This window comes from Carassius gibelio, chromosome A11, assembly GCF_023724105.1.
Source record: "Carassius gibelio isolate Cgi1373 ecotype wild population from Czech Republic chromosome A11, carGib1.2-hapl.c, whole genome shotgun sequence".
Classification (NCBI taxonomy): Eukaryota; Metazoa; Chordata; class Actinopteri; order Cypriniformes; family Cyprinidae; genus Carassius; species Carassius gibelio.
The window spans coordinates 16,918,445-16,979,971 of NC_068381.1; the positions used below are offsets into that span (position 1 = coordinate 16,918,445).

Sequence of the window (61,527 nt, forward strand, 5' to 3'; positions counted from 1 at the left end):
CACATGAAGCTTCCCTCTGCAGGCAAGACAGGTGCAAAATATCCAATACATTAAAATGAACTCATACAATTACAATATCATCAAAAAGTTTATTTATTTCACTAATTCCAATCAAAAAGTGAAACTTGTATATTATATTTATTCATTACACACAGACTGATAAATTTCAAATGTTTATTTCTTTTAATTTTGATGTTTATAACTGACAACTAAGGAAAATCCAAAATTCAGTATCTGAGAAAATTAGAATATTGTGAAAAGGTTCAATATTGGAGACACCTGGTGCCAGACTCTAATCAGCTGATTAACTCAAAACCTGCAAAGCCTTTAAATGGTCTCTCAGTCTAGTTCTGTAGGCTACACGATCATGAGGAAGACAGAATTGACAGATGTCCAAAAGACGACCATTGACACCTTGCACAAAGAGGGCTAAACACAAAAGTTCATTGCAAAAGAGGCTGGCTGTTCACAGAGCTCTGTGTCCAAGCACATTAATAGAGAGGCGAAGGGAAGGAAAAGATGTGGTAGAAAAAAAGTGTACAAGCGATAGGAATAACTGCACCCTGGAGAGGATGTGAAACAAAACCCATTCAAAAATTTGGGGGAGATTCACAAAGAGTGGACTGCAGCTGGAGTCAGTGCTTCAAGAACCACTACACACAGACATACAGTATGCAAGACATGGGTTTCAGCTGTCGCATTCCTTGTGTCAAGCCACTCTTGAACAACAGACAGCGACAGAAGCGTCTCGCTTCAAAAAGCTACCAGTACCTGGTTTAAGGACCATGGTATCCATGTTCTTAATTGGCCAGCAAACTAAACCCCATAGAAAATCTACTATTGGGAAGAGGAAGGTGAGATATGCTAGACCCAAGAATGCAAAGAGCTGAAGGACAATATCAGAGCAACCTGGGCTCTCATAACACCTGAGCAGTGCCACAGACTGATCGACTCCATGCCACGCCGCACTGCTGCAGTAATTCAGGCAAAAGGAGCCCCAACTAAGTATTGAGTGCTGTACATGCTCAAAATTTTCATTTTTATACTTTTTAGTTGGCCAAGATTTCTAAAAATCCTTTCTTTGTATTGGTCTTAATTTATATTCTAATTTTCTGAGATACTGAAATTGGGATTTTCTCTAGTTGTCAGTTATAATCATAAAAAAAAAAAAATAAACATTTAAAACATTTGAAATATATCTGTGTATCTGTGTGTAATGAATGTATATAATATACAAGTTCCACTTTTTGAATAGAATTAATGAAATAAATCATCTTTTTGATGATATTCTAATTATGTGACCAGCACTTGTATATCATTATGTATGCCAACAATTCAGAATCAAACATGACAATAAACAAACAAGAGAAATACAATTATATGCAAACATCACAGCTGCTTCATGCAAATGTCATTTTAACCATCTAATGTATTCTAGGCCATATCATTAACTCCAGCATTTTAGCAGAAAATCTCATTTGACACTGATGTCTGTGAAACTGTCTCAGCGTTTGACATACCTGACTGAGTGCAATGCAATGTGGCATAGATTTCTGCTCGAGAGAGCACACCTGTCAAAGAAACATTTTCTCTTATAGAGCAGGTGCATCATAAAAGTCCAAACACACAAACTGAAGAGATCTGTTGTGACCTGAGGGGAACATCAGGCTGCATCAAAGAGTGAAGCCAAAATCTCCACAAAAATTAATCTACATTGACATCATAGAGAGCAAAGAAATATAATATATTGGGTATATTATACCATTTTGGGTAGCATATAAATTGAGGGCATGGTGGTTAATTGGATGATCGTACATAAAAAAATTTACAAGCACCTTGATTTGCTGATTATGATAGGCCTGTCATCTTTGGAAATTTATCTTGTGCTGTGTATTTAATTAATCATCTAGATTTTTACAATTAATATTTTGAACTATTATTTTGTTAAGTGTATTCCTGTCCAGTCTGGAAGATCCAAATTACATAGGTAATACATTTTCATTATCAAGGACAGGCAAAAATATAAAATCATCTAAAAATTTAATGCACTTAGGGATTTAGCATAACAGGGATAATACGGATGATAGTAACAGGGTTATGAATTATGCTGTTAACTCAGTCATTATTAATAAATCAAGCAAAATATACAATAGAGTAAAATTAAAATAGGTCAATCTTGTCCTTATATTTATAATATTTTGTTGTCACAATTATAAGGGTTCACAACTATTTAAAACACACACACACACACACACACACACACACACACACACAAAAGTGATATTTATGTTGTGTGCATAAAGGAAAGTGCTCGAACTGTTGCTGTGGTTCCTCAAATCAGGCAAACGCGATTTCTGCTTTGGAGCGTACAATTAGCGCATTCGAGAAAAGTTTTTGGGACTGAAACGTTGTTTGAAAACAGGTGTTGAAATGCATATGTTAGCCTTTATATATATATATATATATATATATATATATATATATAAACAGCACCACAAAGTGTTTTGGCCACCTTAAAGGTGTGAGATTTTGGGGAGGTGTGGGTGTACCTACTTCAAGCATTAATTAGAGGGATTCATTTATTCATTCTGTAATTATCCTTTGCCTCCAATCTCCCCTAAACTGACAGTTGATGAAAAGATGCACGAAAGCCGTATCTGCGCATTTAACGCGTCGCAGATGTAAATAGCAAGGGTTAAAAATTCACCAAATCAACACACTGTTAAAAACAGGAGCAGGTATCTTGCTTAAATGAAACGCGTTACCTGAGTTTTGAGGGGTTCTCCGTGCTCAATGATGCTTATAAAAGGAATTTCCAAAAAAGAGGACATAAATTCCATTTGTACTATTTCCTCCTGCGTCTGAGGGAAGGCGAGCACAGCCGAGACCCCCTGGACCACTATATCCTGACACACACACCTGAAGAGCGACTCGGGGTCTCCGCTCGGGGCTTCCCGAGCCACCACGTCCAGGCTCAAGTTGTACGGAAGGAAGTTGTTGCCGCTCTCGGCGAGACCGCTGAGGGCGCGGTGGAGAGCCGCGCGCACCCGGACCGACTGGCGGGGAGGCAGGAGGGCACCCAGGCGCACGGTGTGTCCTATCCGCGCTAGGATGTGGCAGGGCTGCGGGTGAGAATGAGCGGGCTGGACGAGAAGGGTATGGAGAAGGAATATTTGCGATCCCAAATAAAAGTATGCCAAGAATGTGTAGAAGACGAAATTCATCCTGCTTCACTCTCAAAGGTGATGATGAGGCATTGTCAGAAGATAGCATCGCTCGCCTTGTTGTCTGCTCTTTTCTTTAACGTCCTTTATTGTTGTTGTTGTTTTTAGTGCAGGATGGTGTATGAGGAGTGATCTATGGAGTTAGGCTACTGTGTGAATGTGATACTCTGCTCAGGAGAGGAGGGGGTTTCGAGAAAGGCGTAGATGTCATTGCGTTCACACCCAAAGAAGCGCTGGAGAGGCGCATCATTAGGAAAGAGAATGACTAGTGCGTAAATACATCAACACTATTATTAAAACCAGTTTTGTACCCAAAGGCGCGCTTTTTACACTTCAATCCTCAGGTTGTTCGGGGTTTCAGAGGCAGCCTCATATGGGGCTGATTATAATCAAGATTATAAAGTTAGAGTAGTTAATTCTGACATTAATTGGTTACAGCAGGCACACAGACAATACGAAATTTCAACGCAATTCCTTAAAGGAATAGTTCAGTCAAAAATGAACTTTTTTTTAAAGAGTGTAATGGACACTATTCTACGTACTGTTGTTGTATGGCAATGCTCTGTGTGAAGATTACATACATACATATATAGAGGGATGGATGGAAATGACCCTGAACAAAAAGAGGGTGAGTGAATTTTCACAACATAGGGTGAACAGTAGGAATCCACTTTTTTTTTGTCCGGACAGCCAGCTCTAGGAAGGGTTCTGTTCCCCCCATCAAACAATCAAGCCTGCAATTAAAGAATAAACAAGCTGAGAATGGGGTAAATTAACATGAAGAAAAATAATAGAGAAGCAAGAGATAACAGAAGGCAGGTGATGTCAGTGGGTCACTGCCCGAGTATCAGGGATTTGATACGCTCCTGTCATGCAGTAAAATGGAATCTGATGAAGGTGGACTGAAGCCTTGGCCAATCACACACCCTGTTATATGCTATAAAGAACCAGAGCAGCATGGAATGTGAAACTAATGTCGAATTTCCCTTAATTACTAAGATAGAACAAAGTCACTGTTTATATTTGTCTGCTGATTATTCCTTAAGTGGTGCAATGAAATGTCAGTATAAAATAAAATCTTTGGATTTAAAGTAAAAAAAGAAAAAGAAAAAAAGACAGTTAGCATATTTGCACAATTGGTTTGAAGCTGGACCCTTTTCATACTTTTGAGTTTTGAAGTACAGAAGTAAACAAGCGCAGGGAAAATGGTTCAGCTGGTTTACAAAGGTTTATTTTGCTGCAACAGAAAAAAGGGAAAAATCCGCTATTAGGTGAAATGGTGTTAATGTCAACCCCAATCAGATGTATTTGAAAGTGTATGTAAAGGGCATAAGTAATCATTATGCAATGTTGATCATTCTTGTCAACGCTATGGAATGCCACAATTAGCATATTGCATTTCTCACAGAACATTTAAATAAGAGTGCTGATTCATTCAGTCAGGAAAGAAAATATAACAAAACAAGAAAATATATTACACTCAGCCTAATAATTGGCAATATATATATACACACACACACACACACATTTAAAATTGTCATATATATATTATTAATTATACACATTATATATATTTACAAGGTTTAACCTTCTCATCATTGTAGCTACTTTTTTAAATCAATTAGCAAACATAATTACTTCGACAAAACCTGACAGAGCTACAAGTACAATATGAACTCCTGGAGAGTGATCGTTGATAATGCACTCATATTCTTATGAACTCGTAGAATCTATCTCATCAGTTTTTTCTCATTAGGCCTCCTCGAAGTACTTTGTGCAACATCACCCAGCTTGCATGAACACTCAGCCTCATTAGGAGCCCGTCAGTCACGGCTGTCAGCTGAACCTTTTTCTGCAGCGCAGCTACCCCAGCCAATTTCCTCGAGACCGTATATTGATCAGAGTGCCTGATCAACTGATCTGAGCTCTCCTCTGGAGCTCTGCTCATGGCTAATACACACCAGAGAGCTATCCTAACCTTGTCTTTAAAGGTCTTCTGATAATAGGTGAGTTTTTTAGAGCAGAGGTAAGGTGAGATTAACGGAGTCTGCGCTGTGATACAAAAGCCAACACAGGACAACACCAATTAAATAAAACACTTTATCTCTCCAAGATGAAAAAAGGGGTTTGTGATAAAAAAGGAAAAATCTTTACTTTTAAACATCAAAAATTTACTTTTTGTACCTTGCATTTAATCCTCTCTTCCTTTTATATCCCTCATTTTCGATTTAATGTAGAATGTTTTAACATATATTCTTGCCTTTTGAAAAAACTCTTACACTATTTTCACGAAAGATTAAACCGAATGACCATCGAGTAAAAAGGAATATCATATTTTCAAACATATGTTTTTTTACATATATTTATTTAATAATATTTTGTAGGGTCATTTTTTAAAATTTAATTTTATGAATTATTCATGAATATTCCATAAATATCAACAAATTCCTGGAGATATGTACCATAAACTGACATTTTATGACTCATACTAACCTTGCCTTATCATAAAAATCTAAAATTATAAAGATATTTTAAGAGACTTGCCATGAAAACAAAAATATTGGCCCCCTTGGTAAATGATCAAAAGAAGGCTGTAAAAATTAATTCATCTGAATTGTTAATCCTTTTGATCTTATATTTAAAAAATTCACAAAATTATCCTTTCATTGGATAGTAAGAATTTAAAATGGGGAGAGATATCATTATGAAATAAAGGTTTTTCTCAAATACCCATTGGACGCAATTATTGGCCCCCTAGAAACTCTTATGAGTAAAATATCTCTGAAGGGTATTACCATTCATATTCACAATTTTGAGCACTCCAGAGTGATTATAAACATGAAATTATCCAGCCATTGCTTCCTGTTTCACAGAAATATAAAGAGGAGGGAAAACAAATCACAAAATCCCTTAATCAGCCATCAAAATGAGAAAAACAAGGAATATATTTCTGATGTGCAGCAAAAGATAATTGAGCTTCACAAATTAGTGAAGTGATTATAAGAGAGATTTCCCATTTCCACCTTCAGGGCAATAATTAAAAATTTCCAATCAACATAAAATGTTAGGAAACTGCCTAGAAGTGGACGTGTGTCTATACCGTCTTAATGTGCGGTGAGAAGGAGAGTTTGAGTGGCTAAAGACTCTCCAAGGATCACAGCTGGAGAATTGCAGATAATAGTTGAGTCTCGGGGTCAGAAAACCTTTTTAAAAAAATTGTCAAACAGCACCTACATCAACACATGTTGTTTGGGAAGGCTTCAAGAAAGATTCTCCTGGCTCATCCAAAAACAAACTATTCAGTTATCAGACACGACTGGAACTTCAAATGGGACTGGCTTCTATGGTGAGATGAAACTAAAAAATGAGCTTTTTAGCAGCAAACACTCAAGATGGGTTTGGTGAACGTAGAGATAAAAGTACCCCATGTGAACAATGAAATATACTGCTGTATTTTTGATGTTGTGTGCCTATATTTCTGCTGGACATCTTGTTTAGACTTATGGCATCATGGATTCTATTAAATACCGACAGATCAAAAATCAGTAAGTGACTGACTCTATTAGAAATCTTATAATGGGCCATGTTTGGATCATTCAACCGTACAATAATCCGAACACAATCCTCAAAAACAACACAGAAATGGGTCTCTGAGCTCAAAACCAAGCTTCTGCTATAGCCATTCCAGTCCTCTGACCTGAACCCTACAGAAAATGAGAGGAGTGAGCAGAAGAGGAGAAGCTGGGAATCTGAAGGGTCTGGAGTGATTCTGGATGAAGGAATGGTCTCTGATCTCTTGTCAGGTGTTCTCTAACCTCATCAGGCATTATAGGAGACAGTTTTGAGCTGTTAAACTGGCAAATGGAGGTTTCAAAAAGTATTGAATTAAAGGGTGCCGTTAATTGTGGCCAATGTGTATTAGAGAAAAACTTTTATTTCATAATGATATTTCCCCCCATTTTAAATTCTTATTATCCAATGAATGGATACATTTTTGTGAGTTTTTTAAATGAAAGATCAAAATTATTAACAATGCAGATGGATTTTCACAGCCTTCTTTGATCATATTTACTAAGGGTGCCGATATTTTTGGTCATGACTGTGTGTGTGTGTGTTTGTGTGTGTGTGTGTGTGTGTGTGTGTGTATATATATATATATATATATATATATATATATATACTATAAAGTCGAGTCCTCCAAAACAATTTAGGCAATTGTGAAAAAAGTATTAAATATATTTACAGTATGTTGCTTGCAAAAACAGATGGAGAAAGATTGCAGTCAGGTGGTGTACAGTAGTTCGCTTGGGTGTTATGAACAACATGTTACAAAATGTTGCTGGTTCAATAAATGTCTACTTAAAAATAAAAAAGTTGCTAGTTCCAAGAAGAACATTTAACATCTATGGGACCTTTCCATTGCACGCACGGATCTTTGAGAATGTGTTCTTCAGTTTATTAAAATGCTCTTCACACTAAGAAACACATGGCTGATTACTGAAAGGTTTTTGAGGAACCCAGAAAGATTCTTCGGCGAAAACGTTTCTATTTGAATTTCAGTATAACTGTAAAATCATCAACTGCAGGTGACGGAGATAAATTACCTCCCATTAGCCAATCCACCAGAATCTAAGGGTTGGATGACCAGGGAACCAAATTTGTAAAAAGACCCCATTTCTCATGTTTCTTGAGTTTTGAGGTGAAGCAGAACCCCATCTTACCTTTCTGTTTTCTGTTAGAGAATTGTGACAATGCAATGAGGCGGTCAGCTTTTAAATGTCACGCTGCCGCTTCAGCATTCCTGAGATGTCTGCGGTTCCACATGAGCGTGAAATGTAACAGGGTTTGAAGGCGAGTGCTTTGTACACTCGTCAAGCCAGGTGACTGAAGCAAGGAGAATCATAAATCGTCAAAGATTAAAAAAAGAAAGGGGATTTCCCACAAATGCCACAGTGTTTAAATGACACAAGCTGTTCTTTGTGGACAACGTTTTTTTTTTATCGGTTAAAATGCGCTAAGTTACTACAACTGTGAAATGTCAAGGTCAATTTATCATTCATAGTGCATGAATAATTAAAAAATACAGTAATGTAATATACCTCTGCAAGAAGTGAACACATTGCTTTTGCTGCCTATTCATTATCCTCTCAGATACAGTGAATGTTTCTTTTCTCTTTCTCGCTCTGTTTGAAAACTCTCATTCACTGTGCATCTGTCAGATCCTTCCATCCTTAATAAACGACCTGTCAGATGGTTGAACCACCTCAGGTGTTTACGAGCCTTGAGAATCTGGAATGGGTTATTCAGCATATGGTTTGTTTAGAAAATGTGTTGAAATGTATTCAGACAACAAAACAATACTTTCATAGCATTTTATTGGACAAATCTCAAAACAAGCGTAATTTACTGGAAACACCGACAGCAAATGCACCCTTTATATTCAAAATATTTCACAAATATGGACAAATACAGTACTAAAATGTATGCGGACAACATAGTTTAACTGAAAATCACCTTTATTCCTTGATTTATTGCACACACACCAAAAAAGGCTTAGAAAATAGTTACTTTGCAGGTGGTATCTTGATATAATACAATGACGCTCTTACATCAAAGTGTGTAGTGCCTAAAAAGGTACTGAAAAAGCAAGTACTGACATTCTATCAGATTTTGACACACCTTATCTTTCTTCAACTTCAAAGTTTTGGCGTAACCATTGTCACCAAGCAACAGCTTGACCTCTCAAGCTAAAGCAAAACAAACTGGGCTTCTGTCGACATGCACTTTGAAGCTCTCAGCTCCCTCCAGCGACAAAAGCTTTAACAACGTTTACTCTCATCTTGCTTCTTTTTTTTTTTTTGGTCTCTTTATTTTCCTCTGTGTTCCTGTACTCTTTAGGATGGATGGCTGTGTAAGCACTTGACATATTTTGTACCCTGCAAATTTCAAAAAAATGCTGAGTTGAACTATCACGCTCGAAGCTTCCGGATTCAATGGACTAAAGAAAGTATGTAAAGAAAATGACCTTTGAGATGTTTTATCGTACTGTTTACACAGAGATCGGTATTATTTCTAAGTTTAGGATTCTTTAATTTTTGATGATTCTTTCTGCAGGCTACATCATTACTCTAAAAGATTGAGTCATTGAATCATTGATTCAACTGATTCATTCAAATACGCTGATTCATTCAGACGCTTCATGAGCAGTGTTGGCTCCATTACTGAGAAATTAATGGTAGAGTATGTGTTCTCGGAGAGGCTAGTAATTTCAAGAAAGCACAAGATCCCACCCTCCCTGCAAATCACTCTCCAAAGCCACACCTCCTCCAAAACACATGAACGTACACAGACCGACCAGAGGCTAACCAGTGACGCAAGGAGAGATGGCGTTGGTGTAGGGTTAAATGCAACGCTTTCCATTCTCGCTCGGTCTGCACTAGCGTAATGGACTGCGCTGATAATGTATTATGTCTGCGTGAGCAGGGTGCGCAGAAGCATGCAAATATTTACCTAGACAGGAAGGTAGGACAGCCTATTATTGCCCTCGGACCGAAGGATATGACTGGATGAACATTTTACATTATTAAAATGAAAAAGTAGGACCTTCCACAGATTATATAAATATATGCTGACCACTTAATTTAACTGATTACCTTCAGGGTTTGAAGAGATTTTCAACCAGCATAACAAAAGATTTTTTCGAACCAAATCACCTACCCTGCCTTTAATTACTGTTCCCTTTAAAGTAAAGTTACTCTGATGTAATTGTATTAAATACTTTCTAGAACAATTCTATACATAACCGTGTATTTAAGATAAAAATGTAATATCTAATGTCAAAAAGTATATATATAGATTTATTTTCTGATATTTAGAAACACCATTCTTGGTTGTGTTGTTGCTTAAATATGTTACATATTACAATCCTCAGTTGTTTACTATAAACATGCTCTTATTTATTCAGATTTATTGCAATCCTTCTCATGTGTCCTGTCATCTTAACTCTAATATCTCCTTAAAATTTCAGAAATGTGTCCTTTTGTTTTGTTGATGCAGTAGTTCATTTATAAGTTAACTGTGTCTGCTTCCTCCAGACACTTATTTAAAAGCAACAGCGATGCACAGCATTTTCTAGTCCTTTGGGCGCACGCTTCATTTAGCACCAAATCCTTTCACCCTTAAAAATAAACCTCCCCTCTCTCACTCTTCTGTTTTCAGCCAATCACCTAAAAATCTAATTTCAGTTCTCAGTGAAACTGGACCGGAGCCAGAGGAGTTTGAGGCCGATAGTGGTAATGTGAACTCTGCCTAGTCTTTCCTTCCCAATTCTCTGCTTCATTACCTGGAAACCTAACAAGACAAAAACCATGAGACCAAAAAGGTCTGGACACCTGGACACCGGTGAGTGCAGTGAGAACCTATGGAGATAATAAATCTCAAATAATGAGCCACGGGGGAAACAAAGCACAAATAAGACCAGCCTCTGAAAAATATCAATGCAGTTGGTGCAGATGGGGAAAAATCTTTAAATGCCACAAAATCAAATTTCATTCAAAGCATTTGTCTCATCTGAGCTTCATTTAGCAAGTTTACACTTTTCTCATTAAATGCAAAGTAAGTCAGAGATGTTCAGTCAAAATATTACTGTAGCAATCTTATTTTCTCTGCTTCCATTTAGTTTTTAGTTTTTTTTTTACCTACTTTCATCTTCCTTTACTATGCCAATTTCTTTCTTTTATTCTAATTCTGTTTATCTTCCCTTTTTACATGACATATTAAAATATTAATCTACAGGAATGTTTATAGCCCATTAAAGACAATATGCATTGTCAATGGGATCTTCATAAAATATCTGAAATTGGAACTTTTGGATTTTTTTTTTTTTTTTTTTTTTTTTTTTTTTGCTTTGAATCAAATGTTGCAATGCCATGATTCATTTCGGAGCTGGTTGGTGTGGTTCAAGACTTAAAATTCTTTATGGAACTTTTGAGAAAATCAATGGGGAATGGACTTGCTGATAAAGTTGACAGTGCAATGAAATCACTTATTTATCGATTTCAACATCAAACAATTCTAATTATATTGAATTGCACATTTTCTGTTTTCTGAAAGTGTCTATTAAAATGTTTTATAAAGTGAAAAAATGCCCATATCCAGGGCTAACCTGTATGCATTTACTGCACAAGGACCTAGCGATTGACATTTGAAAGTAAGCTAAGCAAAAGGACATCAGATCCATAACCATTTTCCGTTTTCATTTATTTATTTATTTTTGCTCATTTGTTTACCAGAAAACATTGATCTATGGATTTGGAGACTACATGACATTTACTGTTGCAAAGAAAGGGCACAAGACAGGCTTCTACTTAACACATGGCAGTAAATCCATTAAATCTCCTGGCATTAAATAAGCAAAGTTTGTAAATAAGGACACAAGCTGGCATTGAAATGAGCACTCTGCTTGAAAGGGAAACAGCTCTCGATGGTAAACACAAGCGCTGGCTGTTTTCGCCTCACATCTTCAAGCCTTCATATCCAGCTGTGACAAATTTCCCAGCAACCCAGATGGGTTTTCTCCCTGCAACAACAGCAGTTTAACAGAGGCTGTTTAAATTATTCACATCCTTCTAGAGAACATGTTGAAATTTGAGGGCTATATTTGTATAGGACATTAAAAAAAACTAAACATTTGATTTGGTCAGGATGCAGAAATCAGTGGAGACCAAAGAGAATCAAAGTATACTGATGACAAATGCATGAAGCGAGACGGCAGTCAACACATTGCATACTGTTCTTTTAATTTGGCATCAGTTTAATAATCGCTGGCTCATGTATAAAGCCACTAAAGCTGTAGAAACAAAAGACACGTCAAAGACGACAATACAAATGTTCCAATCTATTACAATATTACAATAATGTGGTTGAAATGTGCATTCAGTTTCAGAAAAATAACAGTTCCTCGTGTTGGACATTGGTAGCAGGACAAAACTTGTGTGAGAGACAAAAAAAAGGTGTTTTATGGGTTTACTGACATAGTGGACAAATCCTATGGAAGTCAACATTCTTCAAAATAACCTCTTTTGTATTCAACAGAAGAAAGAAACTCATTCAGGTTTGCAGCAAGCTTTCATTTATGCCTGAAGCACACCGTTCCTTCTCAACCACTGCGGCAAAAGAAGCTCCTCCATGAACCACCTGCTTTCAGTGCTACAGAAGGACTCTGTCAAGGTGAAGGAATGAGTTTCCATGTGATGACTGGAGCGTCTGTGTGTGTGGATAAGGAACGGTTTCTCTCTTTTGTGCGCAGGAACAGCTGAAGTAACTTCAAAGAGGAAGTGCTGAGAGGTAGCTGTAACCGTTATCTGTGGTGCTTCCTCCCACGCTCCATCCGAAGATGATGATGATCCTCAGACGGGGGTTATCTGCATCACGTAGTCTAATTGAGTTAACTAGATAGAAATCAAGCGTTCTCTGCATTCACCACATCATGCCTCTGCAATGCTGATGACTTTTTCCCCGTTTCCCATTTTAGGTTTTTAAAGGCTAGAATATTTCCTCTTTAAGATTCTGCGGACGTTTCCAGAATATTCAATCCTGGGAGACGTCTGCAAGGGTCAGAGCGAGGGCAGCTTTACTCTCCTGTAACAAGGGACGGAAAATAAGCCGCTGCGCAAAGTTTTAGGCTGCACTGCAAAGCAGAAGAGAGGCACACGTGGAGGAAGCCAGATCGAAAGTGTCATTTCAACAAGTTAGTGAGGCTGTGAGGCTACATGAACACAGCTGATCTGATCTTTCTGGCCGGCTTCGAATTACAAGACACTCATTTTACTGAAGGACTCATATTTGAGGCTGAAGTTCAGAGCAAAGATCCCAAAGGTTTGAATACTCCATCGCTTAATGCTGATAAACTTAGACAACATAGACACTATTTCTTTCGTTTTTTATTATTTCATTAGAAATTTTTGTTTTAATTTATCCCTCTGTTAAACTCTGTAAAGCTGACTTTTCCCCCCATGAAAAATAAAAGAGATTATTGGATATTTATGTATATTAATGGGTGATTTACACTTTTTGAAGCACACTGTTATCTACCAAACTATAAGTGTCTAATTTCCAAATTTACAGTGACAGAGTTGAAGTGAAGGTGCACTTAAAGGTTAGTAAGAATAAATAAGTAACTACAGTTTGTAAGAATTCTTCATTTGGATTTCTGTTCAACCCTGTCATGCTCGTTTTGTCCTTAAAAATGTTAAGGATGATAATTATAGGTTTATTGTGTGATGTACATTTTACAGAGCACACCAAAACTGAGTGATACTGCAGTTACCTATCCAATAAATTCATAATTTCCAAATTTACGTGAAAGGGTGAACTAAAACAGCACTTTAAGGTTAGTAAAAATTAAATAAATAAATGCTATTTGTGAGAGAATTCTTAATTTGTCGTTCTGTTCAACCGTGTTATGGAACATTATTATATTAATTATGTGATTTACGTTTTACAAAGCACACCAAAACTGAGAAATGACTGCAGTTATCTACCAAATTATCAGGATATCATTTACAATTTTATCATGATGGGGTTGAAGTCGAGTACACACTTTTTATAAAGTGTACAGAATCTTTTTTGTAACCTAAACAGCAAATAGTTTAAGTATAGGATTACAATAACAGTAATAAAAAAAAAGGTAAATGGCGGTATGTAAACACTAAATCTACCTCCGGTCCTTGAGCTTGTGTTGAGATGGATGTAAAAATAATAATAATAATAATAATAACCCTGTCCTTAAAGACACAAAACTAGGGCAGGAAAGAATAGTTGGTACTTTTCAGTTCACCATTTTATGCATTCTTCTCTCCCGTTCTCTCTCGTACTGATCCGACTGTTCTGACGGAGGACTTCTGGACGCTCTTCTCGTTGGGTTTGGGCAGGAGTTGAGTGGAGAGCTCATACAGATCTTTATTGATCTTCTTCAGGGTCTTCACCTCCTCCTCCAGTTTAGACACTCGTACTTTAGTGTTCTCCCTGTCACCAAATACACTCTGACAGAGAACAGACACACACTTATCACACAGCTCCCACATGTTTGGCCGAGGAATCTTCATGACTTTCACATGACCTTTCCAGTTGTTCACGATTACATGAGAAGTACTTTAATTAATTAATTTGTATATGATGCACCAATCTTCAGAATTAATAGATTTAAACATATTATTGTACAAATACCAATAACACTACTGGACAAATGGACATTAACACAGACATTAATGTGAGGTGACCACAGCTTATTATTATATAATATTGTATTATTATAATAAATAGTGAAGTATTATTTTATTTTTGTGACTGAAGCAACAACAGCTCATTATATTCTATTATTTGGGTTAGTTTAAAATAACTTGAAGAGTCTAACTCTTTTCTAAAGTTGTCGACAAAAGTCAATTCCGCTTAACTTGTACTGAGCCTGGAACATTCCTTTAATCTAAAAGAACTAAATTACCATCATATATAAACTAGAAGACGAAACTGAGTTAATGAGGCTTTGAAGAAAAAAAAAAAAAAAAAAACCTGCACCTGGGTCTAAGAATTCAAGTCCCATCATAGATTTTCACTGAGGTCATCAAATCCCATTTTAGAACATCCCTAATCTAGCGGAGAAATTACTGACGTTCCCTTTGTGCTCGATTCCCCCAGGCAGGCAAACGGAGGGTGACAGCGATGCACATTTCCCCCAGATTAATTCAGGAGGGAGGAAGAGAGGGTAAAAACTCTTGCTCTCTAGTTATATATTTATTTATCTGAGCTCGCCGGCAGGATCCAACTCCCTTTTGAGTGCGTGAAACTAATCTACTTAATACTCCTGCCAGAGCTGGACTCGCTTTAAAAGCGTCAGGAGATCCACGAGGAAGAGGCAACAACCTCTATGGTGACCTAAACACATTCGGAGACGGATAACAGCAGCAAACCCCAAAAACCACGTCGGTCCCTCCAGATGGACGGGATAGTGGGGACCATCTGGCCTCACTGTACTTTGACATTTTAAAGAGGCTAAAATAATGTACTTGGACAGAGTTATGAGGTACACAGCTTGTGCTTTGCCTGTATTTAATTCTCTGAACAGATGATGTTCAATAGGCCGCAGATATACAGACACCCCCTCTTAATTAAGGATGCCCATAAAACCAAGAAAACAGCAATTTTGGTCTCACAATTTCAGTAGAATGAAAATAATCTACTGTAAAGGCTTGAGCTGAAAGAAAATAAACTCTTAGGCTTTATGTGATGATCCGTTATTGTGCGAATGTGCGTTCACCTCCGCTGGCTCTCAAATACACTTTCCACATCCCGTGGAGAGAGTGTGAACTCTGGGATACGAGCGGCCCACTGGAGCTGCAGCGGAGACTCTGACAGATGTGTGCAAGTGGCTCATTTCCTGCAGGACGAAGTGAGTGAGATGCTTTATATGAAAGATTGTAGTATTGTATCTATCACCCCTGTAAATCACATCACGCTGCGGGCAAATATTTTATATAATTGACTTGTCCCAGGAAACCAGTCCCTAACACTCTGCTGTCTGTTCTCACATTATGAATTCATTCATTCATTCATTCCTCACTTAATGTAAGACTATGTGATATTTGCTCATTTTATCATTCAAGCTAGATGAAATCATAAATGATGTCTAAAAAATTATTATTAATATTAATTAATACTATTAGGGATGCACCAATGCATCATCCAGTAACTCGTATCGGGAAGTGATTTTCACAATAACCAATAAACTTTAATGGCAGACCTGTTTTGAGTTCGGAGGTTGTTAACTGATGGTATATGCTTTTGTTGGATTCGGGCTGTTGAAGTTAATGCAATAAAAACACAATGCAATCTTTTTTTATGTTGTTTTTTTATTTTAAGTGCAGTTAGCCCGAGTTCTATTGGAAAGGGATTCAAGCCAGAGTTGCCAGGTCCATGTTTTTTCCCTTCACCAAACATTATTTCTCGAGAACGAGTCAGTCTATTGTTTGTTATCTGGCTCGGCCTCTGTGTTCATCTTCAGTTCTCTCTTCACAGCAGTTCAGTCAGTGTACTGTTTGAGTACATGAATTACTCCGGGATATTGGTTTGTTTGAACTCAGAGGGAGTGTCAGCCACATTAAACAAGTTAACAGCTTAAGTCATTTGTGGATTAATGCGTATTAGCGATGCGAACCGTTTAAAACGTTCAGTTCGATTTGGTGAACTGAATGATTCGTTCGCGAACCGGATGTCCAGACTGCTTTGATTTGAACTCTCTCTCACAACAGACACGGAAGAGAAGACAATGCTGAATAAAGTCGTAGTTTTTGCTATTTTTGGACCAAAATTTATTTTCGATGCTTCAACAAATTCTAACTGACCCTCCGATGTCACATGGACTACTTTGATGATGTTTTTCTTACCTTTCTGGACATGGACAGTATACCGTACACACAGCTTCAATGGAGGGACTGAGAGCTCTCGGACTAAATCGAAAATATCTTAAACTGTGTTTTGAAGATAAATGGAGGACTTACGGGTTTGAAACGACATGAGGGTGAGTCATTAATGACATAATTGTGATTTTTGGGTAAACTATTCCTTTAAGTTTCACTTTTATATTATAGTATATTATAAAATAACATGCTATAAAGAAAACATTTCAATTTGTAGCCAGTTTCTAAATAGATAGCTACAGTAGCTATCTAAATACGAACACCTCCGAGCCATATACAGAGTCTAAAGCAGCAATTCCCATGTTGACGCTCCACAGAAGAGATGGCCTGGTAAGCAGAGCTCATTATCATTTAAAGAGACATGCACCGAAACGGGTCACTGTGAACAGAGGTAAAAAGATTGTTTTACATGACTATTAAAGAATTTTAACCAAAAAAATGTCCTTTTAAGAAAACCAAACTATCTGTGTTCTGAACAATTGGCTATTGGTATGGGCGCACTAATTCAGTATAGCTGCATCCCTACTTATTATAGCAAAGAGCTATATTAAATTAACAAACCTTAATTTGCTGAACATTTAATTTAAACAAAATTTGATCACAATGAATAAAGCCATTTTATTAGCTAACATTTATTAGCCATCCTAAAATGGCAATTATGGATTGATTACTCTGCCTGGCTGAGCACTAGTCCACACTACTCATGACAAGTGCTCCTTGTCCGCTCTCTTCACGCTGATCATCAGAAAAATCAAAGCCAACAGGCAATAAACCATCTCCACCTTGAAAGCCTTGCTAAAATTCAGCTCACAGTAATGACTGAATCCTGACAGCAGCGGTGAACATCCCTGCTTACCTTATCTGTGACAGCACACATCAGAGAGAAGAGCTCATCTGCTTTCTCCAAATACATCCCCTCCAGCTCCTGAGAGTGTGAAAAGACAAAGCGCAACACTTTAAATAACAATATAACCGTATGTTAAGCTACAATAATGATTGATTGTGCCAATAAGGTGTTTGTGTGTAAGTATTTCCCGGGACACAAGTGTCCTGAAGAGACTGTGCCAACTGAGAGGGTCAATTACAAACCAGGTCTAATCATGGCTGTCTCCTGCAGGCTGATCACTACTGACAGTGAGTAAGTGGCTGGGGGTTTGTGGAGGGGATGACATTTTCCAAGGGTCCAATGAGATTATTAAGGCTGACAATGAAAATCTCAGCAAGGTCAATGTCTTTTTAACAGCCCTTCCCAGATCCTGTCATCTTACTGTGCTGATTTACAAACCATCAGTGCCCGTCTGAGGGGAATTACTGTTCCTGTCTCAAAGGATACAGTAAAACTGCTGATTTCACAGAAGGATGAGCAAAGCAGGTGCTGCTGCCCAGCACAGTAGTTTGATTGTACTCATAAAAACACCAACATACACTCACAAACGTGAAATATTGTTACGCATAGTACATTATTTTCTTAATGTCGAGGCTTTGCTTACACTTCTGTTCAAAAGTATGGGCTCAGTAAGTTTTTTGTTGTTGTTGTTGTTGAAAGAAATACTTTTAAGCAATCCACACCGTTGATCAAAAGTGACAAAGACATTTATGATGTTACAAAAGATTGCAGTTTCAAATAAAAGCTGTTCTTTTGAACTTTCAATCAGAAATCCTGAAAAAACGAACCATGGTTTCCACCAAAAACACTAAGTGGCACAACTGTTTCAACAATGATAATAAACAAGAATAATAAAAATAAATGTTTCTTGAGCAGCAAATCAGCATATTCGAATTATTTCTAAAGGATCATGTGACACTGAAGACTCAAGCAATGATGCTGAAAATTCAGCTTTGCATCACAGGAATAAATTAATTAAATTAAATTAATAAATTACATCTAAAAAATATATATACACTTGCCAATTTTTCAACCCCCTTGACCTGCAAGACATTTTATGAAATCAATTCAACAAAGACATTAGCAAAGTATTAGAGAAAGTTTGTTAATACACTTTTGAGTGATTCTGAGAATGGAACACGGATGAATCATGATAAAATTCAAATTGTTCAAAATTATTCAACCCCCTTTGTGCAGAATCTTTAATTCTTTTAAAATCACCAATAAACGCTGTCTGTGAGTGTTTAGAAGCTTCTGTCACCTCTCTACTACAGTCTTGGCCCATTCCTCGCCTTAAAAAGCTTCCAGATCACTGATAATCTTTGGTTTTCACATTGCCACTGCTTTCTTCAAATTCAACCAGATATTTGAAATGAGAATTAAGCCTGGAGACTGAACAGGTCACTAAAGAACATTCAATGACTGGTCCCTGAACCAAGCAGAAGTAGATTTGGATGTGTACTTTGGGATGACTGTCCTGCAGGAAAGTCCACTGATCATCAGCTTCAGTCTTTGCACCAAAGGCATCACAATTCTTGTCAAAATGGACTGATACTTTAAAGAATCCATGATGTCCTTCATACAGTCATGATTTCCACTTCCTTCTACAGTAAAGAAACCCCATAACAAGACTGATCCACCTCAAAGTTTGAGGATGGAGATGGTGCTCTTCTGCTTATGAGCTTTGACTTTTTTGCAGCAGACATACCGCTGATCAATGGGTCCAAAAAGTTCCAGTTTGGTCACATCACTCCATATAACATTCCTCCAGAGCTCCACAGGTCCACACAAATTGAATTTATCAAGTTCAAGTCTGCCTTTTGTTCTTCTTGATCAAGAGTGGTATTCTGCAAGATGTCGCAACATGAAGGCCATACTTGTCTAGTGTTCTTCTTACACGCAGCATTGAAATGGTTTTCCTCTCATCGGCTCATCATGCAAGTCTTTGGCTGTACATTGCAGGTATTTCTCAGTTGCTCTGATTAAACATTTTATGATATTGTGCTTTTTCTTCAACACCATCAAAGATTTTCTGGTAAAACACACTTCAAGCTAAGGAATAAGGGTGAGAGCTGTGTCTCTAGGAACTTTCAATGTCTTGGAAATCTTTATACAGCCTTAGCATTTCTAAAGTAATAAAATATTTATTCTCTTTAGCTTTTGTGAGATCTCTGTTGACATTTTTCTACTCAACTTCAGCAAATGCATGGGGTAATATGCCAGAGAACTGTTATAGATGCAATTTTTATTTTATCCTGGATCTTCAGAAAAACTTTTTTTAAAGGGGGGGGGGGGTGAAATGCTCGTTTTCACTCAATATCCTGTTAATCTTGAGTACCTATAGAGTAGTACTGCATCCTTCATAACTCCAAAAAGTCTTTAGTTTTATTATATACATAAGAGAAAGATAGTCTGTACTGATTTTTCCCGGAAAAACACGACCGACTGGAGGCGTGACGTGTGGGCGGAGACTCGATATGTAATAGAGTCTAAATATATATATATATATATATAATATTATATTAAAATGGAAAACTTTTACTTTAAATTAAAAGACAATTTCACAATATTCCTGCGTTTCATTTAAAAATCAAAGTAGCTAAGGTTACATCAGAGACTTCTTGCACATACATAAAAAATTTAACCAAAAAAAAGTATTTCTTTCTTTATGCATATATACATGTGTGTGGATCACATTAAAACTTGTGTTTCTATGCAACATCTAAATAACATATATTTTTCCTATTTAATGAAGTATAAATTCAAGAGTGAAATAAACTACTTGAATATCTATTGTGTGTTGTGTGGAAATCCCCCCGCATCCCCTTTCAAAAGTATGAAACATATATACTGGAATCTTTGAAATAAGCCTTATGAGTATGCCATTTTATTTTGAAAACATTTAAAATGTCATTTGCACAATCTTTTTTTCAACCACAGAATGCTGTTTCTAAACTCCAACTTTTTCCATTATATAGAGACAGCACATTTGCATGGTTGCCAGGTTGGGAAGATCAAGTAAACCACTGGGCAAAAAAAAAAAAAGGGATTAATTGGGGTATTTACACTTTGGAAATCTGCCACGCACACCCATAAAAGCTTGTAGTTTAGAAGGCTTGTTACCAATGCACATCAACACAAATGCTAAATTAACATGAATGATTTTTCAGAAAAATATCACAGATGACTATGATTAATAAAGAAGTGGCTCAGAATTAGCTATGAAGCAGAGTGGTCATCCTCTGCAGCTCCCCCAACTACCTTTAGCCCACCACTATGAGCGGCCTAACTCAGGGCCAAATAAGAGCTTTCCCATCCTTATGCAAAGTTAAGGGCCATAACCCATTCATCCTCAAGCTCTAAGCTCCTCCAGGATGGCAACAGGTCTGATGGAGACCCCTCTTACCGCTGACCTCCATCGGAATAGAGTCAGCCATGCTGCTAATAGACTTCCCCTCGAGTCGCGATTATTTAGGGACTCGGGCAGTTTGATTCAAGCCGGGTCTTGCAGTGTACCCCTCCCAGTGGGTTCATGTTACTTCTCCTTCCAAGTGAATAACAGAAACAATTCCGAAAGAGAAATTAATTTTCTCAGAGGAGCTTTAATTTACACACCCCGTGGAATGCCAATCATGCTGAATGTGTGATGTTGGTTGCAGCCTCTGGGTCACAGTTTGGAACGTGATAGAAGTATTAATGCACTTATCAAAATGTTTGTTTTAGGTTCCCTCTCGCTGTGCAGAGGTGAAAGAAGCATGTTTTCCAGATAGGATGTGCTCTCCCAGAGGCTGGAAGATTAGCCGCTCTGTAAATAAGCTAAGGAGGAGGAGAGGGGAGGGGAGGAAAACAGCAGATATGCAGTAAGGTAAGGAGAGATAAAAAAAAATAAAAGGCTGGACCCACCGAGCAGGTGGTGGGCAAATGTAAGACTTTATAAGCATTTCATTTATTGGTCTATAATTGATTTTGACGAGGGAGGAATTACAGTCAGGCCGCTAACAGCTGTAAACAGTCATCATGTTTGAACTCCATTGGTAGTGAGGAGGCAGATATATATGTGCAACTAGCATTAAACACCTTTGACCCAATCGTATCACCTGCATGCAGCTGTTTCACCTTATGCAAGTGTCAGTGAAACTGAAACACATGAATTGAAGACAAATTGTCGTCGGGTGGATTATACTGAATATTCATGATAGATTTGCAATGGTTTTGCTGCCAATTTTCATTTTGGTATTTATTTTAGACATTTACAGGATCTATTTAGCAACAATTGGGTTACAATTAGTTATGACATATTGATTCAAAATTACAAGATAAAAAAATTTAAGATAGACTTTAAGATAGATGTAAATACCAGATAGAATAGCACAACGGGAGTAAAAATGGCATTCATTTTCTCTGTAGGGAAATTGGTTTTAACAATAATTGTTCTGTAAAGTTATCAGTTTGTATTATTTAAACTTGTGTTTTTAATAATTGTATTTAACAGCAGAATCTCTGGTGAAAAACTAAATTATGATGCTCTACAGAAAATTCCACCAATTGGAGAAGTTGCAAACAAGCAAATTGTGCCAAATGAGTGCTAATGTTATATTGTAGTGTATTGTTGAAATTAAGTTTTAAAATCTTGCTTGTGTTCATTAAGTGAATAAAAGTGTAATAAAAAAAGTATTCGATGTTAAACTAGATTTTTAAAATATTTTTAATGTACAAGCTTTTAAAGAATACATTTAGAGAAAAAAAAAAACAGTTAATTTAACAATAAGAAAATATATAACACGGATGATGATGGATGGATGCACTTTTTTGGCCTTCAAAATCTCGACCAAAGTTCACTTTGCATTATGAAGCTTGGAAGAGCCAGGAGATTCTTTAATACAAACCTTAGTCATGCATCTATATATATACATCTAGTATGGCTTGAGGGTGAGTAAATCATGGGGTAATTTTCTTTTTTGGGAGAACTATCCCTTTATATAATAATGTTTTTCACTTCCACATCTTTCAAGACATCTATATGTAAATGACCTCTGGTCTTGACTAAACTTTTGCATGTGACCTTTTACATTTCTCAGGGTAAAGTGGCTGCTCTAAATGAGCAATTCTGACATCTCAGAAATGGTCTCAGTGGACCTTATCCTATATTCCATGATATGTATGTGCCCTTTAAAACATAAGAAATGTTTGAGATGTTACCTGTGTGTTGGCTCCCAGTCTCAGACACGTGCCTCCAGAGCCCGTGCCGTCACCCTGCTCGGAGGGGTTCAGGTGGCGACTGAAGCGTGGCAGTGGGACGGCTGGATGACTGTCAACAAGGAACATGTTGGCAGGTGCTGGGATGATAGTCGCATTGGTAACAGAACCTGTCAAAGAGTCAAGATGGATTCAAATATCAGTTTTCTATGAAAACTCCAGCAGTTTACACAAAAGGTTTGTGTATATATATATATATATATATATATATATATGTGAGTCAAAGACAAGATGTCCCATTTGGTGTCAGCAAAAAGATTACAAAAGTTATTTATATACACAGAAATATTTTGAAAGATAGTGATAAAGACTGGCAAAGATTTCAAATCTGCCTGACAAGACTTTGATATTTAAACTATTGTTACACTGAATGACATTTTAGTGACTGTCTTCTGTAAATCAAGGTAAAATCTATGACAGTCAATTTTTTTAAATTGTACATATAATATTAATTTTGTTATATTTAATAAAATAAATTGCACCTTGGTGAGCATAAGAGGCTTCCAAAAACATTTTAAAAATCGTACTGACCCTATATTCAAAATCATGCATACAGCACACTACTCAACTTCCCAACTAAAACAGGAAAATCTGAACTTCTTTTCACTTCAGTTTTCTCCTTTACTGAGTGGAATTGGATTGGAGATAAAACCAGCAGATAATCTTTTATAACTCCAGCACTCAGAGGCACTAAAGAGCTCTTTACCTCCCGCTTACAATGTTGGACATTTTTATTTGCCTATTACTGTCAGTGTAGAACATACCAGCACCAAATCACCACAAGTATCTGTGTGTCTGACGCCCATCTTTCATACTGAGCGAAACTTACTGGCAGTAGAAAGTTTGTTTGCTTTTATAGAGCTGACGCAGTGTCTGCACACTCTCAGGAAAATAAGAGTGTTTCTGCAGTTCACCTGAGATTAATTAACAACAACTAGGTCCAACTGAGCTTCTGGCGTCTGCGGTCTACTGTCCTCTGTAAAAGAGCTAGCTGAACACAAATCATCTGTACCACACATAACATTTATTCAGCAAGAACATGTTAAATCATCAAAATGGCAGCAAAAGACATTTATAATGTTACAAAATATGTCTATTTCAGATAGATGCTACTCTTCTGAACTTTCTTTTAAAAAAGAATACCACTTAATTAAATAAAAAATTGATAAGTGCGAAATGTTTCTTGGGCAACAAATCAGAATTTCAGAATGATTCCTGATGTATTGTGACATTACCGTGGAGTAATGAGGCTGAAAATGCAGTTTGATCACAGGAATAAATTACATTTTAAAATATATTAAAACAAGTTTTTATTTTCTTTTTTTGATAATATTTCAGAATATTACTGTTTTTACTATTAGTTCTTTTCAACTAAATACAACAGAGACTATATACTGTATATTTATATAATATTTTACATTATCAGCATTCAATTCATTAAAAAGCTAAACTGAAAAACTTACAAATAAAACATGAAAAAGTGTAATATTTATTAAGTACAGCTAAATCCCTAAATAATATTTCCATGATTTGCAGGTCTGCAATAAATTTTAACACAGATTTTCAAAATGGTCACTTTTGGACCTAACTTAAAGAAAATAGGATGTATTCGAAATTGCTGCATTTAAAAGCTGAATATATTGGTTTCAAATTACTCCTATTTATTTTTTTATTTTATTTTTTACAAAACTGCCAAAACTGCCAAAACTGAATCACACCATCGTAAAATCATTCAAGTGCCAACAAGAGTTCAAAGTTCCATAACCTAGAAAACGCCAGTCATTTTCCAAAAAACAGATGCAACCCCAGCAAACATGATTAAGGTTCGAATCCACCCTTGAACGACGCTTTGGAATAACAGTTTTCAACAGCACAATTCTGTCCTGTCACCCTGATTTCCTTTAAAGATGAATCATTGCATAATTTCACAGAAAGAGACAGAGTCGGGAGATTTATCGCACAGAAGAGTCTGTTGGCAGATTAGATTAGACTCATAAACTGTGTTGGCGTGTGATAGAAAAATTAAAAAATGAACTCCATCGCTCACACGGACTGAGTCATTCCAGACGCTGATGACATCAAAAGTTAAAACTGGCCACACAGGAAGCATCTCACCAGGCTTCAGCTGTTTGTTAAGGGCTTTTCAGCTCCCCCGGCACAATTGCAGGAGAGCATTACATTAAAATGAGATAATAAAATAATAACAATTCAAAACATAAAATGCATGAGTGTGTGCCCATGTGGTCTAATTAAAAGTGCAATAGCTGGGCTCCGCTGTAAACATTAAAACAGATATGCAGATGAACATCAGCCTTCATTTTTGTTTTGAAGCCATTAAATAAGTGACTTGAATGTTTCCTCAGTTTCAGAATTGTTGATTTATTGAGGCCAGTCAAATTAACACAAAGGCAGTTTTGCAATCGGAGCTTCTGAGGCGACCCTGTTTTTCCGGCGAAAAAGAAAAGGCGGTGATGAATTGTTTTTTGCAGTGCAGTGGCTCAGTGAACTGTGTGTACATTAATCCCTGTTTCTGAACGATGCCAAAACAATTATGATAAAACAGGTAAGCAGTGATGCAGCGGCAGACACCCAGAGGACGAGCTGGTCTCTCGGCAGGGCGGATTTGGCGGGAGAAACGCTCCACTCCTCTCCAAATGCAATTAAATTATATGAGTCTTTTCATCAATTCAACCTGGATCAGAGTTGTTCAGAAACCCAAAATGCAGAGCCTTTGCTTTCTACTCTTGCTTGTGGAACTAATGCGTCCAATAACTGGGCCATGCTCTCCTCTTTTTAGCGAGGAATCTATGTAATTATGTGGAATTTATTTAAATAAGATGAAAAGTGGTAAATGGAGTACATGCTACAATGACACTGTTCAATTGACAATATAATGTAATTGTAAATACATACATATACAGTACATATATACATATGTGTGTGTGTGTACTTGTTTTTCTATTTTGGTGGGGACTTAAACCTGAATACACACAGATTCATGGGGACTCGTGTCACGGTGGGGACCTAAATTGAGGTCCCCACGGGTAAACAAGCTAATAAATTACACAGAATGAAGTTTCTTGAAAATCTAAAAATGCAGAAAGTTTCCTGTGAGGGTTAGGTTTAGGTGTAGGGTTGGTGAAGGGCGATAGAAAATACGGTCTGTACAGTATAAAAACCATTACGCCTATGGAGAGTCCCCACAAGGATAGCTGTGTGTGTGTTTCCTTGTGCTGGCAAAATGAGTCACAATGAAAACATTTTCGAGAATTAGATATTTAAAAATTTCACATTGTCCATTAAAAGACATTCAAAATTATTATTTTTTTATAATCGAGCAGGGAGTGATCTTATCTTTTATCGTTAGATTAACACTAATAAGACTCACATTCCGTATACTGACTCATTTTGACAGCATACATATAGGTCACACACACACACACACACACACATATATATAGCGGTCACATACAGTATATACAACCGCTCCCTGCTCTCTTTCGGTGCACATCATCGAGGCCTCGTACCTGGAAGAAGAAGGGCCAGGATGGGAAGCAGCTGAGGTGTCTTGCTGTCTTTTTTATAAAGAATATGAGCAGTAAGTGCAACATTCCTGTCCTCACAAGAAGGACATAAACAACTGAAAAAACACACTGAGCACAGCGATTGTGCCTGTCAGAGGGTGAGATGTACAAACTGCAAATGGAAGAACACGGAATTGAAAGGCACGTTGTAAACACACACACACATTCATCCATGAAGCTCTATGAGAGAAATTGCTCTTTTAAGAGAAAACTTGCTCTCAAATATAACTGTTGAAGCACCCAGGGGTACTCTCACTTCACATATCTGTGTATGGAGAGGGTAGAAACCACTGCTTGTGCCATAGATCCAACGACAAGTAGATTGATAGGTGAATGCAGTGCTGCATCTCCCAGAGAGACGCTGCTTCGGCTCCAAAGAACCGAACGAGTAAACAAATGCCTCGCTGGTCTATTTATACACAGATGTTTGGGGCCTGGCCAGCTATGCAGATTTTGCCTGCCAATTTTTACTTGCCTTATATTAATGATGTCAGAGGTGTCTGGACTCCCCTAGTGACTGAACTTGAACACAACCAATATTTTTGGTTGAGGGCAACATTTCATCATTAAATAACTTTAATGCTGTATATCAGAGCGCTGCCTTTGTACATTTGACTGAATTGCCCAGCAACTTTAGTAATGGCTGTTGTTGTTGATTAAATAGTTTTATTCAATAAATAATATTTTATAAAACATAATAGTAGGATTTAATAGTAGTAATTAGCATTGGGAAATGGTGTGTGTGTGTTTGTGATGGTGAGTTTAGTTATATTATTACGCTTTTAGATCGGAATAGGCAAGAAAAGACTTCATGAGTATGACCTCGTAAGATGCAGGCAACAAATGCAGTGAGCAGAGCTGTCATTGGAAATCACCCTTAAAGGGTTATATGATATTGCTAATTATTTTTGTTTTATTTTTTTTATGTTTGATTATTTTGTGTATTTGGTATAGCGCAATGTGATTATGCAGTTAAGTTGCAAACAACACATTATTTTCCATATACTGTATTTTACTATTTCTCCTCTATGACCCGCTTTTCTGAAACACAGATTTTTTCAAAGCTCTTCATCTGGAAAGCAAGGTGTGTTCTGATTAGCCAGTTATCCAGTGCGTTGTGATTGGCCGAATACCTCAAGCGTGTGCCAGAGTGTCGAGTCCAAAAAAAAAACATTATAATATGAGGCATTTGTTTTGCACCAGTGTGGACATAATTACAGATCATAATGACAGTACCAGCGGTTCTTAATTCCACTCCTCGCACCCCCTAGCTCTGCATATTTGGCATGTCTCTACACACCTGATTCAGATAATAAGCTCGTTAGAAGTGAGCTCCGTGCATAAACTGTGTTCCGACTGACATGGTCAGCACTGGAACATATTCATTCACTTCAAACTGGAATCGTGGTGGAATATCCTGTGATGTCCACTTAGCAGGGCACTTATGTTCGAATAGAACAAACATAACCAACTTAAGAGAATGCTCAAATAAAACAAGACTAGAAAACTAAATATATATTACAAATGAAAGCAAAGGGCAAGAACAAACAAATTACTAAAACAAGGAGCAAGACAAGAACATAGAATCACAAGGACTAGACAAAACAAGGGAACAAGACCAACCAAACAGGGAGCCACAGACAGAAGGGGGTGAGAATGACAACAGACCAACAAACACAAAATTGTAAGGTGCACTATAAATAGGGAGGAAAATACATGAGGGACAGGTGAGCACAATTAGACCAACTAGGGTAACAAGAGGGTGTGGTAAAGAGGAAACAAGGAGGAGGGGCTAAAGGTGCACATGGCCGAGAAAATAACTAACAAGGCCATGTGGTGAGACTAGACACAAGAAACAAACGTAAAACAAAGTGACAGTGCAAAACCCTGACAGTTTATAACTTTATGAATGATGGCCTTCAAACGAATGAAAATCTATGAATGCAGACTGCACGCTAATAAGTAAATAATGAATGAATGCAATGATTTTCACTAGCCTACAGAAAATCCTCAGAAGGTGTGCTGTGAAGAAATGATTGTGCTGTAATGACAGCAGTCATCTCAAATTTAATAATAACAAATATTTCCAATCAAGAAAATCCCCTTTGAAAGCCCCCTGTGAAAACGTTTGGAGTATTTTGAACAAACTGAAACACAGTGAATCTTCATGATTGTTTGGCTTTTCAGGCTTTCAGGAACACTCAAGAATGTTTTGTTCAGATGGGATTGGGCAAATGATTGATTCCCTTCAAATTTTAATTATTCATTTGTTCGAGACTTTGATTTATATTTGGGCTGCTTCTGGGTTTGCATCGCTTCAAAAGGGGAAACTGTGATGAACTCCAAAAGCATTTGCAAAATATAAAAATCACAGATACTTAACCACAGACAGGAAAATGAAGATTACAGTATGTGTGTGTCTGGCACATTAATGCACCTACACATATATGTTTGAGAGAGAAAATCATGATCTAAAGATGAAATGGATGATTTTCAGCTGACAAGAGATTTTGCTGGCAAGTTCAATTAACACTGGATTAATATTTTAAAAAGACAATACTAGAGATGAAAAAGATTGTTTGGTGCATCCCACATCGCGCCCCGTCGCGCTGTATTATGTTCAATTTCACTCTTCTGGATCAAGGCTAAAATGCGGGAGGCATAACATGAATATCAAAGAGGGTTTTAAGACCTCCTGCAGTAAAATTAAGAATGCATGCGGGTGGATTTACAATACTCAAACACGGAAATGGTAAAGGTACTCCCCTCATCATGTTTTCCTTGGCCCAACTCCAGTTTGCTTTTGATGAAATTCATCAAAAATATTTTATTTGACCACTGCTATAGAAAAACATCAAAGCAGACACAATTGAACCATTCCCTTCAGGATTTCACAATTTTTATTTTATTTTTATTTTTTGTGGTTTTTGCGATCAAAATGACTTGCTGTGGCTTTTTTTTTTTTAAAAAAACTTGCCGTTATTTAAAAATTATATTTGGGGTATTTCTTATTGTTTTGCAGTGAAAATATACCACAGACAACATTCTTCTAACACTGTTCTGACTTTGAGAACCACTGATTCACAGATCTTTAGAAGACATCTTACAGAGGTAATAAATATATTATATCTGATAAAATGTACTTTTATTATGTCATTCATAATGCCTAAATATAATTTAATGAATACAAAAATATACAGGCTATATTAGGTAGTGGAAATGGTCCATTAGTACTTCTCTGCAGCCATCTACTAGTTGTCATTTAATATATATATTTTTATTTTTAAATAAGTGTTTGGTTTCTTAAATTATAAAACTTTTAGTTATATACATGGGGAAACCCATTAAAGATGAACAAATATTGTCACCTTTAAAATAACTTAAAACTCAGGAATACTTAAGGCATTGAAGTGCTGGGAAAAGTTGTGTGAAGCATTTAAAATCACTCGGAAACATTAGACCATTTCTGCCACAAGTTGTTCCTGTAGTTTACTGTTAAATCCATGGTCAATGGTGGAGATTTTGGATTTATTGAACAATGTTTTTCCTGGTGTCCACATCAGTGGCGTTTGTTCTGATATCAGCTTTAAGAGAATTCTTCGCTGAATGTGAATGCTTCTCACAAGATTTCACAGAGATGTTATTGATTCTGTGGTGAAGTTGACTGCTTTCTTCATACTGTATCTCCCAGCATTGTATATAACTGTGTCGCGTGATTGAGATCAGCCCGCGGCTCCGGCTCGAGCTGATAAACGGTCTGCGCAGCCCCAACTAGTAGCGCGGATTCGTTCCGCTTTCAGTTTGTTTATCCAATGTAGCTCTTGTAAATCGATCCTGATGTGAACGCAAGGCCTTTCTTTGACGGAATGCACATTGAGATGACGTCACGGGATGCTTTTGAGCCAAATTCTGCGAAAAATGTGTGGCAATAGGGCTTGGGTGCTGCGTTGCATTCTGGGACGTGGCAGCCATGTTGATAGCCTCTCGAAAGTGAACATACAGCAAGTTGAATGAGAAGAAGAAGAGTTGGGAGAAAGAAAAAAGATGTTAAAATCGCGAAAAGGTTGTGGGATTTATAGGGATATGCTAAATAGGGATGCCAGAGACCGGTATGTGGACAAAACTGGCACTATTAACGGTTTGGATCCAAATGAAATTCCCAACAAATAGTGGAGTAGCGACAACGAATTGCTGCCGCACTTTTCCATTACAGATATCTTCGGATACCTTGTTTGTTTTGTGAGCGCCTACACTTCAGAATAGTTCCGAAGTGGACAGTTCACAAATGGATGGGTTCAGGAGCTGCAGATCATAAAGCCGGCAAACACTATACAGTAATCCGGACAAAGGTAAGCTGCGCTCTACCTAGCTGCTAGTTTAGTAACTGTTAGTGCTAAAAACCATTCACACATGGACTTATAACTGTGTTTCAAAAGTGTAGTTAGTAGCTGTCAACCCTCCCGTTTTTTTCCGGGGTTCTCATGTATTTGAGCTCTTTTCCCACTGTCTTCCCGTTTTAGTGTTTTCCTGTAAAATATCCCGTTAGCCCCTCGATTAGACCTGTCAAATCTCTGTGCTGTTGTCCTGTTGCTGCTCCTTGCCATTCCACCGAACAGATGTTTTCAAAGCATCGTTTTGCTTACTTTAAAGCAACCTTAGTGTGATGTTGGGCTTTTTAAGTTAGTGTGGTTGTTGTGAGAGCACGATTTCACGCCAATCTGTAAGCAGTCATGTCAGACCTAGCTTCACAAATCGCTTAACGTTAGTTAATGCAGCAGTCTTTTAGTATGAATTTTTTTATTTCAGCAGAGGGAGAGCAACAGAAAGATGAATGTTGAAATTACCTGTATTTTGGATGAGTAACCCGAGAAATTTCCCTCATTTTCAATGATTATTCAATGATTCAATGATTCATAGTTTTTTTCTTGAACCCTAACTAGTAGGGTATGACAGAATACATTAGTTATTGATTAGCTAACTGTTACTTAACATAATCATAAAGTTATATTACATACTGATTAATTAACACATCTTCCTTAGTAGTTAACAGTAGTGAGTTAAGTGTTAATGAATAATCACCTGTTAGTTCTTCAATAATATTAGTTATGTAGTAAGTAAGAAACAGTATTCTAAAGTGTTACCCTTAATTTCTCAGCTCATTGTAGTGTTTTTTTTCTATCTATTGTCTTTTTTTGTTCTGAGTTTTACAATACAACATGTATAGAACACTACAATTAAAATGAATTTTTGGTAATTTTTCTAATTTGTTAGATTTAAAATTTTACTTAATTTAACAATAATTTTTGCATGTATTTTTCGTTAATGATAATAATTCTGTATGAAAAACTGGAACAGCAGCAGAACAGCACCATTTATGAAGCATTTTGTGAATTATACACACCACTGGAGACGTGATGGCAACATCTGCTGATGACCTTGTAATAATGCATTGCATTATGTTACTAGCCATTCAGCCATGCAGTCTGTTCAGTCTCATCTGCTCAAATACAGCGACAAATGCCTTGTAAGAAAAACACCTGGAAGCAGGTTGGTTGAACAAAGTGTGACGAGGCATCATGGGAGTAATGCAAATATGCCGTGAACATCTGTTAATCTAAGGTCAAAGGTCGCCAGTCACTGAATCGAGAGACAAATATTCCACTGCTACAAAATCGAAAAATCATTTTTCATAACATTGCACATTGTGTTTGCAAGTATGCAACCTCCACAAAACTGCTCACGGTCACTAGATTTGAATATGACGAGTTCTGTTTGTTATTTGTTTACAAGGGAGTTGAATAATGCATCCACATCAAGATGAGTTGTGTGTGTGGCAGAGGGATAAAGGAAAGACAGAGAAAATGAAAGATCTGCACAGATATGCACGTAATCTACGTAATACCCTTCGATCTGTCTAAAGCAAAGGTTGTTTTTGTAGTGCTAATAAATGCAATCTGCTAAGTGAAAAAGTATTTGGAAAACAGATAGCTAATGAATAATCATGAACTCTGAAGAAATCAGCCTTGTTCCAAATCAAAATATACACTTAGCACAAATTTGGGGCAAGTTGGTTCTTAATTATTCAATCTTAGTTAATTTCAATATTTACTAATACTTAAATCAAGGTCATCTTTTAAAGGAGTAGTTCACCAAAAATGAACATTCTGTCATCATTTCCTCACCATCAAGTTGGTCCAAACCTGCATGAGTTTATTCTGTGGCACACAAAAGACAACATTTTGAAGAATGTGGGTAACCACATAATTTGTTTCAAACCTCTCACTTAATTTCTTTGTCAGTCAGATGCCGTGTTAAAAAGCAGATCGCTGGGTTTTGCAGCATTAAACACTCCGGAATTAAACTCCACTGAGTCGTGAAATGTAGTTTGTGTGCTGCGTATTTAAGCGAAAGTATTATTCTTTGTTGTGGGCAATCAGGGCTGGCTAATTATCTCTCACTCAATCATGGTAAGTGATTCACGGGATACTGGCTCCACTCCTAGAATTACACTAATGGTGCAGGCTACTCCGACACATGCTCATAAATTGCTTGTGCCGGCTTCCCGGGTCACACAACGTGGCGGTTGGGAGTGACGAGGAGAGGCGCAAGGAGGAGGGTAACAAGCACACTTCTGCCAGCGCACTGCAGAGACTCCTGGCATGATGACAGCCCGGAGGGAATGGGGCGGAATGAATGTCAAATTTGGGGCTGTAATTCTGCCAAATGTCCAAGAGGCTTCCTTCCCAAAGGATTTGAGCTTTTACTCTAATCTTGCTTTTGGCCTCAACCTGATTTGAATGGTACTTTTCAAACTGTATTTTCTGTAACTATAGCAGGCCTTTCAAACGACTCCTGTTTAACATCTCCCAATGGAAAAACTGACATTTTTCATAAATTGTTAGTTTTCATGGTATAGAAGTGGGTCAATAGCACCAAGGGAATGGCAAAAAAAATGCTCTACATCAGTATTTTTGTCTTGTTTCCGTGTTAGCTTCTGTAAATTCTTAAATCAAGGTACATTTACTTGAGAAGCAAAATTGGGATGAGACAGGAAGTCATGTTTAATGTGAAACGGATCAAAATACAGTAAGATTATGATTAAATCATAAATATAAATCTTTCAAAGGGCTCAGAAAAATAGTTAATTCAAAGGGGAAACAAGTTTTTATTCCCAAGTGACAAATGTTGTTTTTGGTTTTGTTCATCAAAATGAAGATAGATTCAAACCGAGTAACTGATATTGTTAATCAAGCCCTAGCATCCACACAGCTGACAATTATAGCTACAAAACCAGATTTTAAGTTTAAGGGGGCAATAACTTTTTCCACAAGGGTGTTAGGTGTTGGACAACTTTGCTTCTTTACATAATAAATAAATAAACACTGTATGTGTTGCCTTCGTTTCATGTTGTACTTCATCTGAATACCTAAAAGAAATCAGGGTGGGGGCACTGTATGACCAAATGCATCAAAACGAGCACGTTTCTTCCATTATGAGCACGCATACTGCATTTGAAATAACGAACTTGAGCACAAAAAAAAGACGTGATATGTGAACAGCCCCTTCATTGGTCAAAATGTTTACTTTCGGTTAACGGTTAAACGGTCAATATGAGCATCCCTAACTGGCATATACACATAATATAACAAAATTCATTCATTTTAAGCCACACAAAGTCAACATGTTGACATTTCTTGCTCTGAAACTGCCATAAAATAAAATACATTTATTGATAAGTTTATTGATCTTTGAAAAGGTGTATCTGCGTTATTATGCCATTTATCATTATATTAGTTGAAACTGGTCTTAAAACAACAATAATATCTTTTATTGTGATAATTTCTTGGACAATTTATCGTCCAGCAAAAATTGGTATCGTGACAGGCCTACATCTGAGAGTTCTCTAAACCCTCTTTTCTTTCAGAGCACTCTTGTCTTTAGGTCAGATGGGAATGAGAGATTGGATGAGTAGTAGTTAATTGCCAGGCTGTGTAATTAACCAGGGGTCAACAAACTTGACATCTTCTGCATGACACAATAACTTCTGAACTAATCAATCAATGACTGGGGAGTAACCAAGTAAAACTTAACTTTCAGTTGTGTGACAGATATTCAAATGATTTTTATTTTTTATGTTTCTTTATGACGTTTGGCATGCTGAATATGAAAATCACATTACTTTGTGTATTATTAACAGTGCTCATGAAAATAAAATCTCAACAAAAATCATATCAGAGATCATTATAATATGCTGATTTTCTGCTCAAGAAACATTTCTTATTATCAATGTTGAAAATAGTAGAAAATAGTTATGCTTACAATATATGCTTAATATTTTGGTTAAAGTAATATTCTAAAAGTCTCACTGTCACATTTGAGTTATTTATTTAATTCTTGCTGAATTAAAGTATAACTTTCTGCAAACAAATATAAAAAATCTCAGACCCCAAATTTTTTTTATGTTAGTGCACATAGGTGAATGGAAGTGGCAGAGAAATAAGAGTATAAATATTCTATTCACTAAATATTTCAATTAAAATCATAAGCAAATAGTTTCATGTGCTAGGATTGGCGTCAAGTTTTTTGACAGATTGCCTACGATGTTTAATGAGGTTGAAACAAATGTATCAGCAGGACACTAAGTTTTGCTGTTATATTCTTACCTGTAAGTGATATTAATTCAATAAGTCATATGTTTTCCATTATGCAAAACAGCACAACTTAACAGCATGTGAGCAATTAAATGTCGTAGCCTTCAAATAAAAACTCACTGAAGCCACTTACCTGGCAAATCCAATAATTACTTGACTCTTATAAAAAAAAAACAAAAAAAAAAAAAACAGTGATTTCTTACTCTCGGAAATTGTGTAAGGTCAGCCAATCAGGGTCTTCCCAGAGAGTACTGAGCAATATGCATAAGACATTCAGTTAACACACTGTGTGTAGCATCCCAAAACTCCTTGTCACACGTCACATCAAACAACCAGGGCCAGCTGATTCTGCTGCAGTAACTTTTGCCACAGAACTTTCCCATCAACTTATTACAGAGAAAATCCCCATGGAGCATCCTGAGATAAGTGCCTTGCTCAAGGGCACAACAGTGAGCCTCATGGCTTGCTCCTTGCAGGTATGGAACCAGGAGCCCTTTTGATTTCCTCCTACACCTTAACCACTTCATCATCCCACCCTCACAAAGTCAGGTCAATAATAAAGGTTATAAAAAATGTTTTAAAAATCCTGCATTATCATAGAGATGGTGATGTCATTTGTTGTTAACGAGGATAAACTCTGGATATTTTAATCACTATGGATTAATCTAACAGCCATTCACACAGCAGATGTGACAACAGTCAGTCAGCACATGTGGCTAATAAGTCTGCATGTTCTGCGTGTCTCTGTGTGATATAGTTTCATCTATTACACAAACTCAAACACGTGATGCTCACAGTCTTTACAGCATCTGATGTCTCAAACATTCAGACATGAATGTGCACTCTCTCTAGAGCTGCTCTGAGTCACTTCACCAGCTTTACACCATTTCATTTGAGAAAAAACTATCAAACACACTGAAACTCAAAGATCTTCACGACAAACCGACAAAATAACAGACTGGTTCTACTTGAAGAAATTATGAAGGAAATATATTACTATTGTATCCTAAAATGTATTTCTAAATATAATTATAACATTACTATTATTTTTAAGAAATAAAGACTTTTTTATCCATGTTTTCATTTTTACAGTTCCTTTGTGCATCAACATATTTGACAAAAAAAAGAAAGAAATGTTTTGTTTTAAATTAATTAGGTTTTAGGTACAATATATAAACTGTTAAAGTTTAATGTACAACATGTGAAAAGCATTTCTTTCCCCATTAATTGTAAACGGACAATGATAAATATCGACATTATATATGATACAGAAATATCATGATAATATTTTTGGCCATATGAATTATGTCTTTCAGGTTTCTGAACACGAAATGTCTGTAAACGACACTTCAGTTCTAGCAGTTTTGGCTGAGGCATTTGTTTGGGTCACTCTCTTTTCACTCTGTCATTTGACAGGCCGCCTGCTGGCTTTAATGAAGACCGATAAAAGGAGGAGTGGGATATCAGCAGCATCTGGGGATGAGGCATGAAACTGAGTTTAATTGCATCTATGATCAAGAGCCTCGAGAAGAAAATCGTTGCCCCTCGTCCAGCTACAGTGAGGACACAGGACCCACTTCACTCGGAGAAGCAGTCAACATGCTTGCACCCTGTCCTGGGATGCACTTCCCACAAGTAGGCTTGAACCGGAACTAGCTTTGCGATTTTTGCAAAAGTTACAATTTCGATTCCTAGTCCGCCGACCGGAAGAACACCAACACAGAAGCATCCACCGGAAGTATTGGCATAACCGAGCAAGTCGAACATGGATAGCGTGCGTCGGCGGTCCTAAGTGTGGCCTCACTTTCCTAAACGGAAAGAAATCTCGGCAACAGGCAACATTTGCATCAAAATTGTTTCATGCATAGGAGGGTGCACGTCAAACACGTTTTTCAATTGTTGCTTGTCAAGACAGTAAGACATGATACCAGTGAGATATATTTACACATATGTAGAAATAGGCTGATTTCAAAGGTCATCTTATCCCAACTGGACATATTCATTACATGAAACAAATAGATTAGACTGGTTGTTTGAAAATTACTTGATTGGCCCATCATAGCCCATCCCCAGTAAGGATTTGGATAGATTGCACAAAACCTTTGAACCGCCATGAGATCGTTTATTTCTCAGAAAAAGCAATTCCAATAACACAAAATTCTCAGAATCAGGGAGTCAGTCTGACACATAGCGCATTGGTTATTAACTAAAACCTCTAAACCTCTCAGAGCTGTATAATTACAGCAGGTATTTGATCAAAGGCCCTCAAATTCAACGGGGTAATTTAGCTTGCCTCAATCTGAGAACATAGGAATCAAAATCTGCTTCAACCCCACAGCCCCACTCACTCGCTCGCCCTTTTTTCTTAAATTGAGAGCACAGATAATAAACTAGAGGCTAAGGGTTATCACAATAATTTGGTGCTAATTTGCTCAATTAAAAAACCCTCAGAGGTCTTTAAAAAGCTCTAGCCTGCTCAAAGGGAACTGACATTTGTGGTCTTTTAGCCTCATTGACCACCAGGGCAACAATGCTGAGAATGAAAACTCATTCATCAGCTTGATTCTTCAGATTGCAATAACGTTTGCCCTTCGCCTCCACATTTGACAAATTACCTCAGAGTTTTCCAGCCATAGATTTTTTTGTCTTCAACCAAAATAATTTATCAAGTAAAGAAAAGCATAGAGCATGAAGCAATTGTGTTGAGAAACAGCTCAATAGCAATACTGAAAATAACACAACGTGTTGAGGAATGGTGGCTGTGCAATGCAATCTGGCAATGTGAGTTTCTCTAGAGTGTGCCGGAATTAAATTAATGGAAAAATTCTTTCATCCTCCTGCCTGTAGCCCAGGACGACCAAAGCTCATCTGTATGTTGAAAGAATGAAGCGAGCTAATTAGTGATTTTACCTCACGGGAGAAAAATGAGAGAGAATTCAGTAGTCCATCAGAACTGCCAAGGTCTTCACACTGACTCACTCAAAGGCTGACTCATTCATTCAAAACATATTTTAAATAAGTAAATAAAATACAAAATACTGCATACAGTGATTGCAACTGTTCTATGATTAATTTCTTGTTCTCAATAAAAAAAAATACAAATATTGTGATATTTTGGGGGCATAAGGTCAAGACTGTCAGAATGATACACTGTCTTTATATAATAATGAAGTAAAAAAAAAAAAAAGACTATGGCATACTATTTTATTATATAGAAAAAAAATTATATTGAAGTATTAAATATAGCCAAAATATAGACAAAATAAAAAATTTTAGCTGAAAAAAAAAAAAGTATTTTCCGGGGAAAGGCTTTTTTTTTATTTTAAAGTTATAATGCACACTCATGAACTGGACTCAATAAGACCAGGAATAAGAAAAAGAAAGCCAAGAAGGAAAAATAGTGACTTCATGTTGACTTTAGAATAGCTTAAATTGGTTACTCAGGTGTCCTAGTACTTTTCGATATTCCATTTTTGCACTGTTCCCATAACTGACAGAAAGAAGATGGAGAAAAATCTCACCCAGGGAACCCGAACAGGAAAATGAGGTTGTTTTGTGTTCCTTGGAGGGTGAACTACTGTCAAACCAGAGAAGCGCTGACAGAATGTATTCACGAACCAAAACAGAGCACGCTGTGTCACTATCACTGCAGAATCTCATCGTTCCTGCTCTACTGCCACCCAGTCACGGCCGAAGCACAGGAGATCAGACACCTAAACTGAAAAAGACGCAGGTGTCTAATGGCACGTCAGCTACAGGCAGACTGGTCAAGCTGCCAGAGAGAAAGGAAGAGTCATCGAGCCTGGCTGAGCACTGAAGGATGCTGGGATACTTGAGAGCAGATCTAGAATGTAGACAAGGGAATCATACAGAGAGAAGGAAAGAGCTTGATGTGGTTGATGGACCAATGCCAAAAATGATGCCCTTTCTGTCACTAGCACCTGCCAGTTCTGTGATTGGGGGTGTGTGTAACCTGAAAACACCACAGCAGATGGAGGCTGTGATTACACCTCCTGCCTGCACCGCTTCACAGGCAGAGCTTCTGCACAAAGCACAGTCAGAAGGAATCGAATCTAATCTAAAATGAGTTCCAGAGCAGAAGCCAGAAACTTTCACCTTTCTTTCATTTCACTGACTGCACTTTGGGCTCCGACACAAAAACACATGACCTAAGACAGACACATGGGTCACAAAAAAAAGTGCAGACAACCACACCTGTGTTCATTAAACACCTGATTGCCGTCGCTGTCCATCTGGAAGGTTTTATCCCGGTTTAAATTCTGCAAAGCAAGAAGGAAAGAGAGAAAAAGAGAAAGGAGAAGGAGAAACATTTATAACAATGTGGGGAAAACAAACCAAATGCTAACATGGGTCAACAATAACGACAGCCTGCTGGCTTGGGGTTAGTCTGAGAGTTTGGGGTCAAGCTGCATTTTACACTCATTGATCATGTACATGTTTTTATGCCAACTGTAGGGCAGCTAAAAAAAATCTTTATAGTTGATCACTGGCTACAGCAAATTAGCGTACAATCCTTGTACACACACACAATCCCGCTCCGTCTTGCAGCCTCCATTAGGTAGCAGGGGATTTAGCTCCAACTGTCTCCGACCTAAACAATCTGATCGATTGACTTAATTGCATTAATTAAGGACAAGTCTGTAGAAGTATGGTGGCCTGAACTGGACCATTGATGACTCAAAACATTATATCACCTCTTTAAAGTCTGACAATAAGGAGCTTCAATAAAACATGACAGGAAGACAGGAAGGCAGCAGGAGATCTCTGGCCATTCTGGAAGGAAATGCATGTCTTTCATATTCAGATTTGCACATTAAATACGGACAGACATCGCACTGGTTCCGGAAATAAAATCCATGTGATAAGGAGGAGGAAATAGTTTTGAGAACCTTTGTTATAATTCAAATAATAGAGCTGTTGAGTTTGTAGTCGTGAAACCCAGAAGATAATTGACAATTTCAAGCTATGAGTTCCCTTTGGAATTTCTAATGGGGTTTTAGAATAGAGCTTTTTGATTTATGATTAAAAGGAGATCTGTGGTTAAAATTACACCAAGAGACTGCGTTCAACAAAAGTCAGTTAAACATGGGAGATCCCAAACATTGTACCAAAACATATCTGAAACCATTGTGTGCAATAAAATGTAATATAAAGTTGCTACATCTATCTCAAGGAATTCATGTGCATGCGAATTGTTCTCCATAAGTATCAAATCTTCACCAAGGCTGCATTGATACAATTAAAAAATACAGAAAAAAAAACAGTGATTTGGTGTAATTTTATTACAATTAAAAACAAAACAAAAAAGTATTTATATTATATTTAAATTTTAAATGTTTATTCCTGTCATGCAAAGCTGAATTTTCAGGATCATTACTCCAGTCTTCAGTGTCACACCATCCTTCAGAAATCATTCTAATATGCTGATTTGCTGATTTGTTATTATTCATTATTATTGGTGCTCGGTTATAAACAACAGTTCTGATTGTTGAAAACAGTTCTGCTGCTCAAATTCATTTGTTTATTTTTATTTTTGGCCATTAGTTGTCTACTATATTGACAAGCAATGCCGATATCAGGGGGGTCAAAGGCCGATATTAAGCTGAAATTATTATTATTATTATTTTGTATTATTAATATTTAAGAAATTTGAAATCATTTGACAATTGATTAAAAAAACAAATGTGTAAAATAAACTTACACTTTAGATGACAAAGTATTTTTCACAAATAAATAAATATTTAATAAAAATATATTTAAAAAGGAAGTAATAACTGTAACCAACTCAGTATTCGTGGAAGTTTGTGTGCATTGGGAATCATATTTTTCAAATAAAGCCAAAGTAACACTCATTTTACGTACAGCACACAATGAAAATGACATGAATATGACAGTGGGCAAATGCATAAAGCACAGTATAATTTGAAATCATGAGTTTAAAGTTTAAAGCATCCAATTCACACAGAAGACCACATTATCATGCTGGATAAAAATGCACACTCTACAAGATTTCACAGCTGGATTCGACTGAGTTTGCAAGGTTTGTGAAATTAAATGTTCATTAGATTATATAAATTCATTCAAAGATTGTTTAAATTATATAAATAAGTATTTGCTTAATGCTAACGTATCTGCCCATGCTGATATTTTAAAAATGCTAAATATCGGCCGATATATCGGCCTTGGTGATATCGGTCGACCACTAGTGGCCTCTTTGGTGCTTTTTTCCCCTTTTCAAAGCTTAATAGTTTGAGACCACATTCCCTTTAATTGCATGGCAAAGAGAGATCAGCATATTGTTTCAACATTTTCATTTGGTAAGAAAGCCATTTGAGTTTGCAACAACGTGAGGGTGAGTAAATAATGACAGGATTTTTTAGTTTGAACCTTTCCTGTAAATCTAACCTTGATGTGAAAAATCTACTCGAAGCAAGTTAAACTGCTACAATCAAGCATTCGTATAGTGCAGTGCTGTCCAAAGCAACAGTTGAAGTTAAACAGACGTCAGACAGCTTTGACAGGATTAGATTTTAAAAACCTTCAGAAGTAACACAATTTCTTGCTATGTATTTTTCTCTCTGCATCTTTTTATTTCCTCCTCTGTCTTTCGTCTTCAAGCAGGCAGGGAGTTCTAAGCTTTCCTGTCAGAAAGCCTTTTTCTATCTAAATATGGCAAATTCAACCCTTGTTCATCACTGACGAGACAATCCAAACAACAAGGGGAAAGAAACAGAGCTGAGGAAGCACTTTCAACAGGGTGAACAGGTCAATGAAACTGCTGGACTGAGAAGAGAAGCTGAACACAAGGTGTTGACCGTCAAATCAGCTGCAAAATAAATAATGATTTTTGGCATGAAATTTAATGACTGTGCATTATAAAGGCATCTAGTCCTGAGAGGAGTCATTTTTGTTTTCCACAGACGTTACTGGCAGGTTATTGTATTTTGTTTCAAAGGGAAACATCTAAACCAATCAGAACGCAAAGATAGAGGCCGATGTTTTGGAAAGAAGTCAGGACGCCACGTTTCAAGCCTCCCAAGCCTCTTTACATTTCCCACCAATTAATCTTACTGTGAGATCGACTTTAAGACAGTAGACCAAATTATGAAGTGAAAACCTGCCTCAGAAGTCAAAGACATATGAGTCTATCAATGAATAGCCTTTGAACATCTTAAAAGGTTTTAAGAACATGAAAAAATAAATAAATCAGGAAAACCCTGCAGACTAAAAAGGCTGGCTGAGATTCTAGACGTGAGGAGCAGAATGAAACACCGAGAGGCTGAGAAAGCACGTCATTAGCAGCTCATTAATGCCCTGATTAATGTTTAAGAATGATGATGATGAATGTATCTGGACAGATTGGGGATGTAGCGCGCACAGTTTCACCTCAGTTTAAAGGCGTTTAGAAACACATGTTGTCTCTCTCGATCAAACATACACTGAATTAAAACATGCATTAAAACAAAAATAAAAAAAAATTAAATCTTCAGTAGTAAAACATTGGCTCGAGAAGAAACATGTTTATTCATGAAAAATTCTGCCTCAAGCATCTCCTGTTAGATTTGCAGTTTCCCAACATGAGCTCAGGAACACTTTAATTATCATATGGTGAGAGATCTAATATCTTTTATAAAGTGCTGACCCGAAAATGTTGGGTCTTCCGAATTTTTCTTATTATTATTTAAGGGAGTTTTAAGAGTTGTGAGCACTTTTCTCATTCCAGGGTTCTCAGAAGAAGAACATAATCAGGTAAACTTCTATAGTGGGGAAAGGAATCTGTGACAAATGCATGTTTTTGAATTTCACATTTGCTTCAAAAGCAAAAGAAAAAGAAAATGTGTTTCTATGACCTTACAAAAGAAGAAAAAAATATATAGAGATTGATCGCACTGGCTCAGCCGTTTTTTTTTTTTTTTTTTTAATGAAAAATAGCCAAACTTCAGCTTGGTGTGTCCCGGGCTTAAGACTGTACGGTATACTAGTACCATTTTGGTTATTGGCCAAAAATCTTTTTTTTATTTATTATATTTTATATAAATTTTTACTTTATCATATCAGTCGATTTAGCATATAATTGTAAGGATGTACTGAAATGAAAATTCTGTGCCGAAACAGAAATTCAGGATGCACTTGGCCAAAAAACGAAATCGAAAATGACTTATTCTAAAATATTTTAAATTACTTTTAGCATCTGCTTGTGCATAAAGATTGATCTATTTTGTCCAGTGAAAATTTTCGGCAGCTAGAAATTCGGTTCATCCCTATTTAATTGTGCCTGTTAATTTCTGATAAAAGTAGCTTATAGTAATTCTCAAAATGTGTAATAATTTTTTTCATGAGGCACATTAAAGGTAGGGTAGCAATAGTAAGCTAGCTTTGAAAGTAGTGGTCGACCGATATGTCGCCAAGGCCGATATATCGGCCAATATTTGGTATTTGGTATTTAAATATCGGCATCGGCCGATAAGTTTTTCTGCTTGGCCGATGTGTTCGAGGCAGGCTTTTATTTTGATGGCTTGAGCGTATACAATGCTCACACTCTCTATCTTATTCGTCGTTGTCATTAACAGTTCTGTTTAATACGGATAGAAGTCTAATAATCAGATAGAATGGTTAAACAAAGGAATTAGTGCAAACAGAATGTATTATAACGATTTCTTTTATATTAGGCATATTAGTAATAGAAAGTCCCACATTATAATACTTTCTCATTTGTCATAAGCATTAAGCAAATACACATTTATATAACTTAAACAAATCTTTGACTGACAAATGGATATTTAGTTTCACAAACCTTGCAAACTCAGTCCAACCCAGCTGTGAAATCTTGTGAAGTGTGCATTTTTATCCAGCATTGATAACGTGACGTGGTCTCTGTGCGATGGTCAGTCTGTGTGAACTTAATGCATTAAACTTTAAACTCATGATTTGAAATTATACTGTGCTTTATGCATTTGTTCACTGTGTACTGTATGTAAAATTAGTGTTACCCAGCCTTTATTTGAAAATATGCAAATCACTCTCCAAAGCCAGGCCTCCTCCAAAACACATGAACATGATCAGACGGACAAGAGGCTAACCAGCAACATGATGAGAAACGACGTTGGTGGAGGATTGAATGCAGATTAACTGTACATGGAAAAAAGCTGCATGAACTTTCTGCTAAACATCTCCTTACGTTTCACAAAAGAAACAAAGTCGTGCAGGTTTGAAACAACATGAGGATGAGTAAATGCATTCACTCCTTAAAACTCAACTATTTCCACAAACCACAAAATTTCCAATACCAATGCTCTCAGTAAAGAGATGTTTCCGCTGGTTGAGCCTCATATCTTCTCAAAGCAAAAAGCACCTGCTGGGGAATAACCTACTTCCAATGATCCCGCAAAACTACATAAGCTTTAAGTGAAACTGACAATGGCCATGACACCTGCATACGTTTCATCTGAAATTCCCTTTGAGATGAGTGTAAAGGTGAAGAGAGGTAAGAATGTGAGGAAACACATTGGTTTCACATCCATTTTTGCCTTCTAACACTGAGCGCTTTTCTCTAAAATGCCCTGACTTGGACTGAAATGGACAGCTCTCTGGAAAAATTAAAAAAAAGCACTCACTTCAGTTCTCAGCAGTGCTGAGGAGACATATGAAGGATCAGGACAGAGGATCACAAAGATCAGCAAATAAACGCTTGACACCAGGAATTGAAATTTACTATGTTTACTGACCTTGTGAAAGAAAAGAAATGAAGATTTGACAGAAAATGACTCAACACTATTTTTTATCTAATCACTGCCAAGCAGGAGTCCAGTTAAAATGAACTAATCTTGTCTGTCTAATGCAGTGAAGATAAGACGGGGTGTTTACTGCCTTTGAAACCTTAACAGAGTGCTTCATGTGCTATCATCCAATTAAACGTCTCATAAACATCTTCACAACGGTCACAAAAACTCTATTACAAAGGTCTCATCAGATCTGCTTTCAGGATAAATGCCACTGATCAGCCACTGCCAAAGCATCTAAACTGCTTACCGTGCTGCAGAGAGACACCTGAAAAATATTGCCATCGCTACCTCCGCAGAATAGGAAATACTCGCAGGGGTCAAAGGTCACTGATATGATGCTGACATTGAAGAGAATGGACAGGAGCATCTCCCAAACCTGTGACACGAGGAGAGAGAAAGACATCTGGTTAATGAAAAATAAGGATGTACAAGATGATGAAAATGAAAACAACTACAATAATCTAGTAATCAACCAAAGTTTTGATTAAATGTATCTAAAATAATCAAGCATAATCAAGTAGTTAATATATCTATTTCCTACAAGGTGTATACAAGTTAATCATAGTTTTATATATATATAAACATATATGTGTTTGTGTGTGTGTGTGTGTGTGTGTATAGTAAAATAACATTAATTTGTCATTTTTTTTACAAATAATTGTTGTTCTCTTTAAATTGTTTACGATTAAAAATGTAAAATTTGATTTTTAAACATTATTGTGAAAAGGTTTTAGTTTTTCTTTACAAATAACATACAATTTACTAGATAGACATTTAGACATTTTTTTATATTAAGTTTAGTATAATAATGTACAATTGTCAGATTTTTAAACATATTATGGTGAAAAATTTTTTTTTTCTAAAATAACACACATTTAAAATTTTAAAAGACAAATTAAAGTCTTATTATCTGATATGATATGATTTTTCCACTCCAAAAAAAAGAAATGTAAAAAAAAAATTCTTTCAAGCTGCAAACAGGGCACGAATGAATCAAAGTATCATAAATGTGGTCACTACAGCTTGTATGCAAGCTCATCCAGTACCATAAATTAGTGATTTACACCATTACGATGCGGCTGCTGCGCAATCAATCCTAGTTGTGAGATAAATAAGAACTCTTATCTACATGTTTTCTGTTGGACTTGTGTAAGACTAAGGTGTTTTTCTTTTCTTTTCTCTCTTCTGTTAAAAGCTGTTAAATTATTAAGCAGTGTCTCATGTAAATACATTTTTTTTTATTGTGCTTTATGTAGTGACCACTGTGAGGTGCTCAGGGCATATATTTTTCTTTCTTGGTTTTATTCCCTGACATGATGCATGTTGCAAAGTGAATTTTTTTTTTTTTTGCATTTTAACAGGAAAGTTATGTGTCTTTATTTAAAATCAATGCTTCTTTTATCAAGATTAAAGAACACCCCTTTCTCACATAACTCAGTGAAGCAGCCCATGCATAGAATGGATAATCAATTCTCGAAGCACCGATATCAACCAATTCAGCACCACTGCCATGGACAGCACCTGGTAACGTCCCATGTAAGAAGGTGTATCTTAAGCAGCCTCCTCAGATATAGTTTGGGGAACACACCTAGAACAGGTATACCTTTAGTTAAGACATACCTTTAGAGTCTTCATAGAGACCGAAGAGACAGCGTTATCTAGAAAGGCAGCCCTGGAGTCTTAAGTTTTACGACAGAAATGGTCCAATAAAAAACATAAAAAATGCTATTGAAATCTTTGGGAGAGTTCATGAGAGAAGTTGAAATTGAGATTTGTGAATACAGTACAGTGATCTATTGTGTAAGATCTTTCAAAGAATAAAGTGATTAAGGGTTTCTGGAGGTTTTATGAAGGTCAATTTAAGACATTTTAAGACTTTTACAAAACCATCCTATGTAAATGTCTTCTATTACTTCTATTGTATTACTGTATTAATTCATGTTCAACCTGTTAAACAGCAAAAGTCCATTTGATTGTTTTATAAGAAATTGATCAAAATTAATGTTTACATTTTTTTTTTTTTTAACTGTCAATGGGCTCAGAAAAATCAACTTAATTCAAAAGGAAAACAAGTTTTCATTCCCCACTGACAGATATTTGTTCTTGTTTTAAGCATCAACTCACTTTATTTTATTAAACTTCTCAAAAAACAAGACTTCAATTTCTTCAAGTTTCAAATTCATTTCAAAATCTCAATTTAAGGATTTTTATATATTTGCATTGGAAACTGAAGATGTTATTAATTTTTGGCAGTGCAAGCAACTTTTCATGCCATGACTTCACGAAATGTCAGACTTTAAGACTCTGCTCTGATTTAAGACCTATCAAGGCCTTAATTTGTGAAAGACCTTTTTAAAGACCAGCAGAAACCTTTTTTTTTATGTTTGGACCAAAAAAATATAGATATATATTAACTACATAAAATCTTTAGGTTCGCTGGGGTTTGCATTAATTAATCAAGAAGTGAATAATGACAAAAAAGGATGCAGACACAGAAAAGAACGAAGAAACAAATAAGAGTGCATACAAAAAGACAAAGACTTCTCAGTAATCGTTACTCTGTCTAGGTCAGGACCGTGCTTCCCTCAGGATAATAAAATACCTCCATCTTTCCAGTGTCTATATATTCCTGTTCCAACTTCCATCTTAATGGTAACACTTTTGCCAAAAAGTCTGATGGTCTCTCATTGGTTCAGTGGTAATGCAGTGTTATCGTCTCAGAGAAAGTGCTGCAGCTCAGCTTTGGAAAGCTCAAGTTATCTGCAGTGAGTTTGCTGAGCCAACAACACAAACTTCTAGTCCATTCTTGCAGAGCTTGCACGGAGAGAACCACCATTATTCTAAAATATACAACTGCATTTTAAAAGATCTTCAATCAAATGGAAATATAAAGCTGAAGTGGATATTTTTTCTTTCTTTTTTTTTTTTTAATAGTGAGCAAGAACATACTGCGTGTGATCTTGTATAATGTGAAATTATCTGAGGAGCTCATCTGCCCTTCCCTGCATGAGTCCAGCGTGACTGATGGCCCATCGTAAAGAAGACTAACTGACCATAGAATCATTTTTGCTGAAGAGGACCAATGCCCATGACCCAGTCATAAAATGTCAAGAGTGAAAAGAAACTGCCCATTATTACATAACCACTTTTAATGAATTAGAAAAGATATAAAGAACAGAAGCCATATAATTTAATCTTTTAATAATGTATGCACATTTTTAGGAAAAACATGGTGATATCTAGAAAGCAGAGTGGCTGATATTCTGATAATACAAAAAAGTGTAGTTAACCAAAAATATTAACAACAACCACAACAACAAAACATTATAAAAATAATAAAAATGAAACATTTGAAATGAACATTTAAATTACAGTCATGGCCAAAAGTCATAAATTGTGTTTTGCAAAGTTTGCTGCTTAAGCTGTTGTGGTGTTTATTCACATTGTTTCTAGATTGTTGTGCAGAGTGATCAGATGCATTTGAATTAATCGATAAAGCTTCATTAGCCATTTTTTTTTTATCCTGACACAAAATGACCAGCTAACATTAATTGACTTATCATCAGCAGCACATGTGTAAGTGTGAATGAGTTCTAGTCAGGTGAATCACTATCACGCTAATTAAATTCTAAGAGCAGACTAAATTAAATTGTACATTTAAATTATAAAAGGAGGGAAGAAGCACTTCCAGTCTTTGTGTTCTTGTTAACAATGGTTACCTCTAAAGCCCCCTTCCTCAAATCTTACCCTGGAGGTCCAATGCACTGCAGAGTTTAACTCCAACCCTGATTAAAGTCACCTGTCTGCCATTTTCGAATGATCCCAAAGACATTGATTGACACTGATTAGCATGCTCAGGTGTGTTTGATTAGGGTTAGCGCTAAACTCTGCAGGAAAGTGGATCTTGAGGTCCAGATTTGAGGATCCCTGCTCTAAAGAAACATGGGCAGCCATCATCACTTTGCATCAAAATGGCCTTACTGTACATGCAAAGAAATTGCTTCAAAGAATATTGAACCTGAAAGAACCATTTACCGGATCATCAAGAACTTTAAGGAGAGAGGTTCGACTGCAGAGAAGAAGTCTTCAGGACTTCAGGAGGAATCAGCTTCAGAATCGTGTCCCCAGCAGTGCAGAGCTTGCTCGGGAATGGCAGCAGATTGGTGCGAGAGCATCTGCACACTCAGTGAGGCAAAGACTTTTGGACAACGGCTTGGTGTCAAGAAGGGCAGCAAAGAATCTTCACTACAAGAAAAACGTCAAGGACAGACTGAAATTCTCCAGGAAGTAAAGAATTGGACAGCAGAAGACAGGTGCAAAGTTATTTTCTCTGATGAAGCTCCCTTCCTACTGTTTGGGGACATCTGAACCCTGTGTTGTGCCAACAGTGAAGCAACCTGAGAACATCCATGTGTGGGGTTGCTTTTCAACCAAGGGAGTGGTCTCTCTCATAAATCTGCCCAAAAACACTGCTATGAGTAAAGAATGGTATTAAAATGTCCTGCAAAAGTGACTTCTTCCAACGATGTGCATTTTCCAGCATAATGGAGCACCATGTCACAAAGCAAGAGTGATAAAGAAGTGGCTCAAAGATCATTACATTGAAACTTTGGATCCGTGGCCAGGCAACTCTCCGGATCTCAATCCCATAGAAAACCCGTGGTCAGTCCTCAAAAGGCGAGTGGCCAAGCAGAAGCCCACAAATTGTGATCAACTCCGACTGCTGATTTTCTAAATGCTCATATATGAACCGATGAATACGCCTAAAGTTTATAAGTCTATAAGTCGTATCAGTCATAAATAAAAATCTGCGTAAGCTCTCAAGAGAAACCAAAGGCATAAACGCTTCCTTCTAAACTTGCAGAGCAAAGGTCAAGTGATTTTCAACAAAATGAATTGACTATTTAATTAATCAGGCTGGCCAGTGCACTGGTCAAAGGTCATGTTTATCATGTGTTTGGGCAGTTCCTGGCTGAACTCTGATCTAGTTTTTCATTCCATGCAGAAATCAGACATTTTTAACATCATTAAATACCCAAAAGTGATCGGCCTGCAGTTTGACAGGGACACATATCCATCCCTCTTGAGCTAACAAGCCCATCTCTTTGCGTGACATGACCTCCCAGAATGTCCTCACAACATCGACAGATGGAATAATAGTTCATCTACAATGACAGACAGGCTGTACTTCACTGTAGCCGATGCTACTGAGCTCAGATGACTAATGAACAACAGTGGGAAGGATTGAACATCAAAATGATCAACCGGATCGATGGCAATCTGAAGGCCACCACTTTGTCTAAAGGGGACAGAGCACAAATGAGAGACTGGAGCTAACAAATATCAGAAATAACTTTTGTTTAGTGGAAGTTTGAGAAGAATCTTTGTAGTATTTCACCAAGTGATTTCTGTACTTCAATGCTGTCAAAAAGCACCAGTAATCACAGGTTTAAAAGGAGTTTAATTAAAAAATCCCTAAGAAACACCTAAAAACAAACAAAAAGCCCATTTACTGGTTGACACGTTCAAAATTTGGCCTTTAAATTCTGTCAAGACTGCATTTTCAATGCCATTTCTGAAATGTTTTCACAGCTTATTCATATCACATACCTTCAGGCTGTAATTATTTATATATATACTGTATATAAAATGCAATATACTGCAGACTCAACCCACTATCCATTATAATGAAGACGAACGCCATTCAAGGCCAGCAGAAATCAGTTTTCTGACCTCATATAAACCTATATGAAATTCATAAAAAGACTCGGTTCAAACGGAGAAGGAAGCCAGACCAGGAATCAGAAATTTGACTTAAAAGCAAACCAACTTTGACAGTGAACCTGATCAAGAAGCTTTACCCTATCTCTTTAGATCGATAGATTTAGAAAAATCCACTACTTTATTTAGCATCATTTTCTAATTTTGTTTTACATTTTAGTATGGCTAATAACTCATTAAATTTTTTTGCTTTAAATTTTATAAATATTTTTATTGTACTGTCATTTTTGTTAATTATAAGTACTTTGATGGACAGATTGGCACACTTTTTTTTTTAACAATCCTTTCATTCGTAAAAAGCTTTTACACTTCCTCGAGGTGTATTTTGAAAAAAGTGAATGCGAATAATGGGATATGGAAACACATTTACCAAATAAATTCATCCATGCGCACCATAAAAAGTCATGTGATTTTGTGCAATGAGATGGGATAACTTGACTAACCAGTGGACGGATCTCATTGCACAGCATCTGAAGTGTTGTTTCCCTTATGAAAAAGAAGTTTATTCAAGTGTGCTATTAGTATACTTCTTTTAAACTAAAATTAAGAGAGTTTACTTTCAGTCTACTTTGTATGTACTATTTAGATGTACTTCTCAGAAATATACTTCAAATTGCACTTAAGTATACTTGACTTACAGATACTGACAGACAAGTCTAAGTATATTTGGCCTTCTTGCTATTCGAGATATACTTAAAAGTATAATTAAGTATTCTAAGTATTCTTGGCTTGTAATTGTGTTTACTATTTTGATTGAGTAGCTTATTAATTTTATACTTATTACTTTATTACTTAATACTTTTTAACATAATATTACACACTGTCTTATAGACTAACATGTTCAAGTTTATATGGTAACAAGCTTTTGGGTGGAATAGCATAGAGTAAATAAAATAAACATGTAACTGAACATGATATTGACACAGTGATACTAACCCACATAGAAACAGATACATTTTTAATGATGTTATTGGCAATTCTTCCCAGGTGTAAGAATTGGAACAAAATTAATTCATACTGGCTTCTATAATAACATAGATAGCTATACAAGCAGATACAATTTTAAATCTCATTGCAAATCATCAAGCCAAATAGGAAAAGAAGCAAGTCTTTTTATGAAACATAAATTATTGGCAATACAACACTATAGTACTATGTACAATATCAATAATGACTGCTTTTTTAGTCTATTTCAAATGGATTAGGCAAAGGTGCAATGTACAAATTGTCAACTGTTTCAACAACAACACATTTCATTTTTATCATATCAGGCCAGATGGCACTGATCTTTCCATTCTTCCTAACCTCATGTACAAAAGTACTCTCTACATTTATTTGTGAATCTTTACATAAAGGCCTGCTAGATTTAACAAGTACCTCAACTAAAGCACAGCAATGTTTGGTACATGCACAATATGCAGGGCTTTGATGGGCGCACATTTGTTTAAAAATGACCAAGTCATTAATTAAACAGAATGTACTATCTTTCAAGTATGCAGCACTGTTATATCTTTTATTCAGTCGATCATATTTTTGAGTGTGATACAGAACTCCATTAACCAAGAAACGGCTGTAAGACCAGAAGCAGTTACTTAGATTTCCACATAACTTAGAAATTGCAAGCCTAGAAGAAGTTGTGATGTTTTCCTGAAATGGGGGATGCCCAAAAACCTGGACACTATCATTTAATGTTTCACATTTATCTGTTCTCCGCTTATTAAAATAAAGTTCTTTAACAAATGACTGGACCTTTGCACTCGTATGTTTAGCCTTTTCTGGCAATTCTTTCCACAACATAAATTTTCTAACTATTTGTGAAGGGACATTCTGTGTTCCATTAAAATACTTTAATAGAGTACCCATATTGGATTCAAATGGAAAGGCTGACGTAGCCCATAATGGTCCCCACTGTTTCACACTTTGTGCGATATGTGTGAGCAAGTGTATGTTAAAAGTCATGTGGTCTTTCCCATATATTCTTTGAAATTCTATTACAAATTTTTTAAGAGCCAGTTCTGACAACAATACGCTTCTAGTCTTGATCTTATCCTGGAGTAATGTATATATTCCAAACACCAATAAAAACAAATGATTCCAAAATCTGGCAGGGAGTATTCCTTTCAGTACAGGGAGAGCATAGAATAGGAGAAATGCTCGCCATTCTGAAGCTTTCCAGAACTTCCTTTCATTCACTGATCTTGGTGTCCTAGTTATCTCAACAGGAGGTTTTATTTTTAAAAGTCGCATATCAACCTCTTCCGTCTGTTTGCCAATGTACCAGGGGGCTTCACTGTTTGCTGTATCAAACCACAATGTGGACAGTTGCCGAGTAACTCCAAGGCACACATTGTGTTGATATTCAGGAATGAAACCATTTATCATTTGGAAATGACTAAGCTTCATTAAAGGAGATGGCCCTTTGACTCCAAATACTGGCTCATTATCTGAAGCTGACATTGCATGACTGAAATGATCTCTTTCATTTCGAAGTGTGGGTTCAGGTTGATCGTATGGATAGGATTTACCACCTTTGTGATAACAGAAGTCACAACCATAAAAACCATTAAACTGCTTTGTGTTACGAAGCATTGGACGAGCCATTGAATCAGAGCTACAAACCACCACAAACACTTTAGAAACATGCCGGTTTCCCTGTGTGTCTTGCCAGTCAATACCTTCAGTCTCTAATGATAAGGCTTCTTTAACAAATGGTTTTAGTAATGTTAGCATGGATGGTTTACTTGGCCCAAACCATAACGCTGACATCAAAATGTGACTTTTTCTCAATTCTGGTTCCAGTTCAATTACCTGACACTGAATTGGCCAAATGCTGCATTTAGAACTTTTGAACACTGGTGCGCCATCACAATTCCAAATTAGCGTCAAATCATCTTTTCCAAGAACTCCACTGTCACATAACATTTGATACTCTTCACCAGACTGTATGTCAGAGAGAACCCCACAGGTTCTAGTTTTTTCATTAAGATTGACACCATATTCTTGCAAAAGCTGCTGAATCTGTGCATGCAGGGGCAACACAAGAAAATAGAATCCATTCTTAAGGTTTGCATTGGCATCAAATTCTGTATTGCAAGTGTCACACTGAGAGGGACAGTCTCCTCTGACGCCTAAGTATTTTAAACAACTTTCACAATAAAAGTGAACTTCAAATTTAGATGAACTTCCAAAATCTTTGTGGAAAAGGTAATGTGAAGATGGGATCAGACCTGGAAACATTGTGTTAAACATTTCCAGTAAGTGAGTAAGTGCTTTGCCTGTTAAATTGTGCCGCAACAGATAGGACATCAGCATTAATACACTTTCTCCTTTTGAAATAGGTGCACCAGGATACAAGGGCTTGTCACCAGTAACGGCTATATCTTCATTTCCCTACAGGGAGAGAGACAAAATATTAAAAAAAATGTGAGCAGCAGAATGATCAGGAATATCAGTCCAGCTTATTTTCTTTCCTTTTCTTGGGTATATTTCCTAGAAATATTTACCCTGGATAATCACAAAATGGCTTTACTTTTTTCACTTTAAATCACTTTAACATATCCTAGCTGCAAACCAAAAATAACAGGGTATAAAAAATAAAAAATAACAGGGTTTGGTACATTCTTGAATTTTACAATTGCCCAGGAATGATATGTCGTAATGGTGTCAAAATTCTCATTAGTTTTTATTTGTGCTTTCATGGGTTGGTAATGCAGAATACTTTATTTGTGTCTGTCAATTCACTTCCGTATTTTGGCAAAACAGGTCAACGTGAACTATTACACTAACAAAAACACTGTGTCACAGAACCATTTACTACATACCACTGATAATTCAGATGTGTTTTCTCCACTAGTACTGCCCTCCATCAAGTCTTCTCTGTCCACATAATTTTCATCTTCAGAATCAAGCATGTTCCATTCAGAATCTGACAGGTCTTCCTCATTCTACAGGTTATAAATGAAAATATGATGTGAAATATCATCAATGAATGAAAAGGGTATTTAACCAAAGGTGAGACATGTGTGATATGTGTATTTACTTCTTGAATGTCAGCACAAAATAAACTGGTCCTGATGGATCTGTCTTTGTCCACTTCGTCTGGTCCACTGTTGGACGTATTACTCAGGATGTCTTTTGTATTTGTTTGGTCATTCCCATTGTCTTGATCATCCTCATCCTTCAAAAAAAAAAAAAAAAAAAAAAATGGGAAGGATGACATGTCAAGGAAATTCCTTATACCTTAAATAATATATTGATAGTTTTAGCAATTTATAAAGTAGACTAAAATAAATTAAAAAGTAAAAAAGTTCCATAAATTCAGCCAAATACAAGACCAAAGAGGATAGATAAAAGTCCTCAAATTAAATGAATTATACATTATAATTGTTATTAAATAATTATTAGAATCAGTGTTGTTGCACATATGGACATTTGTTTGAAATAGTCACCTCCTACAGGAATATTGGCTTATTTTGATTGTAACAGACATTCATTTCATGCATTTTTAGAAGTTGTTGTCATTTATAAAGTACAATAAATCAAAAAGTATTTTTTTGTGAGTAAATAGATTTGATGGTGTTCTGAATTTCATTAGATAACATTGCCTAGGTGCAGGCAAATTAATTTTATAGTATGTTTGTGTTGCCCTTTCATTTTTATTTCACTTTATTTTTTTGTTTAGTTTTTGCATCCTTATGTGGATAAACATAATTTTATGAGAACATACTCAATTTATTTGTATTTTTGTAATTCAATAAAAAAAATATGAATAAAATAAGAAAGAAACAATTCCCCGTAGTACGGAGCAATAGGCTGCCATGTCCGTGTGTTTTTGTGTCCATTCTGTTTTTTTCCTTTTTTAACCCGTAATTGAAAAATGAAAAATGAACGGTCCTAGCTAGAATTTTTTTGTTCTAAAAATGTTCTAATAATGTTTTAAGTGGGTAGTTTAATTTTAGTTCTCAGAATGTTCTCCTAAAAGGTAGGAAAACATTCTCTAAAAAAAATCTAAAAATGTTTAATGATAACATTGTTAAAACATATTCCCTAATCGTTCCCAAACTTTTCCATTCCACGACCCACCTAGACAAGTGTAATCTATTTCATGACCCACCACAATATTTGAGGGGAAAAAAAGGTATATAGTACTTTAAGCCTAATCTTACTTAAAAAAGTTTGATGACAGAAATTAAGTATTAAAGAAAAAAATAATAATGTTACAATTATTTTAGAGTACACCTGAAAAAAAATTCACTATTAATATTTAAGTTTTAATTTTTGTTTACAGACGTTAAAATATGTAGTGTACATAAAACATGAAACAGGCTCACTCCAGTGAACTGTAATCTGCGCTGCTGTATTTTGTTGCAGAAAATGCATTCATGATCCTTGCGTGTGTGTCGGCGAGAACGGAGCACAAACAAATACTTTTTTTTTTTAGAAAAGCATAAGAAGCAAAGCAGAACTATCTGAAACTGTTTGGAGATTAAAATAATTGTGAAATAGGTAAAAAATAATAATAAACGTGTCTCGTTTTAAATAATAATAATAATAATAAACTGGGTGACATTAAGTTCAGGCAGAAGTTTATTTTAGCAATGGTTAAATTAATGTTCAGCAATATCTTCAAAAGATTTCTGAACTTTGGCAAATTTTTCTCTAAAAATAGATGCAACGTCACAGGATGAAACGATAAAACGTTTTTTGCACAGAGTTCAAACTGGACGATAGAAATGAATGAACATGGCCTACCTGAAACCGTTTTCGTAACATTTGTTTTCTGGTGTATGCAATATCATGCAGAATATAGTGTATTGAAGTGAGCAAGTTTTTCTCTTTTAATAATGCGGACCGATTTAACCATTTAATGGCATTGCTCTGAGACCTTCACTGTTATTACAAATCGTGCGCGCCCGCGCTTTAAAACACGCAAAGCACGCGGACTTAATTGCAATTCGAAAATCACACTAGGGATATTGCAGTCCTTATTAATGTTGGTGGGCTATATCGTTGTGACAAGTGGGTTCCCGGTTCCCGCTTCCTTCTTCCCGTGATTGAGAAGTTTTTAATGTGTTAGACTGGTGCCGATTCCCGGGAGGAATGTGGGACGGGCTGCCGAAGATCCCTCAGCGCTGAGGTGAATCCGCAGTGCCATCGAGCAGGGCGAAGGAGGATTCTCGAGGCGGTGGGCTGGAGTGAGTTGCCGGGGAGACGGACGCTCCTCTTTTGTATCCTTCCGATCTCCTCCGTGGTTCTCGAGACCGGTGAGTCGAGCAGGTGTCGCTCAATTCCAACCACTCCACCGGCCTCGCACCGTTCCCACTCGTCACGTTTGTGCAGCCCTAGACTGAACTGTGTGTGTGTGTGTGTGTGTGTGTCATTGTAACACAAATTTAGCTGCAGCCAAGTGACTTTGTGCGACCCACCTTGGTCCATACTGTGACCCACAAGTGGGTCGTGACCCACAGTTTGAAAACCCCCTGCCCTTCTTATAACATTTCAATTGAGTAGTTTTATTTAATTTCCCAGAATGTTCTCCTTAAAGGTATAGATACAATTCTATAAGAACACACTAAAAATGTTTAATGATAACATTGTTGGAACATTATTTATAACATTTTTAGCGGGTAGTTTTATTTAAGTTTCCAGAATGTTCTCCTTAAATTTAGGATAACATTTTCTAAAACATTCTAAAAATGTTTTATGATAACATTGTTAAAATATTATTTCCTATAATGCTCTTATAACATTTGTATTCTAAAAAACGCTAAGTTGAACACCAACATTTGAATTGTAGGCTATACCAAATGCTGCGCAAAAAAATAAATATTGACGTATTTTCAGATTTCTGTTTATGACTTTTTGCCCCTTTATTAAACATTTAAAATATTCACAAATTAATATGGAAAAAATGTTAGACATTTTTTTTTCAGGGAGATTATGAAAGCGTGTCTGGTTGTTTTATTTTATTATAGGCTACAAAAGCACAACGTTTTCTTGTATTGTGAGTTTACACAAATAAAAGTATAGTTGCGAATGATGTATTATTATGTTGTATGTCCAGAAATGATAGAGTTTTTAAAGTTGTTTCCACTGTTGATAGGAAATGCAAGGGTTCGCGCCCATGCCTCCTGGCAGTGCGCTCTCCATATGCCCCACCAACCCTTGGATATGCGTCAAAATCTTGTGTTTATTTGTGATGATCTTGGCCCTGTATTATTATTGTCTAACCTGTATTATGAATTAAATTTGATTAATTGCTTTGTTCATTTTAGCTAATAATGATCATTATGAGTTAACTAAGACTGAAAAAAATGATTATGGCCCCAATTAAATTAAGCTTAATTCAATTGTGCTAGTTAAAATCCATTTAAATTTAGTTTTGAATTTTAATTAATAAATATTAATTGGTTTTAAACGAATTACACGTGTGTTAAATCCAAGCCATGTGAATTGATTAAATTCAGTTTGAAAATATTAAGTTGAACAAATTTTGCTGAAAGTTAATTTTATATTTTGGTGATAATAAATTTGTTTATTTAAATATAGCTAAAATAAATTGATTACAACCACTTAAACCACCATAAATTTTTTTAGTAAATTCAATGAATATTTTTTTTTTCAGTGTATTTCCCATCATGCACTGGGGCATGAATAATTAAAAATGTTAAGTTTACACAGAGTTTACACAGTATTTACACAGTTTTATGGTTGCTTTTGATGTTAGTTTTAGTGACATTCATTTTTGTGACGCCTGAAGTTCATTTTTTACTCAAAATGACCCATTTATATTCAAACACTATTCACTGATTGTTACCGTCATTGTGTGTGGTGTACCATGTATTGAGGTCTCTGAGAAACGGTGACTTCTGAGTTACATTACAGGCACTCTTGTTTGGGAGAGCAAAATATCTCTTGGATCAGGAAAATAAAGTTAGAGTTGAAAATGATGGGTTTGCTTTATTTGTCTGAATATTAATGAAAATATCTAATTAATTTCACTATGTAGAAATTAAACAATTAAATTAATCTGGTTGCACAATTAATTTGAGTAAATTCTATTCAAAAAAGTTTAGCTAAAATTATGAATATAATTAATCTGAAATTACCGAAAGAGATGAATAAACTCAATGTATAAAATATAAGTACAACCAATTTATAAAATATAAGTAAACTTAACTTATAAAATATAAGTTCACTCAGCCTAAAAAATATATCTGGATTTAGATACATTTATTTCGTGCAACCCCTTAATAAAATTAAGTAAATTCAACATAAAAAGTTTTCAGTGCAGTAATAGATTGCCTATTTATAGATAGATTGTTTTTTATAAAATAATTTATTAATGTTATATTTTTATATAACCTAACCTTTTACAGTTTTGGAAATGTGTTTGTATTAGGCCTAGCCTATATTTCTTTATTATATAGCCTAGTATTTATTTGCTTATACTAATATAATGAGCTTTTTCCTCCGAAAAAAATGACTTTAAAGATAAAAGTAGCCTGGGCTAAATGTCATTTTTTTTTTTTTTTTTTTGAAAATCCAATAAAATATCCATTTAAAAAAAGTACGTTTAAACGAAATGCAATGCATCATGCTTCTAAACAGGTGGTCTGGTTGAATCAGCCGGCACAAACTGAGGGAGGGGCCACAAATCCGTGAATAGCCTACACCACAGTTTACAAACCCATGGGACTGGATTGCGAAAGCGTGTGCACAGTTTATGAAATTGTGGGTGGGCTACAAATTGCTAAAACTGAAGGCACTGTTTACAAATCTGAGAGCTTGGATTAGAATATCGTGGCTAGGTTTATTAATCCGTGTGGGCACGATTTGTTTAACCTATCATGGGAACAGTTTAAGAATTCGTAAGTAGGCCTATAGCCTACGGTTTATAAACTGAGTGGACGGATGCAAAACCGTGAATAAAATGCAGAAATCAAATTTCACATTTTTGTAGAACTAAAAAAAAAGTTGTTTAAATTATTTGATTTTCAATTAAATAAGCATTTTAGCTTATATGCTATGGGAAATAAGTTTTTATGTGAATATTTTTTTTACCAGTCTAAAAACGAATAAAGAAGAAAGCATGTTATTCGTTTTTCTATTACGAGTTAAAAAAGGAAAAACGAATGGACGCAAAAGTACACGGACCCGGTCCAGTATGTGGACCTCATGTAGAACATACATGCCTTAAACGAATTTCACTCTGCAAGAAATTCTAAAATTAAATTTTGAAAGAAATTCAAAATATTAAATATTGTAATATATTAGCCTATTACAATTCAAAATAATATATTTTAATGTATTTTAGATGTAATTTATTCCTGTGATGTCAAAGATGAATTTTCAGCATCATTACTCCAGTCTAATCAGGGAAGATACCCTGATTCAGTCTTAAGTCTCACATGATTCTTCAGAAATCATTCTAATAAGATGATTGAATATTATCAGTTGAACAGTTGTGCAGCTTATTTGTTTTTAGAAATTGTGATAAATTTGTCTTTCGTGATTGTACTACTTATTATTTTTTAAAGAAAGGTAATACTACAACTGTCACTTATAATCAATTAATGTATCAAAATTATTTTAATGTGTGTGGGTAGGCATTTCAATGATCCTACTATTTACAGCCAAATAATAGATTACAAGACCCATACCAAATTGCTCATAGGCCTACCCTTGTGGTTTATCAAAAAATGTGAAGACTTAACGTTCGATGTTTTCGTGGTGTAACTTGGGTGGGAAAGATTGTGTAACAAAAAAGTTTTAAAGAGCAAAAATATCTGAACTTTATTTATTTTATTCGTATATTTTTTTATTGAATTTCAAAAATACAATTCAGTTCTCAAGACATTTAGCGAACAATGTTTATGAACATAAGGATGGCATGGATTGATCCTCGTCTCCATCTCTGCTCATAGCAGACTAATGGTTTGAGGGGAGTGGTTAAGCGTTTTCAAGCCAAGCTGTCAAACTGACGTTATTAGAAAAGGAACGCAATTCCAGACCGGAAATAACTTATCAGATTTTGATTAAAGATTACCACGGTGTGTGTGTGTACTTGTTCGGATTAATTTTTCACCACAAGATTATAACATGCGCTACAAAAATAAAATTTAATGTCGACTTTAAAAATCAAAATGCCTTACCATATTGTCATTTTCAATCCATCTGAACCTGGTTCTCCTTGGAATAGTTTCTGAGTCATCTTCCAAGTACCTTTTGTAAGGTCCTGCACGCTTTGCCATTATTTATCTTGCAAACACCTGCATCAACAAAAATGCATCTCCGATTTTTAAAAAAAAATAATTTGTAACCGGGTGTCGTGATATTTAGTCATGTGATCCGTTCGCGCACATGCCTAATTAACAACACGACCTATTGTTAGAAACAAACACTGCAAAGCAAAAATAAAAATAAAGAAAATCCGTCAGTCACAACACTTAAACAATGGCATTTGCCATTTATTATTTCAAGGACAAGAGCGTGGAAGTGGGTAAAACTGACTGGATGAGTACTGAAGACCAGCAAAATTGTTCAAAAATTATAACACAATGTCCCACACTCGAGGATGAAGATGATGGATGGATGAGTGTGAAGTGGGAAAAAGGCAGAAAAAAGAAAAATTGTCCAGCCCTTTTTCCTGCAAAGGTTTTAATGTTCGGTGGTAAGTTGACTTTAATCTTTTAATTAAGGTTTGCATCACTAATCTTGATGGATTAGACATAAGTAAACAAGCAAAAAAATATCACAGACTGTCTTTTAGGAACAGTGGAGAACCCAGTTTTTCATAATGTACACACAACTTTTTTTGACAGACAACTATAGTGATCTCTGCCAGAAAAGGGAACAGTTCATTAAGGGT

General features: G+C 36.1%; 2 protein-coding genes across 2 annotated transcripts; both read right to left on the bottom strand.

Moving 5' to 3' along the window:
* Positions 1-11,113: 11,113 nt before the first annotated feature.
* LOC128022509 (WD repeat-containing protein 18-like) lies at positions 11,114-45,252 on the bottom strand. Its single transcript, XM_052610147.1, has 4 exons — positions 45,124-45,252; positions 22,782-22,948; positions 17,553-17,621; positions 11,114-11,802 (listed from the first exon to the last, which is right to left on the bottom strand). The coding sequence occupies exons 2-4, from the start codon at positions 22,905-22,907 to the stop codon at positions 11,746-11,748; spliced, it is 252 nt and encodes an 83-aa protein (XP_052466107.1). The 5' UTR covers positions 22,908-22,948; positions 45,124-45,252; the 3' UTR covers positions 11,114-11,745.
* On the bottom strand, positions 39,197-54,855 carry LOC128022836 (uncharacterized). The gene is made up of 6 exons (XM_052610613.1): positions 54,697-54,855; positions 54,479-54,601; positions 53,091-54,047; positions 45,124-45,252; positions 39,289-39,353; positions 39,197-39,242 (listed from the first exon to the last, which is right to left on the bottom strand). Exons 2-6 carry the CDS (start codon positions 54,566-54,568, stop codon positions 39,197-39,199), a joined length of 1,287 nt encoding a protein of 428 aa, XP_052466573.1. The 5' UTR covers positions 54,569-54,601; positions 54,697-54,855.
* Between the last annotated feature and the right edge of the window lie 6,672 nt (positions 54,856-61,527).

Bases quoted from the DNA above. Each gene is read 5' to 3' on its own strand.
- LOC128022836 (XM_052610613.1), bottom strand. From the start codon at position 54,568: ATGCTTGATTCTGAAGATGAAAATTATGTGGACAGAGAAGACTTGATG. The intron at 45,253-53,090 runs GTATTTGGAGTC...CTCGTGTCACAG, and splicing joins CAGCTTCAGATAATGAGCCA to GTTTGGGAGATGCTCCTGTC. The intron at 39,243-39,288 runs GTGTGGTTGTCT...TGTCTGTCTTAG, and splicing joins CAGGTGTTTAATGAACACAG to GTCATGTGTTTTTGTGTCGG.
- LOC128022509 (XM_052610147.1), bottom strand. From the start codon at position 22,907: ATGTTCCTTGTTGACAGTCATCCAGCCGTCCCACTGCCACGCTTCAGT. The intron at 17,622-22,781 runs GTAACATCTCAA...TCACACTCTCAG, and splicing joins GACTGGGAGCCAACACACAG to GAGCTGGAGGGGATGTATTT. The intron at 11,803-17,552 runs GTAAGCAGGGAT...CTGTTGTTGCAG, and splicing joins TGTGTGCTGTCACAGATAAG to GGAGAAAACCCATCTGGGTT.